The 72,089-nt window shown below is 41.2% G+C and overlaps 1 protein-coding gene and 1 non-coding gene across 4 annotated transcripts; one reads left to right on the top strand and one right to left on the bottom strand.

Annotated features, from left to right (window-relative positions):
- The first annotated feature begins 16,014 nt into the window (after positions 1-16,014).
- On the top strand, positions 16,015-36,721 carry SMIM3 (small integral membrane protein 3). Of its 3 annotated transcripts, none has more exons than XM_047092332.1 (2): positions 16,015-16,247; positions 35,380-36,721. In XM_047092332.1, exon 2 carries the CDS (start codon positions 35,391-35,393, stop codon positions 35,571-35,573), a length of 183 nt encoding a protein of 60 aa, XP_046948288.1. In that variant the 5' UTR covers positions 16,015-16,247; positions 35,380-35,390; the 3' UTR covers positions 35,574-36,721. The 3 variants fall into 3 exon arrangements, with proteins under 3 accessions (XP_046948288.1, XP_046948284.1, XP_046948290.1); XM_047092328.1 differs by having other exon boundaries at positions 16,015-16,664; XM_047092334.1 differs by lacking the exon at positions 16,015-16,247 and adding an exon at positions 16,984-17,113.
- Positions 36,722-64,612: 27,891 nt separating this feature from the next.
- LOC124523114 (U6 spliceosomal RNA) lies at positions 64,613-64,719 on the bottom strand. Its single transcript, XR_006964918.1, has one exon. It is a non-coding gene; the product is annotated as a U6 spliceosomal RNA (small nuclear RNA).
- Between the last annotated feature and the right edge of the window lie 7,370 nt (positions 64,720-72,089).

Raw genomic sequence — 72,089 nt, 5'->3', positions numbered from 1 at the left:
TAATAGTCTGTGCTTGTACGCTGTGCATCGCACATTAGCCAGGGCAGGGATTACTCCTTCTCATGGAGCAGAGAACAGGGGCCCAGCGCAGGGAGGACCACACTCAGTGAGTCAGCTGGAGGACATTTAGAAACGGTCCTGTCACTTCCTGGCTGAGTAATCTTAGGCAAGTCAGCTTGTCCTCTTTGGGGCTCTGTTCTCCCATGTGTAAAATGAGGGTTAATAACATCTGCATCACAGAATTGCTGCCAGGATTAAGTGGTTTGATGCATGTAAGATTCTTGCTACAGGGCAAATGCTAAAGAAGTTTTCTTTAATCTTTTTTGGAAAAAAAAATAAGGGCATGATTTTATGTATATCATATATTTATATAATTTATAAATTTATATAATTTTATAAATTTATATAATTTATAAATATACATTATATAATATATAATATATATAATAATGTATATTTATATATTATTATTTTTATATATTTATAATATATATGTTATATATCATATATATGATATATATGATAATATATATTTTTATATATGATATATATTATATATATATATTTTTTTTTTCCTTAAGGCCACTGTTTACTTCAAAAATTATACTGGCTGGACTGTGATATCTGCCAGTAATAGGCACTCTCTTCCCTCTCAGCTACATGATTGTGATAATTGAACACTTTGGAATGAAGCCATGAGAATTAATGCATATAATTACAACCACACTCATGAGACCACGTGACTATCCACTTGAAAGCTATAATGTGGAACCCTTCTGTCTCCATTTCTTTCTTCCTGTCTGCACAGCAGCTTGTTTTTTTTTTATCTCAAATTCCACATGTTTAGAAAGTCTCATGATTTTACCTTCTTGCCTAATTGCTAATTCAACGAAGTCTTTTGGCTACAATAAAATAGGTTGTAATTAAAAACTCCTGCATCGCGGAATTAAAATAAAAATTCTTGCATCAGGAATTCAAAAGAAATGAATTCAGAATTTCTTTTGAAAGTTAGCAAGCCAGTGGGGCTTCCCCTAAGAGTTAGATGGCATGTTGCCTAAGGATCTACACAGTAGAAATGCTCTTGGAAATTGTTCCAGGGAAATAAGGGAAGGGAGAGAACAGGCATCTCAGGAGTCCTGCTGCCCAGTGCCTGACTCTTTGGGAAGAACTGAGCTGTTGAGGAGTCAGTCTGTAAGGAGGGATTGATGTCTGAACAGACATTTTGGTATGTGGAACAAGATGGGTTGTCCTGCATGGGTATGCATGTAACTCAAAACTATAGCAGTCTTCAGATCCTGAGTTCTTAGCTTTGAAAAGATATTGGTATTGCAAGTGACTTCAAAGAATATCTAATTCACCTCCCTTCTTTCTACTTTGGGGGTCAAAAGACCTCGAGAGGGATGGGGACTCATTGAAGGTCATGTGGCAAGCTAGTGATAGAGCCAGAACAAGGAGCCACAGTTTAGAACTGTTTAGTGCCATTTCCATCATGCCCGTGGGTGCAGTCACTCACCCCTGTCTCACCAGCCCTCCACCAATGGAGTCCTCTGCAACATCACTCTGCTTGCCTACCTCCAGTGTTAGGGAGCTCATGACATCCCAAGAAAGCCCATTCTGTTCTATTTTCAGACAGCTCTCAAAACATTCCTTCTTAGAGCAAACTAAGATCTGCCTATCTTCAACTGACCCTCTTTAGTTCTACGTCAGCCCTCTGGTTGGCTCCCAAAGCCCCAACATACCTCCAAGGTTTGCTCAGAGTCTCCATGACCTCCATGATTTCCCCGTCTCTAGACCAAACATTTTGGCCTATTTTAGAATCCAAGAGAGTTTTTATATCCTAGATTGATCAATTATGTAGTTAAGATTTTGTTCGGACACCCATAGCCAGAAGGGAACACAAATGTGATGTTTATGTTTCAAGTTGGCTGGGCCATAGTTTCCAGATACTTGGTCAAACACTTCTTGGTGTTGCTGTGAAGACTTTTTTGTTTTTGTTTTTGTTTTTTTTAGATGAGATTGACTTTTTCATAAGTAGACTTTGAGTAAAGCAGATTACCCTGCATAATGGGGGCAGACCTCACCCAGTCAGTTGAAGGCCTTAAGAAAAAGACTGACCAGGGGCACCTGGGTGGCTCAGTCAGTTGAGCATCCGACTTCAGCTCAAGTCATGATCTCACAGTTCGTGGGTTTGATCCCCGAGTCAGGCTCTGTGCTGAGAGCTCAGAGCCTGGAGCCTGCTTCAGATTCTGTGTCTCTGCCTCTCTCTGCCCCTCCCTTGCTCACTCTCTGTCTTTCTCTCAAAACTAAATAAATATTTAAAAAAACAAAATAAATCAAGCTCTCTTTTTACACACACACACACACACACACACACACACACACACACACACACACCATCAGATTGGTTCTGTTTCTTTGGAGAACCATCACAAATACACTCAGTTTTCAAGCCTTTCGGCACAACCTCAGAACCAGAAAGAGAAGTCTTTGTTGATCCCTCATCTTCCTCTCCATATCCTGTCATTTATTCACTCCACAAAAGAGCATTACTCTGCACGAGGTGCTGGTGATAGAAAAGAAAATGTAGCAACCAATATTGCAACCTCTGAACTGATCAGACCCTACCCCAGATCGCTAGTACAATGACACAGAATTTAGACTCTGTAGTCAGACAGCTCTGGGCTTGTATTCTGCCTTTGACAACGGCCGGCTCGTGACCTTGGAAAACTGCCCAGCCTTCCGGAGCCTCGGCTTAGTTTCCCCATATGTAAAAGGAAGAGTTTGCTGTAAGTGATCTTTAATTTTCCCTTTAATTCTGGAAGTGCAGTGTCTTTATTGAAAATTCAGGAAGATGGGGCGCCTGAGTGGCTCAGTCGGGTAAGTGGCCAACTTCGGCTCGGGTCATGACCTCGTAGTTTGTGAGTTCGAGTGCTGCATTGGGCTCTGTGCAGACAGCTCAGAGCCTGGAGCCTGCTTCGGATTCTGTGTCTTCCCCTCTCTCTGCCCCTTCCCTGCTCATGCTCAGTGTCTCTCTGTCTCTCAATAATAAATAAATGTTAAAAAAATTTTTTTAAAAACTATAAGCGTAAATGCAGGAAGAGAAGAATCGTAAATAGTAACAGTCAACCAGTAAAATGACAAAGAATACTGAAACAAGACTGATAAATAAGATGCAGAATTAGTTAATACTCTATAGGGCAATAGAACATCTACTTCAGGGCCCAGAAAAAACCTGTACATGAATATATGCTCCATACATATTATGGATACAAATAAGTGGTGCTTACCAGTCATAGGCTCTTCCACATTCGTGATTTTGCTCAATCCCACTTCCTCCTCACTAAAATCCCTTGAGGAAGGTATTGCCATTCACATTTGTAGAAGGGAAACCTGAGGCTCGTAGACATTAAATACTTTGCCCAAGGTCACACAGTAAGTGCCAGAGCCAGGGTTTAAACTCAATTAAAAAAAATATTTTTTAATATTTATTTTTGAGAGAGAGAGAGAGACAAAGCACAAGCAGGGGAGGGACAAAGAAAGAGAGAGAGAGAGAGTGTCACAGAATCCGAAGCAGGCTCCAGGCTCTGAGCTGTCAGCACAGAGCCTGACGCGGGGCTTGAACTCATGAATCATGAGATCATGACCTGATCCAAAGTCAGGCACCTAACCGACTGAGCCACCCAGGCGCCCTCCAATATTTTTTAAAGATTTTACTTTTGTATAATCTCAATAGCCAACATAGGGCTTGAACTCACAAGCCCGAGATCAAGAATTGCATACTCCACTGACTAAGCCAGCCAGGTACCCCTCAAACTCAATTTTTAAAATCTCTAAACTACACGATCACGCATCCTTTTGCTTAGGGATTTGGGCCATTTGGGAAGAGTTTAAGAAGTCTGGGATCTGTTTCCAGCACAGCGTTCTCTCCAAATAGTTTGGCAAAGTGTAATTTTAAAAATATTAAAAATATAATTTTTATGCATGCATGTAATGAGCATGCATGCAAGTTTTCCTTAGGTGTTTAACAAAGGAACCGGCAGGATGCCAAAGAATGCTGGAATACGATTGATGGGTTAAATGCAAAGTTGTTAATGCCCTAGAGGGCAATAAAACACAACTTTGGGGCTACCTTTTAGAAGTCATTTGCATCTCTACTGGACAAACCAAACTAAACCAAACCAACAGATTTATACCTTATTAAACTTTCTACAAGTTAGGATCTAACTTTACAGAGTTGCAAAATGTAGACCCTTAAATTAACAGTAAATGGTAAATCAAACAAAGGTACACACCCCTGGAGAGTCAGATGATCTTTAGGCAGACTTGCGAAGCCGTGCGCTTGCATGATGTTAACAAGACATCTACATGAAGACCTCTAGTCCTCCTTTTGGTTTATTTCCCAGTTCTGGATAATTTTTATAACTCCACCTCTATGATCACAAACTTCAAAAATTATTCATGATCATAAAAATGGCTGATTTCATTATATTTGGGGGCTATTTGACCTGTCCTATTTGCATAGAAGCCTCATCGTTTTGCGTGGTCAGTAAATGTGGAGCATATGGTATTGAACAACTACTACAGCCAGAGCACTGACTTCTGTTTGGACATTTCACAAAGAACTAGGATTGAATTTTCAATACCCACTATCCTTCCAAAGATATTCTTATCTTGATTGAGATATGAATCACATAGCATCCAATTCATTCATTTAAAGTACACGATACGTTGGCTTTTAGTACGTTCACAGAGTGGTGCAACTATCATCACAATCAGTTATAGAAGATTTTCATTACCCCAGATTGCTGAGTAATATTCCACTGTTTGCTCATGAAGTTTTAGTCCTGAAGTTTTCTTCTAAGAGTTTTACAACTTTAACTCTTTCATTTATGCCTTTGATCCATTTTTAGTTTATTTTTGTATATGGTATACTGTATTTCTTTATTCTGTTGCCTTTGGATATCTAATTGTCCCAGCACCAATTCTTGGAGAGACGGTTCTTTCCCCCCACTTAATTGTTTTGCCACTCTTCTCGAAAATCAGTTGACCATAAATGTGAGGGTTTATTTCTGGACTCTCAATTATTTCACCATCAATCTATGTACCTATCACTATTCCAGTACTACACTGTTGATCATTACAGCTCTGTAAGTTTTGAAATTGGAAAGTAGGAATCCTTCCACTTTCTTTTTGTTGGAGTTCTTCTTGTTTAGGAGTGTTTGGGCTACTTGTGATCCTTTGCATTTTCATCATATGAATTTAATTTATAAGCTTGTCCATTTCTGCAAGAAAAAGCAATTGGGATTTTGGTAGAAATTGCATTGAATTTGTGTCTATTGAGATGATTATGTCATTTTTCCTTTATTCTCTTGATATGGTATATTACATTAATTGATTTTTGCATATTAAACCAAACTTGCATTCCTGGGGTAAATCCCACCTGGTCATGGTATACAAATTTTGTTATTTATTTCTGAATTCCATTTGTTGGTATTTTGTTGAGGATTTTTGTGACTATAAGAAACATCGGTCTATAGTTTTCTTGTGGTATCTTTGTCTTGTTTTGGTATCGAGGTAATATTGGCTTCATAGAATGAGTTGGGAAGTATACATTCCTCTTATATTCTTTGGAAGAGTTTGTGAAGAAGTGGTATTTATTCTTTTTTAAATATTTGGTAGAATTCACCAGTGAAACCATCTGGTCCTGGGCTTTTCTTTTTATAGAATTTTGTTTTTGTTTTTGTTTTATTTTTTGATATATATGTATATATTTTGGATTACCAATTCAATCTCTTTACTTGTCATGGATCTATTCAGATTTTCTCAGATTTTCTGTTTCTCTTCGAGTCAGTTTGAGTAGCATACGTTTTTCTGGGCATTTGTCCATTACATCTAAGCTGTCTAGTTCATTGGCAAAGAGTTGCATGTAGTATTTCCTTGTAATTCTTTTTATTTCTGTAAGGTCAGTACTAGCAACCCTCTTTTATTCCTGACTTGAGTCATTTGAAGTTTTGTTTTTCTTTAGTTCAATTAGAAGTCTGTCAATCTTGCTTTTTTCAAAGAAGCAACTTTTGGTTTCCTTGATTTTCTTAATTGTTTTTCTGTCCTCTATGTCATTAATATCCATTCTAATTCTTATCGTTTCCTTCCTTGTCTTGCTTTTGTTTTAGTTTGGTCTTCTTTTTCTGGTGTTGATGACGTTGTTGATATGAGACCTTTTTTTTTTTAATGTAGGCACTTATACCTATACAGTTTCCTCTGTGTGCTGTTTTGTTGCATCCCATAGACTTTTTATGTTGTGTCCTCATTTTCATGCATCTTATTTTCTTTTTTCTTTTTCTTTTATTTTTTTTTAATTTTAGAGAGAGAGAGAGCATGAGTAGGGGAAGGACAGAGGGAAAGGGAGAGAGAGAATCCCAAGCAGGCTCCAGGCTCATCCCTCAGTCCAATGTGGGGCTGGATCCCACCACCCCGGGATCATGACCTGAGCCGAAACCAAGAGTCAGGCGCTCAACCGACTGAGCCACCCCGGTGCCCCCGTGATTTCTTCTTTGATACACTGGTTATTTAGTAGTATGATGCTTAATTTCCACATATTTGTTAATATCCCCAATTTCTTTTTGCTATTAATTTCCAACCTCACACCATCCTGACTAGAGAATGTGGTTGGAAAGATTTCAGCCAATTTAAATGTATTGAGACTTATGTTGCAGCCTGAAATCTGGTCTAATATTCTATGTAAGGAGAATGTGTATTCTTCTGTCATTGGGTAGATCTGTATTTTAAATCCAGCTTGTGTACAATACTGTTCAATTCTTCCATTTCCTTGTTAATCTTCTGTCCAGTTGTTCTATCCAACATTGAAAGTGAGGTATGAGAGTCCCTGAAAATTATTATTACACTGTCTACTTCTCCCCTCAATTCTATCAACCTTCATGGTGTATGTGTGTGTGTTGCTAGGTGCATATATGTTTATAATTTCCTCATGGCTTTATGCTTTTATCATTAGAAAATGTGCCTCCTTATTTCTAGTGACATTTTGCTTAAGAGTCTATTTTTTCCTGTATCAGTATAGCCACTCCAGCCTTCTTATGGTTGCTGTTTGCTTTGCGTCATACATCTTTTCTATCCTTTTACTTTCAATCTATTCATGTGATGGCATCTAAAGTGTGCCTTTTGTAGATAGCATGTAGTTGGAGCCTGTTTTTTTTTTTTTTTTTATCTAGTCTGAAAAATCTCTCCTTTTTGATTGGACTGTTTGATTCATTTACACTTAATAATATCATTAATATAGTTGAATTTACATCTGCCATTTCATTTTTTATATCATACTTTTTTTTATCTTTGTTCCTTCTTTGCTGCTATCTTTTATATCGAGTGGATATTTTCTAGTGTTAATATTTTAATTATTCAATGATTGATGTCTTTGCTCATCTATTCCAATATCATCCAAAACTAAAAAACCAAAGCTAAAACCAAAGCTAAAAAATCAATCTCTATCAGGCTCTACTTGTAGTCCCTAAAAATAAGAGACTTCATCTTTTTCTCAAGGTCTCTAACATTTCCTAGGGTTGGTGACCTGATAGCAAATGAACTTCCTTACCAGTATAATGTTGGGACACTGTGAACCACAGAATAGGCTCACCAGACCAGTCTCCTGGAAGGTCATTATACGCACAGGAGGTATAACTCTTGTTCCTTATAGCCAATTAGATGAAATTTTTTTTTCTCAAATATAAAACCTTTTAGATGGATTTGTTTGTGTAATAGATTTGTCCAATTACATCCTGGTAAAGAGGAGGGCAGTTTCTTTTGATCTTTACAAATAAATTAATTTCTAGGGACTCAGTAAAAGTGCTCACTCTTGAATTCTGAGGGTCAATGGGAACAAGATATCACTAAAAAAATATTTTCTTTTAGTTTGCATAAGCATAGCTTGCTAAATTGAGCCTTAGAGATAGGTCTAGAAGAAAGTAGAAAAGGAAAAAAAAAGGGAAAAAGGACTTCCTTACAAGCACATCAAATACAAAGCATTAAAAACAGTCCAATACCATTCTAAAACAAACAACCACAATTATATTCCCCTAATGAACTTATTTGGCTCATGTGATTTATTCTTTTCATTTTTTAAAATAATTTATTGTCAAGTTAGCCAACATACAGTATATACGGTGTGCTCTTAGATTCCCATGATTCATCACTTACATACAACACCTAGTGCTCACCCTACAAGTGCCCTCCTCAGTTCGCATGGCCCATTCCCCCCCACCCACCCATCAACCCTCAGTTTGTTCTCTGTGTTTGAGTCTCTTATGCTTTGTTTCCCTCTCTGTTTGAAACTATTTTCCCCCTTCCCCTCTCCGATGGTCTTCTGTTAAGTTTCTCAAGTTCCACATGAGTGAAAACATATGGTATCTGCCTTTCTCTGACTGACTTATTTCACTTAGCATAATACCCTCCAGTTCCACCCACGTTGCTGCAAATGGCAGGATTTCATTCATTCTCATTGCCAAGTAGTATTCCATTGTATATATAAACCACATCTTCTTTATCCATTCATCAGTTGATAGACATTTGGGCTTTTTCCATGACTTGGCTATCGTTTAAAGTGCTGCTATAAACATTGGGGTACGTGTGCCCCTATGAATCATCACTCCTGTATCCTTTGGATAAATTCCTAGTAGTGCTATCTCTGGGTCGTAGGGTAGTTCTATTTTTAATTTTTTGAGGAACCTCCACACTGTTTTCCAGAGTGGCTGCACCAGTTTGCATTCCCACCACCAGTGCAAGAGGATTCCCATTTCTCCATATCCTCGCCATCATCTGTTGTTTCCGGAGTTGTTAATTTTAGCCACTCTGACTGGTGTGAGGTGGTATCTCAATGTGGTTTTGATTTGTAGTTCCCTGATGATGAGTGATATCGAGCATCTTTTCATGTGTCTGTTGGCCATCTGGATGTCTTCTTTGGAAAAGCATCTATTCATGTCTTCTGCCCATTTCTTCACTGGATTATTTGCTTTTTGGGTGTTGAGTTTGGTAAGTTCTTTATAGATTTTGGATACTAACCCTTTATCCATTATGTCATTTGCAAATATCTCCTCCCATTCCATCGGTTGCCTTTTAGTTTTGTTTATTGTTTCCTTTGCAGTGCAGAAGCTTTTTATCTTGATGAGGTCCCAGTAGTTCATTTTTGCTTGTATTTCCCTTGCCTTTGGAGATGTGTAGAGCAAGAAGTTGCTGTGGCTGAGGTCAAAGAGGTTATTGCCTGTTTTCTCCTCTAGGGTTTTGATGGTTTCCTGTCTCACATTCAGGTCTTTCATCCATTTTGAGTTTATTTTTTTGTATGGTGTAAGAAAGTGGTCCAGTTTCATTCTTCCTCATGTTGCTGTCCAGTTCTCCCAGCACCATTTGCTAAAGGGACTGTCTTTTTTCCATTGGATACTCTTTTCTGCTTTGTCAAAGATTAGTTGGCCATACATTTGTGGGTCTAATTCTGGGTTCTCTATTCCATTCGTCTATGTGTCTGTTCTTGTGCCAACACCATACTGTCTTGATGATTACAGCTTTGTAGTAGAGGCTAAAGTCTGGGATTGTGTGCCTCCTGCTTTGGTTTTTTTTTCAACATTACTTTGGCTATTCAGGGTCTTTTGTGGTTCCAAACAAATTTTAGGATTGTTTGTTCTAGCTTTGAGAAGAATGTCAGTGCAATTTTGATAGGGACTGCATTGAATGTGTAGACTGCTTTGGGTAGTATTGACATTTTAACAATATTTGTTCTTCCAATCCATGAGCATGGAATATTTTTCCATTTCCTTGTGTCTTCTTCAATTTCCTTCATGAGTCTTCTATAGTTTTTCCGTATACAGATCTTTTACATCTTTGCTTAGGTTTATTCCTCGGTATTTTGTAGTTCTTGGTGCAATTGTAAATGGGATTAATTTCTTGATTTCTCTTTAAGTTGCTTCATTATTGGTGTATAGAAATCCAACTGATTTCTGTACATTGATTTTGTATCCTGTGACTTTGATGAATCCATGTATCAGTTCTAGCAGCTTTTTGGTGGAGTCTTTGGATTTTCCATGTAAAGTATCATGTCATCTGCGAAAAGTGAACTTTTGACTTCTTTGCCAATTTGGATGCCTTTTATTTCATTTTGTTGTCTGATTGCTGAGGCTAGGACTTCCAACAGTATGTTAAACAACAGTGGTGAGAGTGGACATCCCTGCATGTTTCTGATCTCAGGGGGAAAGCTCTCAGTTTTTCCCCATTGAGGACGATATTAGCTGTGGGCTTTTCATATATGGCTTTTATGATGTTAAGGTATGTTCCTTCTATCTCAACTTGCTTGAGAGTTTTTATTAAGAAAGGGTGCTATATTTTGTCAAATACTTTTCCTACATCTATTGACAGGATCATATGGTTCTTATCCTTTCTTCTATTAATGTGATGTATTACATTGATTGGTTTGCAAATATTGAACCAGCCCTGCAGCCCAGGAATGAATCCCACCTGATCGTGGTAAATACTTCTTTTAATATACTGTTGAATTCGATTTGCTAGTATCTTGTTGAGAATTTTGGCATCATGTGATTTTCTTGACTCATAAACTTTGGATCAACAGCGTATTTGCGTGAAGTTGTTTGTTTCTGTACTAAAACGAGTCCTAGCAATCCTGATTCGGTCCTATGGTTCAGTCTATAGATATCTGCTTATGGTTACAATGTCAGTTTATGGTGAGAAGTCTGGCCCTATAAGCCTATTCCAGTTAAGAGTACCTGGTGCAATCTTTCTCGCCACGTCCCTGGGACTGTCCTTTGTTTGAGACACTTTAATGTGTGGCAGAGGACTTCAGGTAAGCATGTAGAGAAAGCAAAAACCACTTGTTGATTAGACTGAAGCCTCTGTTGATTTATTAGGCGAGGCAACTATATCAGAGAAGAGGAGAGTAAAATCCCACCGGGTTATGGTTTTTGCCAGTGTTTCCTCAAAAGTAAGAATGTATGGTGGAAATGGGGACACAGACAAATCTACTTTTAAAAATAAACATGGGGAAGATAGAATGTACTTTTTTTGATTGGATAGTTTATCGCATTTTGTGGGCTTAATACATAATGCAAATCCTGTAACAGTAGTAAGACGACTAAGAAATATGGAGCATTTTAAACATACATAATTAATTCTACCTACTCTCCCTCCTGATTGTGAATGAGAGACACATCATGGGTTATAACGTGAGAGATGAAGCCTCTGGCATTTTAGCTATCCAGGAAGCACCAAAGATGGTTTGACATGTGAAAAACCATTGCATTTTTATAAACTACCGAACTGATCTTGGGAAGGTAATGTCAAAAAGAATTTTCAAAAGAATCATCCCTAGCTTAAGACGGAAGTATACATGCCTGGAAACAATGAATGGTTGTAGCGTGGCTACCTAATTAAAAAAAATTTTCTTTAATGTCTATTTTTTTTAGGTTTATTTATTTATTTTGAGAGGGAGAGAGAGAGCACAAGCAGGGGAGGGGCAGAGAGAGGGAGAGACAGAATGCCAATCACTGATGGTACAGAGCCTGATACGGAGCTCAAACTCACCAACTGTGAGATCATGACCTGGGCCGAGATCAAGAGTTGGATGCTTAACCAACTGTGCCACCCAGGCACCCCAATGTCTATTTATTTTTGAGAAAGAGCAGAGCGCCAGCAGGAGGGGCAGAGAGAGAGAGGGAGACACAGAATCAGAAGCAGGCTCCCAGCTCTGAGCTGTCAGCACAGAGCCCGACGCGGGGCTCAAACCCATGAACTTCGAGATCATGACCCGAGCTGAAATCGGATGTTTAACCCAGGCACCGCTGCTGCCTATTAATCAGAGAAGCAATATGCTAGTACTAAATAAACATAACTGTAGATGGGCACCTGTGTAGCTCATTCAGTTAAGCGTTGGGCTCAGGTCATGATCTTGTGGTTTGTGAGTTCAAGCCTTGCGTCAGGCTCCGTGCTGTCAGTGCAGAGCCTGCTTGGGATTCTCTTTCTCTCTCTCTCTGCCCCTCCCCTGCTCATGCTCTCTCTTTCTCTCTCAAAATAAATAAACTTAAAAAAATAAACATAACTGTAGGTATGATTACAAGAAACTTTATTTAAGAAATGAGGAACTTCTGCTTTTGTTTTGTTTTTAATATATGTGCTGCTGATGTGAGCACTGTTTTGTTTTTAAATAATCAAGGGCATGACAAAGCTCAAAACACAGCAAGTTATTCTGATCAGATATATACTATCTGCTGTTTGGGCAGATAATACAGAAATTAAAAATAACTTTCACTACCTCTTGCTAAGAACAAACTGAGGATGTGAGGGTGATCTGGCTGTGACATCCGTCACCTCATTGATTGCCAGGGTTGATTTGGCTGATCTGGCTCGCTAGGCAGGTGTCCCCTTTCTACCTCACTGCTCCCTGTACGTCCCTTCCCCTCCCAAAGCTGCACACAGTGGAAGAGGATGACCTTCCCCCATAGAGAAGTACTGTTCCTCTGTCAAGTGCATACAGGTCACTGTGCTCTCCTGCTAGAACCTCCAAACAAGCTCTCAAGGGCCATTTGTAGGAGAACATAGGGTAGTTGAGCCTGCAAGACTCCAGACACATCCAAATGAGCCACTGCATGTGGCAGTCTGCCTTTCAGAAGAAGAAGAAGAAGAAGAAGAAGAAGAAGAAGAAGAAGAAGAAAGAATATTCTAAGACTAGTGTGTCATTTTAACATAGAGAAAAACAAAACCAAATTCTACCCGTGTGTTAATATAACAATTGCCAGAAAGACCTTTTTAAAGTCTTATGACTAAGCCCATTAAAACAGAGCCAATTTTATCAAAATTTTAACGTACTTCATTGTTTCCTTTTAGACTCATAATTTGCAGGTATTATAAACCAAGGAGACAAAGTTTCCTGGGGTGTCTGGGTGGCTCAGTCGGTAAGCATCCGGAGTTTGGCTCAGGTCATGATCTCACGGTTTGTGACATCAAGCCCCATGTCGGGCTCTGTGCTGGTAGTTAAGAGCCTGGAGCCTGCTTTGGATTCTTTGTCTCCCTCTCTCTCTGCCCTTCCCCTGTTCGTGCTCTCGCTCGCTCTCTCTCTCTCTCTCTCTCACAAAATTTAGTAAACATTTTGAAAAAAATTTTTAAAGGAAAGAAAGTTTCCTTTTCATCAAACTTCTACAACTTACACATTCAAAATTTGTCTTTGCTAATCTTTCACATTCTGGCACAGTTTTTTACTTCAAGAGGAAATTGCTCTCTTTTTCCTTTGATAACAAAATTACACTCATAATCTTATTCTATATTCATATTTCTTTACTATTCCAGTTCTTAAGATAGTCTCAATGCCCCATATAAATTACAATGTTTTCTAGGTTTATACACTTATTTGAAGAGAATTGTCATTGTTACAGAGTAGATTTTTCTTCTTGAAAGATGACATGTTCATACATTTGATCATATCTTATTTTGTGTATCTTAAAAAAAAGATTTTTCTAGTTTTCATCATATTGAATAAAATGAGATCCTAGCCATTTCTCTTTTTTCCTGCTTTATTGAGATACAATTGACACTGAACATTGTGTAAGTCTAAGGTGCCCAACATGTTGATATGATACATTTAAAAACTGCAAAATGATTACTGCCATCGTATCAGCTACCACTTCCATCTGGTCACATAGGTACCATTTCTTTTCTGTGGTGACAACATTGAGATCTTAGCACATAAATTACATCTTTTAAGTAATGTAAATACCTTCTATTTCCTCAAGTAAATAACTGCAGGCAGGTAACTGAGTATGGTTTGAAATATACAAACATTAAGTGGACCAGCAAAACAAACATTTACAAACCTATAACCACACACATCCCATTTGCATTTCTTAAAATGGCAAAATTGAACGTATACATTCATGAACCCCAAAGGTTTATCTACTCTCAAACATATAAAAATACAAGGCAAAGGTGAGTGTGTGTGTGTGTGTGTATATACCATACTTAGTGATGAATGTTTTTGTGTTCTATCTTCCTTAGAAATTATCCAGACAGTAATTTAATATCACTCTAAATTCTTAAAGTGTAATGAAAACCTTGGAAATTATATTTAAGCTGATATATTATAGAGTAACCTAATCATTGATAATACAAATGATTCAGGAAATTCAGATTAACTACAGTCTCCATAATAAAACATAAAATGTGCTCCATCACTCCATTACATCAGCTCGTTTTATATTCTTCATGGTTTCACAAATTAATATCATTCTGGTTATTTATTTGTTTGCTTATTTATGGTGAACATTTCCCCTCTAGATGCCAACAACTATAAAGAGACTTTGTCTTATGGTGCCTGGTACACGTATGAGACTTTCCATGAAGAGTTTTGAATAAACACATGAATGAAATCTTTCCTCACAATCATTGGGACAGAAGGAATCGGTCTCATTTCACTGTTTTACAAGTGAGGAAACTGAGGCATTGATGATCATTTAGCTACTAAGTGACAGACTGAGGATTTTGGTTTCCTGATTTCCAAACCAATATACCACATTATTTCCCAAAACTAAATAAATAAATGTACTTGTACAAGTGAAAAACATATGAAAGAAGAAAATTCTTGTTTAAGTGTGATTCACAGAGAGGCATTCTGTGAGGCGTGTGAGCGCAGAGCCAGATGCGGGGCTCAAACTCATAAAACTGTGAGATCATGACCTGAGCCAAAATCCAGAGTCTGACACTTAATGCACTGAACCACCCAGGCGCTCCCCCCACCCCCCACCCCCGGCCTGCTTTTTGAATTCTTGGTGGTTTTCCCTTTGGAGTACTTATAACTGAGGACCAAAGAAGTGAAATGTGAGTTTTCCCCTGATTTTTGCTGTAACAAAGCTTGCTACTGAAATTGGCTATCTTTTCCCTCCTACTACCCCAACACAGCAGCCCTTATTCTTCTCTTCCAAAGCCCCCTTGGCAAAATCAGCCCAGCTGAGACATCGGAGCTAATGCAGTATGTTTTCCATAGGGCATTCAATTTTCTCTTTCTGCTTGCTTTTTGGGGGCCAGGGAAGACCATTATGAAAGATAATGATAGAGATATTGATAGGGGTGCCTGGATGGCTCAGTCGGCTGAGGATCTGACACTTAAAAAAAAAATTTTTTTTTAATGTTTGTTTATTTTTGAGAGAGAGTGTGAGCCAGGGAGGAGCGGAGAGAGGGAGACACAGAATCTGACACAGGGTCCAGGCTCAGAGCTATCAGCACAGAGCCCGATGTGGGGCTCCAATTGACAAACGGTGAGACCATGATCTGAGCTGAAGTTGGACACTTAATGACTGAGCCACCCCGGTGCCCCCAGCAGCCTACTCTTGATTTCAGCTCAGGTCATGCTCCCAGGGTCGTGGGATCAAGCCCTGGGTTGGGCTCCACACTAAGAGCGGAGCCTGCTTAAGATTTTCTCTCTGTGTCTCTCTGTCCGCCTTTCTCCCCTGCTTGTGCACACGCTCTCCCCTCTCTAAAATAAAAAATTAAAAAATTAAAAATAAAAAGAGATACGGATAGAGTACTAACGGGAAAGTCAGACTGAGCCCGGCTAGTGCTCGCTTCAGTCCTGGGCTTCTGCACCCTCCAGACGCCAGTGCTCACACAGGGCACATGAAGTTACCAGGTGTCCACCCAGAAGAGTAGTCCCCTACCCCTTCCACTAACCAGAGAACACTTTGTATTAAATTGAGATTGTCCTCCTTTAGCATTTTTGTTTTCTTTCCACTGAGAATTTTGTATCAAACTATTCAGAATTGTGTGGTACTTGTTTTGTGTTTGTTTGTGTTTGTTTTAAAGATTCCACACTTCTCTTTTGATTAAAACATGTTGTTGGCTGACAATTCCTGGGGTTTTTGGCACACCATTTCTCATGTCAACCCCCTTCATCCTCATTGTCTCGCCTCTAGACAACTGGCATCTGGTAGTGAAGATTTCCGTGTCATTTCTGCTGACCTCATCCCCGACCTACAGAAGACAGTCGGGGCTAAGTTCGGCACCCCCGCACCGTATCAGGTTCAGGGCTGAGGAAGGCAGAAGGGTTCTTACCATACCTATTGGGCAAAGGAAGAGACTGACCCACAACTGAGCTCCAAGACTCCTCGAGGTCACACTGATGGTCAAGGCCTGCGCTCCCGTGTTTCAGAGAGAGACGGAAGAGCGCTCGACTGCTGAATTTAAAGCCGGGTGCCAAGGTGGGACCGGAGTCCCTGTCCCTAGGTGCAGCACAAAGGCGGCGGGAGGTCGGAGAGCTGGCACTGTCCTGTGTGGAAGCTGGGCGGGGAGCTGGCAGGGCGTGGAGTCCTCTCAGAGGCCATGAGCACCTTGGATGGGGCCGTTTCACTGTTGTCACAAAAATGAGCAGGACGCTCAGAGGCGTGTCACAGCAGACAACCAACCAGCTCCACACCGGCGTCTAAGTCCGTCCTCACAGCAGGGCTGGGACGCAGGTGTTATTACCCCTCACTTGGCGAAGCCGCTTGGTACGGATCTTAAACTCCGCGCACCGCAGAGCAGGAGCTCTGAGTCCCCGCTCCTCCGTCCAAACCCATCGGCCAGACTTTCGCGTGTGTAGACTGCAGCGGGAAAGCATTCCGGAGGACGCGTTTCAGGTCGGCGCGACCCTCTCGGTTCACAGCAGGGAGAGCCGGGGCCCCGACGGGCGAGGCGATCGCGCCGGGCTGCGCGCCAGCGAGCCGCGGGGCTGGCGGGGAAGCAGCCTCCCCCGCGCCCCGTTTCTCCTCCGGCTCCGCGGGGGCGGGGCGGCGGCCGGGGGCCCGGGCTTTCCGGGGGCGGTCCCTGGCGGCCGTGCATTCCAGAGCCGCCGCGCGCAGCCCCGGGGCCCAGCCGCGCGTCCCGGCCGCTCCCGCGCGCTCCCGCCGCCGCGGGCTCCGAGGGCCGGGCACGTGCCGCGCCGAGACCCCGGGGCCCGGCCGCCGCCCCTGCGAGCCCGTCCCTGCCGCCCACCCTTCCGCAGACCCGGCGCGATCCGGCTGCGGCGGGGGCGGGGTGGGGGTGGGGGGCGCGGGCGTGCTCTCCAAGCAGCTCCGCGGATCCCGGGGTGAGTAGGGCCATCGGGTGTCGCGCGTGGGGCTCCCTTGTCGTGTGCTCCCTGCCCCAGCGCCCTCCCAACCGGCCTCCTTTCTTTGTGCCCTCTTTCCCCGCACTCCTCCCCCGTCATCACTTGTGCGTTCCCCTCTACTGCTTCTCTCGGCCCCTGAGTTCCAGCCACCGTGTCAGCGGATCGGGGGCCTCCGGGGGGGGGGGGGGGGCGCAGCTCGGGTGGGTGAGTCCGGCGGCGCGCCAGGCGGCTTCTCTCAAAGCCCCGCCTAGGAGGCGCCGGGAGATTGGAGTTGGGGGTGCTCCCCTGGTCCGTCACCAGCAATTTCACCATCCTGCCTCGGAGCCTTGCTTCTCCATCTGTGAAATGGAGAAGACATCCTTTGCGTACAGAAATCAAAGGAGAAAGGGGGGTGGGTGGGCAAAGTATCTGGGAGCGAAGCCTGCCTTCTAAGCTCCCTGCTCCTTCTCCTCCTGCCTCCGTCTTGGGACTTGGTTGTCCGGTTGTCCGCTCTCTTGCACCCCTTCTGTCCCACCACCCCCCCCCCCCCCGCCACAAATTCCTTGAGGGTAGAGACTGTCTCTCCATGCCTCATCTCTGAGGCATCCTCAGTACTTGGCCCAGGGCCCGGCAAATAGGCGCTCAATCCTGTTTACTGAGTGGGAGAATGGGAGGTGTAAACCATAGAAACCTGTACAACTGTGGAAGGTTGTGATTCTGAGTGACCAGGCTGGACTCCCGTTCCCGCAGCTCCTCCGTTTCTTGGCTCCTGGGGCCTCAGGAGTCTCCCATTTCTCTATAGATTCCTCAGAGCTCTAGGCTGTAGTAGGGAAAGCTGCTCAGTCATTCAGGTGTCAGAGATTCCTTGAACATCCGTTATGGTCTGCGGTACCACCGCAGTGGGTAAATGGGAAGGCTTGCAAATGCCCGAATGGGGCGGGAGGGTAGGGGGGGAGGTAGGAAGGACAGTTCTCTGGAAGTCAGAAGACGCTCTGCCTTACTTGATGATGCATTCTCCCCATCTGGACCTCACCCTTCCCATCTGTAAAATGAAGAAGTGGGGCATGGAACAGATGGGCGCCTGCGGTTGAGCGTGATACGCTCTTGGGGTTAGTTATGCAGGTCACCCGGCAGTCCCGTGAGCACGCGCAGGACGGCCCAGCTGAGATTCGGGACATCACGTACTTCTGCAGTAACAACCGAAAAAGTTGAGGAGAAGCACTTTTCCATGCCAGCAGGGACCTCCTGTTTTCAGCTGCCCTGGGGTATGAGTCGTGCGGCTCTATCAAAGCTTCCCAAGAGTGACTTCTCAGGGCGTCAGAACCGTGGGCTCCACGGCACGAAAGGTCTGGGGATTCCCCGTCTCTTGCTAGCCTAAGAGTCACTGAGCTGCGGTGACGTGTTTGAGACATAAGCCAAATTAGAGACTTTGGGAGCCTAGTGTGGTTGGGTCACATATCAGGCCCAGGGGTGACAGACCAGGGGGATAGAGAGGCAGTCACAGTCGCAGTTGCTTTCCTAGCTGTATTCTGATCCTTCTATGTGCTTCCTCTTTGTGGTTTAAATTTTTTTTTAACGTTTATTTATTTTTGAGACAGAGACAGAGCATGAACGGGGGAGGGGCAGAGAGAGAGGGAGACACAGAATCGGAAGCAGGCTCCAGGCTCTGAGCCATCAGCCCAGAGCCTGAGGCGGGGCTCGAACTCACGGACAGCGAGGTCGTGACCTGAGTCGAAGTCGGATGCTTAACCGCTTAACCGACTGAGCCACCCAGGCGCCCCTCCTGTTTGTGGTTTAAAATGTCCAGGGGCGCCTGGGTGGCTCAGCCGGTTAAGTGTCCCACTCGATTTCGGCTCGAGTCATGATCTTAAGGTTTGTGGGACTGACCCCTGCTCTGTCAGTGCAGAGTCTTCTTGGGGTTCTCTCTCTCCTCTGTGTCTCTGCCCCTCCCCCGCTCACTCACAAGCTCTCCCCCCCCTCAAAAATAAATAAGCGTTTAAAAAATATGTACAAATAAAGGAAATGTCTCCAAAGAGAGAGGATCTTTATCTTGATTGGTTTATCAAAGATAGACACACGTACTTGTGCTCACAGTTTATAGGAGTAAATGTTGGTATTACCACATCCTGCAGACATCCGCCCTGATGGGCCAGGCAAGCCGAATGATGTAATAATAATCATACTTGACATTTATTGAGTGCTGACTGTGAGCCAGGCGTTATTGTAAGCATTTTATTTGTGTTAATGCATTTAGTCTTTGACCATGATCCTATGAGGTAGGGACCACAATTATATTTACTTTGAAGTTGAGACTGAGGTCCAGAGAGAATAAGCAACTCCCCCAGGATCACAGAAGTAAGTGGTGCAGCTGTGGTTTGTACCCAGGCAGTTCGGTTCCGCGGTCTAAGCTTTGAACCTCATTGCAGTGGGGGTGGGGGGTGGGGATTTGCATTCAGATCTTGCTTCTGTCATTTACTTGCAGGGTGACCTCAGGGATGTTAAGGAAGAAGCTGATAGCCACTGTACCAGTCAGTCACCAGGGCCCCTAGTATCCTTCCAACTCATTTGGGAAACACGATGGTGTACGTCTAGGAGAAAAGGCTAAGAGGTAGCCAGGAGGCGGAACAGACCAGAACTATAACCGGCTAGCATACTGGACACCAGCAAACCAGATTCGGCAGCTACACTGTGTACTTTACATGGCTTCGTTGTAAATAGATCTAGTTTCCTTATTTTGTTGATTTGGCCTCCGACTGGCAGATTGGGCATGTGAATTGCTGGTGACCGACTACATAGGATCGGAGAACATAAGATGGAAGAAGAAGAAGGAAAGACAGGGAAAATGAAACTGGGATCCCCAAATTGGTTTCAAGCAGTGGTGGCACATATCTGGCATACCTGTCACTCCTCCGAATCCCCTGTCCCAGGCAGACAATTGATAATCAAGACTTTGCACCAAATCCCTGTAGGGCTAGAGAATCCCCAGCTCAGTGCTCTGGACAGCTTCTACCAATTGATCGTGAAGCTTTCTTCTTGCTCTCCCAGATTTTCCGCTTCATTCCTCTGGGGGAACGGCCAAGGAAGTAACCAATGGCAAAACAAGATACTTTTTTTCTTGGAGATACTTTTTTTTTTCTTTTAACTTTTTTAAAGATTCATCTTCCCCACCCTTTGCTCCTTTCTATTTTTCCTATTATGGTCTTCAACCCAAGAGCATCCTGGCTCTGTGGCAGAGCTCTGGAGGAGGTAGGATGTCAGGAGAGCGGAGTGAGACTTTGAGAGCTGGCCAGACCCTTGGTGATTACCTTGACCACCCTTTCCGGTTGACTGACAGGAAAAGGAGGCCCAGCTTGAAGGAGGAACTTAGGACCACACAATGAGTCCGTTTTCTAACACTGTAACAAATAACCACAAATTTAGTGGCTTTAAAAAATCGAATGTATTGTATTACAGTTCTACAGGTCAGAAGCTGGTATGGGTCTTTCTAGAAGAAAATCAAGGCATCATTAGGCTGCGTCTCTTTGTAGAGTATTTAGGGGAGGATCAGTTCCCTGCTTATTTGAGTTGTTGGCAGAATTCAGTTCCTGTGGGTGTAGGACCAAGGTCACTGTTGCCTTGCTGGCTGTCAGCTAGGGGCCATTCCTGCTTCCACAGGCCCCTGCACTCCTTGGCTCATAGCCTGTTTCCACGATCTTCAGAGTAAGCAATGGTGAGTCAAGTGCTTCTCATGCCATATTTCTCTGACCTTTCTACTTTCTTCTTCTCTTTTAAGGACTCAAGTGATTAGACTGGGCCCACCTGGGTGGTCCATGATACTCTGTCCATCTCAAAGCCTTTTAACCACGTCTGCAAAGTCCCTTTGCTTCTCTTTTCATGACTGCCCTCTGAGTCATGTTTCCTTTTTCATATTCACGGTTCCAGGGACCAGGACATGGGCATCTTCGAGGGGCCATCATCCTGCCTGCTGTACACAGGGAAGCCCATTTTAGGAGAGTGCCTTGTTCCCAGCCACATAGCTTGGCAGGGGATTCAGACCACTCTGGTGCCCTTGCTGCTCTGTCACTACTCCCCCCGCCCCGCCAGCCCACTCCATGGAGAGTTTCCTTTGTCAGCCCGGCACAGAGCAGGCACTTAGTCACTGGCAAATAACCATGATGGATGGTGGAGGCTTAAGCAGGATGCTGTGGATTTGGCCTGGGCTTCTCTGCTGGCTCCCTCTTGGTTTCTAAGACTGTGATTGGCTGGGTCAGTTGGGTACGTGCAGTCTTGAATAGCCCTGGCTGCTTTCTGATCTCTTTGAAATATCCTGGTGTTTTTCCATTTTTCCAGCCCCAGAAGAGCAGATAAAAACTAAGGCAGGGAACAAGTCTTTACACTGTTAAGAATTTTGATGGAGAAAGAAGCCAGCTGGGTTAGAATGAGAACAGAGCACTCCTCAGGGGACCTCGGATCAGTGGAGAACGTCTCTGATTTGATTCATTTCACATTTGTGATAGTTATGTGTTCTGCCCGTGCCTTCTTCTGGCCCCTCTCTTTGGAACAAAAGATGCATTGGGTTGGTAAATGCTTGAGGCTATTACAGAAAGGGAGGAGAGCTGTCTCTAAGGGTGAATGTGAGTGAGGCTGGGATGGGCTCACTGGAGTAGGCATGGGAAATCCTTTCCCCTTATCAGCTCTCTGTCCTCTTCTGAGAACAGAGAAAGAAAGGTTCATACTGTGGACAGCCACTCCCCTACCCCCCCACACTCACCTTAGTGCCCAGCTTTGGAGTGCAGGGAACCTGATCTTGAGTTTGAGCTCCCCAGCGCAAGCAAGTCAGCAGGCGGGAATCCTAGAGAACGTTATTCTGAAAGGTCAGTCCTCCTCTCTCCTCTGTCCGGTATGAACAGGGAAGGCTGGGAAAGAAAGAGGCCCCCATTATCCTCAGTGTACAGAGAGCCCAGAAAATGATCAAGTCGGAGGATGCATTTTATTTTGCATTCCAGAGATGGGATTCTGACTTTTAAGGTCATTGGGGGTGAGAATCCTTTGTGGACAGCTGAGTTCTAACTAAGCTCAAATCTGGAGTTCTCCAGTCTGCCCGTATTCAGTCCTTCACCGATCTTAGATTTACTGGGCACTTACTGTGTGCCAGGGCCGGTGACAGGTACTGATGGTACAGCCATGCACAAGAGATGAGGCTTCTGCTCTCCTTGTGCCCTCATCTGAGTGAGCAAGGATGGCCCATAAAAGCAAACAAGCAGACAAACAAGCTAATTTTCGATTGTGAAAAGTGTACGAAGACAGTAAAACAAGGTGTGAGAGAATGACTGCTGGTCAAGGGTGGATCCGGAATGGCTTTTCCAGAGACGGGACATTTAAGTTGAGATCATGGACACTGCTTTCTCTGTCTGGCCTAAGTGCTCCATTCTTCTTGGACATCACACCAGCTCCTCCTGAGGGGAGGGCCTTAGGAAGGAGTCTCCCAAGCCGAGTGATGCTGGTAAGCCCCACGTCTACTCTCTGGGAACTGTCAGCCTCAGTGTTCACGTTCGGCGCGATGCCTGAAGAGACGGCCCCAGAGTCAGTGACTCAGAGCTGGGTCTCGCTGCCGGCTCGGCTCTCTGGCCTCCGTGCTCAGAGCTCTGACAGTGCTGGCCTAACGCCACACCTGCAGGAAGCCACCTGCCTCTATCTGCTTTCTCTCCCACTTTGGGATAATTAAGCTTGCCTGCCAGCAGGAAGTCATTTCTTTTATTGCCTCCTTCCTCAGTGAACTCCTTGGTGGAAAAACCAGTCGGATGACCGCTGGCAATCCCTCAAAAGTGAGCTGCCAGCTGCAGCTCAGATGTGCAGGGCACGCTTTTCCTGTGGAAGATCAAAGCCAGGACAGACGATCAAAAGCCATTTGCATACAAAACTATCACCGTGGTTTCTTAGATCAGCCTCAGAGCAGTCATGGTGCCCAAAGTAATGGTGGGGCCTCCGAACTCTCTTTTTAATTTAGGAGCTAATGCGGTGGGCCTTGCTCGGTTTAACACGTATGAACCCCCTTACTGTTTACCAGGCTTTGTCTGAAATACGTGCGTTATGTGCATTAGCTCATTCAGATCCCACGGCATCCCAGTGAAGTAGTGGCTACCATTATTTACGACTATTTCCATTTTACAAATGAAACGGAAGCTTGTAAAGGTTAAGCCTCTTGCCAAAACCACTAGGACTACGTATGCACTCAACACACCATGGATCTTATCGCTTCCAGGCTTCGTTGATGTATGTGTTCATTTCTCTTTATTTCTTCCTTTTGAACACTACTTCTCTTCAAAGCCCACGTCAAAGTCCCCGTTCTTTGTAAAGTTTTCTCTTTTACTCAGACAAAAACAAAGGAATGAAGATGGACATTTTTTTCAGCATCATTCGTTTCAGGACCATGTACACATTGTCTCTCTTTATCCTTGTGAAAGCAGGCTGCAATATAGTGCTTCCAATGTCCCTATTTAAGAGAGGAGAAGACCGAAGCTTAGAGGTTTGAAATAACTTGTCCAAAGTCACCCTCTAATAAGGATGGAAAGCAGGATTCAAATCAAGATTGTCTCAACTCTCTACTTGTCTTTCCACTTCCTTCTTCTTCTCCATGAGCATGTGGTTTGTACTTTCAATGTAGCAAGCCCTGCTCTGCCTTGTATGGCAATTAGTAATGATAAGTAATGTCTTTTTCCTGCAGAAGACAGTAAGCTTCTTATGGGCAAACATCTCCGTCTCTGCACCCACTCCTCGATGCCCAGTGTTAATCACAGCGTCAGCAATGTTTATTGAATTGCTACACCACCAGTTTCAAGGTTGGACTGGAGGAATCCATCGGGTTAATCAACCATGTGACAGGTTAATCAATAATGTGACAGGGCTCCTGGGTGGCTCAGTCAGTTCGGCGTCGGACTTCGGCTCAGGTCATGAACTCGCCGTCTGTGGGTTCAAGCTCCGCGTCGGGCTCTGTGCTGACAGCTCGGAGACTGGAGCCTCCTTTGGATTCTGTGTCTCCCTCTCTCTCTGCCCCTCCCCCACTCATGCTCTGTCTCTATCTCTCTCAAAAATAAACATTAAAAAAAAATCAGTGTGGATTAAGCATCTACCATCTTTGTTGATAAAGTGAAGACACATGCCAAGTCACAGATGCTAACAAATCCTAATTGAAGAGGGGGAGGCTCTTTGCTTAGGTCAGTGAGTCCCTACAGCCAGGAATAATCAGTCACGGAATGAACATTCGTGGAGTGCCTGTTGTGTGTCAGAACACTGCCAAGTACTATGTGTGGTTCTCTCATGGAATTCTAACCCTACAAGGCTGATACTGTTATTTGCCCATTTTTGTTTTGTTTTCAGCTGAGTAAATGGAAACATTAGGAAGTTCAACTGATCCAGCGTAGGTCAGCTAGAAAGTGGTAGAGCCAACCCAAGCCAACTGGCTCAGAGAGAGCCTGGGCTCTTAACACGGCAGCGTGAGTGTAAAGGAAAGAACTCCTGCTGTTTCCAAGTATTCCCTCCATTCTGATGCGCTCCCATTGCCCTAGCAGAATCCGGAAGCTTGAGGCCCTGTTGACTTAAGAAATGTGTATTCAGTACCCATACCACAGGGTAGAGAAGGGAATGGAGGAGAATGAGCTGTGATGGGTGAAATCAGTGCTGGGGCAGAGCTGGGTCCAGACACGTTGTGCAGTCCTTCATCCTGTATGCACGGAGCTTTTTCCCACTTTGGTGGGATCTCCCATGACAAGATTCCAGTGCCTCTCCCTCTCTTCCCTGATGCTCTCATGGTGAGGAATACATACGTTACAGTCTTAACCATTACCTTCTTCACTGGCTTTATTTGCCTCTGGGTCTTGAATCAAAGGGATGGAATGCAAAGGGTGGAACTGCATTCACTGATGATTCTGACCGGACTTGTTTTTGGTTGGGGCGTGTGTGTGTGTGTGTGTGTGTGCGCGTGCACGCGTGTTTGGCCCTTGAAAACCATCTCACCTGTGTGTGTGTGTGTGTGTGTGTGTGCGCGTGCATGCGTGTTTGGCCCTTGAAAACCATCTCACCTGCCTCACCTACTGTGATGTTGCCTAGGGCTCTGGGCCTCAAGGCCCCCAATGGCTTTAACACAGTGAAAAGTTAGAATCAAGAAGCCTGGCTGGCTGTCATTCTTCCTGTCAGTTTGTTTCCTACCACCCCTTCTCCAGCCTGACTCCCCACTGTCTCCCAGCCCCCATCTCAAACAGGATAGTGATGGCATTGAAAAGAGCATGCGGGGGCACCTGGCTGGCTCAGTCGGTTGAGCGTCTGGCTCTTGATATGGGATCGAGTCTGGCATTAGACTCCAAGCTGAGTGTGGAGCCTGAGATTCTCTCTCTCTCTGTCCCCTCCCCTTCCCCCCCAGATTCCACTTTCTCTCTCTCTCTTAAAAAAAAAAAAAAGAGGGGCGCCTGGGTGGCGCAGTCGGTTAAACGTCCGACTTCAGCCAGGTCACGATCTCGCGGTCTGTGAGTTCGAGCCCCGCGTCGGGCTCTGGGCTGATGGCTCAGAGCCTGGAGCCTGTTTCTGATTCTGTGTCTGCCTCTCTCTCTGCCCCTCCCCTGTTCATGCTCTGTCTCTCTCTGTCCCAAAAATAAATAAACGTTGAAAAAAAAAATTAAAAAAAAAAAAAAAAAGCAGGCAGATCAGGAGGCCTGAGTTCTCCCTTCAGTCCTGCCCTTAACTTGGTAGATGACCTTGGGCAAGTCATTTCCTCCATCTGTAAAATGGAAGGTACGCTATGTGGTTAAAGCTGGTTACTGTCTAAATTTTGTGTAGATTTCTAGAATACCATTACTTTGTAGAGGTTTTTTCTCCACAGAACAAACCCAGTAGGATATAGAATTGCAGTATTAGATTTCTATTGCTGCCTTAACAAATTACCACAACTTTAGTGGCTTGAAAATATATTCACGATCTCATAGTTTTCATGGGTCAGGAGTCCAAACACAACTTTGCTGGGTCCTTGTAAAACTTCAGTCAAGATGTCAGCCAAGTTGCATTTGCTTCTGAAGGATCTCTTATGAAAGATTCATCTTGCAAGCTCATTCAGGTTGTTGGCAGATTTGTGTCTTGTAACTCAAGGTTGCACTCAGAGCAGTGAGTGTCTTTGACCTCAGGGAAGCTTCAGCCCTTTTTTAAAAGGACGTTCACCTGATTAAGTCAGACCCACCCAGGATGATCTTTTTGATTACTTTTAAGTCAGGGGATCTGGAACCTTAACTACATCTGCAAAATCCCTTCACCTTGTTATGTGACCTAACCTGTTCCCAGGGGTAGCACCAGGGACTAGAGATTATGGGGGCCATCTTAGAATTCTTACCACAAATGCTTTATGGAAATATCCTCTTTACGGTTATGACTGAAACATACTAGAGCCAGCTTTCTGTTTTCTAAGTCAGGTCAAGTGACCTAATATATGAAATCAGTTCTAAAAGTTACCTATTCTTACACTAAAACTATGCTACTATGAACTTGTTTTTTAAACACAGTATATTGTGCTTCCCTTTATTCTCATGTAATTATCCTTAAAGTTATTTTCTTCCAATACCACTAAATGAATATATAGTATTATATAATTTGGAATTATATATAAAATATAGTATAATGTATTCCTCTTTTGTATGTATTCAATATTTATTATTATATTATATTAAATATATTAATATATGAAAATTATTCCCAGAGGAAATAATTTAAATGTTAACTTTTTATATTTAAAAAAAAATTTTTTTTAAATTTTTTTTTTTAACATTTATTTATTTTTGAGACAGGGAGAGACAGAGCATGAACAGGGGAGGGTCAGAGAGAGGGAGACACAGAATCTGAAACAGGCTCCAGGCTCTGAGCTGTCAGCACAGAGCCCGACGCGGAGCTCGAACTCACGGACCGCGAGATCATGACCTGAGCCGAAGTCGGCCACTTAACCGACTGAGCCACCCAGGCGCCCCTAAAAAAAATTTTTTTTAACGTTTATTTATTTTTGAGACAGAGAGAGACAGAGCATGAACGGGGGAGGGTCAGAGAGAGAGGGAGACACAGAATCTGAAACAGGCTCCAGGCTCTGAGCTGTCAGCACAGAGCCCGATGCGGGGCTCGAACTCACGGATCGTGAGATCATGACCTGAGCCGAAGTCGGACGCTTAACCGACCAAGCCACCCAGGCGCCCCTAACTTTTTATATTCAATTAGTTTTGGTACTCTTTATTTGAAACCATATATTATAGAAAACTATTAGTTTAAGAAATCTTCTATATCCTCAGCTGATTTTAAAAAACTCTTTGTTCTACCAGTATTTGAGAGAATTGTGTTGAACTCCCCCTTATAATTGTGGCTTCATCTGTTTGACCTTATAATTCTGAAATTAGGTACATAAAAATTAAAAATCTTTTTAACTTCTGGTGTCTCTAGTTCTACTTTTCGTCTAAAAGTCTACTTCCTCTGACAGTAAGATAGCTCTACTAGCTCACACAATTCATGAGTAGATAGTATTTCTTTTGTACTCTTTAACCTTTAACCTTTCTAAATCCCATGTGTCTCTTATGAAGAATATATATTTATATTCATTTTTAATTTTTATGTATACTCCAGTAGTTTTTGTTGGTTTAAGTTTAAATCTACTATCTTTCTGTGTACTTTCTATATGTCCCACGTATTCTGTTTTTTTCCTCCTTCCCTCATTTTCTCTGGAAGTTATACACTCTTGCTACTTTTAAATGGCTGCCCTGGTCTCTCCAGGGGGCACCTGAGTGGCTCAGTCGGTTAAGCTTCCGACTTTGGCTCAGGTCATGATCTCACGGTTTGTGAGTTCAAGCCCCACGTCGGGCTCTGTGCTGACAGCTCAGAGCCTGAAGCCTGCTTTGGATTCTGTATCTCATTCTCTCTCTGCCTTCCCCCACTTGTGCTCTGTCTCTGTGTCTCAAAAATAAATAAATGTAAATGGCTGCGCTAGGGATTACAACATACATCCTTGACTTAACAAAGTCTAATGTTATCTGGTTCTTTTGCCCTTTCCCAGGCTATGCAAGGAAGTCAGAATACTTTAATTTTATTGTTATATATTTGCTATTGTTTTTTATTTTTTAATTAAAAAAAAATTTTTAATGTTTATTTATTTTTGAGAGAGAGGGAGACAGAGCGCAAGCTGGGGGAGGGCAGAAAGCAGGATCCAGGCTGTGAGCTGTCAGCACACAGCCAGATGCGGGGCTCGAACCCACGAGCTGTGAGATCATGACGTGAGCTGAAGTTGGATGCTTAACTGACTGAGCCACCCAGGAACCCTTATATATTTGCTATTGTTATTGCACATTTCAATTCTGTCTTTTTATTGGGTGAAAATATCTTCTTTCATCTTAATTCTTGTCATTTTTGCTCAGTGTTTTAAAGATATCGTCCTGCTGTTTTCTAGATTCCATGGTTTCTATTGAAAAGGTAGATGTCAGTCTGATTGGTTTTCATATGAAGATAATCTGTCTTTTTTCTCTTTACCTGTGGTTTTCAGCAGATTTACTGTAATGTGCTTAACTATGAGTTTCTCTATTTATCCTGCTAGGATTTCGTAAGGCTTCCACAGTTTGTGAATTGCTGTCGTTCATCAGCTTTGGGAAATTCTGTTATTACAGAAGCATTTTGGGTTTTTTTCTTTCTGATCTATTCTCTAGTTCACTAATATTTTTTTCACCTGTGTCTCATCTGCTGTTAAGCCTATTTGTTGAATTTTTATTTCTATTATTGTATTTTTCACTTCTAGTATTTCTGCTCGGCTCTTTAAAAAAAATCTGTTGTGTTTTTTCTTATAATTTCCAGATCTCTGTCAAAATTCTCAGTCTCCTTGAACATAGTAAGCAAGGTTATTTAAAGGTGTATCTGACAGACAACTCCACTATCTGTACCCCTTGTAGATCTTTTTCTATTGTCTGTTGTTTCTGATTGCTCTGTTCTTGTCATCTTGTCTTTTTTCTTTTTTTTATTTTTTTTTTATTTTTTTTTTTTTAATTTTTTTTTTTTCAACGTTTATTTATTTTTGGGACAGAGAGAGACAGAGCATGAACGGGGGAGGGGCAGAGAGAGAGGGAGACACAGAATCGGAAACAGGCTCCAGGCTCTGAGCCATCAGCCCAGAGCCTGACGCGGGGCTCGAACTCCCGGACCGGGAGATCGTGACCTGGCTGAAGTCGGACGCTTAACCGACTGCGCCACCCAGGCGCCCCTCTTGTCTTTTTTCATTCCTGCTTACAATTGGTTATGCATTAGGCATTATATTTAATTAAAAATTTTTTTGAAGCCTATTGTGATGTTATCTCCTCTAGAGAGGATGTAGGTTTGCTTCTGTCCAGCACCTGGAGGTACTCACAATGTGAAATAACCTTAATTCAATTTCAGGGACTGTGATGATTCAAACCTGGGTTGCAGTCTCTAGAATTGGCATACTTCTGGTTCACTCTTAGCACCAAGAATGCTTTTTGAGGTCCAACCTCAAAATGCAGGATTTTTGTTCTCCCTATCTGGGCAGTCTTGGATCCCTGAGTCTGTCAGAAACACTGCTTAGTCTCCATCCTCCACTAGGGGAAATGCTGTTTCAAATGCCAGGCTCGCCTCCCTGGATTTCTATCTGATCCCAAATCTTAGGCTGGTTAATTCCCCATTATTTGTTACTTCTTAGTGCCTTGAGACAGATTTTCTTGGGGGGGGGTCCAGTTTTTCCAGTTGTCCTCAGTTAGAGGTCAAAATGATCTAGTTTGCCATTACTGGAAATGGAAATCCTGATCTTTTATAGTTTGCATATCTCTAAGTCCAGAATGCCTTTAGCTGAAAGTAATGAGTATAGACTTAGGAGAGAGCTGTAGATCTGGCATATTCCATGTTCTTATTCCTGGGTCTGTGTGGAGGCTTTGAAAGTGAATACAGGGTCAGGAGGCCTGCGTTTGAATGCCATTTACTTTTCTTTATGAGTCACTAGCCAGTTAACCTCTCTTGGCTTTCATTTCCTCATCTGTAAAATAATATATCCTGCACAGGATTGTTGTGACGGTGAAATAAGTTAATGTGTGGGACAAGTCCCAACACAGTACTTACTTAGCAGTTCGTATTTGTTAAACAAATGCTGGCTTGTGTGAGGGTGTATTTGAGGAAATAAGAGGAAAGGTACTTAACTTCTCTGTGCTTCTTGGAATTAAATTTGGTCTTCTGAGTAAATAACAGTAATTCCTAAGAGAATATCTTTAAAAAAAAATTTTTTTTAATGTTTATTTTTGAGAGAGAGACAGAGCATGAGTGGGGGAGGAACAGAGAGAGAGGGAGACACAGAATCCAAAGCAGGCTCCAGGCTCTGAGATGTCAGCACAGAGCCCAATGCGGGGCTTGAACCCACGAACCATGAGATCATGACCTGAGCCAAAGTCGGATGCTTAACCGACTGAGCCACCCAGGCACCGCTAGGAGAATATCTTGTATATAGCAAGTACGTGATGAATGAATGAGTGAGTGAGTGAATGAATGAATGAACAAACGAACATCCTGGACACAGTTACTTGTCTTGATGGTGCTCAGCCAAAACCAATATTGCCTCGTCAGAGAGGAGAGAGCCGTTTGCTGGGGAGTGAGTCTCATGATTGAAAGGATAGATACGGCATAGATTAGTCACCTTGAATTTAGTTCTAAAACTATGGACTTGCAGGAAATTTGGATCTATGAAACTTATATACATCTTGTTGGAACTAGAAAATCTGCCCTGTGATGGAATTGGCTGCAACAATGATTCTTTTTTTTTTTTCTTTTTCCCAAAAGACTTTCAGTTGCCTGTGCAAACTGGCCTCTCACAGGGCTGGTGGGGTAGGGCCCAGATGGCATCAGTGGCTGGCGATACCTGTGACTTCCTTGCTTGTCAGCTCAGGGTGGTGTTAACGCAGTTTCTTAGACAAACTTATACTGAACATATGTCAAAGTTTATTTATTCCTTTAATGAGATAGATAGCAGATAAGGTATGCCAGTTTGAAATGACAGGAGTGTAGGCTTGACTGCTGTTTTACCTCCCATGGCCATAAAAACATCACATTTTTATCTGTGATAAGGTTAAATTGGTGACATGAATGGTTTGGGCCACAGTCCGATATAACCCATTGATAAGAAACAACGAGTAATATATCTGCAAAGTAAATGATAAGCAGATTGATCTACGGTTATTAATTAGACATACCAAGAAACAGGGTTTTAGGCACTCGCAAGGAGCCATGCACCCGGATGCCAGATAGAGGTCAAACAGAAGTCAGCCAGCAGAAGCTTGGAGTCCTGCTTTTTCTCAAGCAAATTCTTCCAGCATGCCATTAAAGATGCGGAACATATGGTTTGTGTAGTTCTTATTTGGGGGACAAAGTTTTTCTTTCGCAGTGGGGAGAGGTAGAAGCCACCCAAACCCCTGTTCTATGGGAAGAAATAGCCCATCGGGGACACGTGGTTGAAGACTGAGAAGGTTGAAACAGGGAAAGAGAGCTCCCTGTGTCCTCTGATGCCTGGCCAAGTTCATGGCCAGACTTAGAGGCCTGGAACAGCAGCTCTGGGAAGGCCCTTGGAGAATATCACAACCTGTGGTTTCCAGATTGTGTTTTGTGGAGCCCAAAGGGTCAAGGGGAAGCTGAACAGCTGTGCTGTAGCAAGTGAACATGCTGTGCTACTTTTTTGGGATACCAAAAAAGTACCTGGGAAAATTAGTTTTATGTGTTATCGTTTAATGTTGCTTTTAGTTTGAGTTGTATGTGTGAAGGGGATGGGCACCCTAATCTCCAGTGCTTAGGGCCTCTAAGGATATTTATCCAGCCTCGCTATCTGGGTGGGACCCCAAAACCCTTGTCTCATCCCTCCTTGGCATTCTGGAGCAGCTCTGCTTTTGTCTGTTTTTGTGATCAGGGTTTTAAATCATGTCACGTGTGGAAGAGTAATATGGGTACAGTCTCGAGTACAGGTTACAGAAAAAGTTTCCTTTGTTTATCTACTTGTTCTATCCTGTTTTTTTGTGTGTTGTGTCTTGATCAGATTTATATCTTTGAATGATTATTCTGGAAGAGGGTGGGGTTGAAGGTGGGGAAAGACCCGTGGACCTCAGTTTTGCCATCTGTGAAATACTGCTGGCTGTAGCTTCCATGATTCGTGGTTGTGAATGAGCCCTGAAGCTTGGATTCCTGTAAATGACAGGTTTTCCTTATGAGAAACAGCCAGGGAGATTATTCCTGGCATTTGGAGTCACAGAAACTGTTTGATGTTAATGGGTTTACCAGAAAGGGCTTTCGTGGGGTTCCTTTGGCTCAGGGCAAGCTAGCTGTTGATGTAATCAGGAGACCACAAAGAATGATTTCTGCCGCCTCCGTCCTTCTTTAACAGTGTGCGTCTCCTGTGATTCATGCTTCTGTGCCTTGGACTTGGGAGAAAGTAACCACGTTTCCAAGGCTGAGGCAGGGCCAGGCTGTGCCTCTTCCTCCTTGGCAAGCCCCAGCCTGATAATCCTGGTGTCCTGGGGAGCCTTGCCAGAGCCTTCTCCTTCATCCTGGACCTTACCCAGGTCTAGTAAGACTGGCTACAGAGCACCTAGGAATCAGTTCCCACATCACAGTGCTGGAGAGCATCATAGCAGCCTTAGAGATCGGTGGGTTCGGGGTTCCCAAACCTGGGTGCATATTGGGGAAAAAAAGCCCCCTCCTGTCCCCTCGAGTCTAATTCAGTAAGTCTATAATGGGACCCAGAAATTAGTGTTTTTTTTATACTGTCCTATGGTGGTTCTCACTTAGCTTGGTATAGGGCATTTGGTAACCACTGATCTAGGCTCATCCTTGAATTTTGTTGGACTTGAAAAATTTTAATACAGAGAACTATAAAGAAAAAAGTCCATTTCCCCCTCAATCCAGCGGACTTCAGAAAATCAAATGTAAGACATGCTCATGTTTACAATATTCAAACAGCATGAAAACATGAAGAATGAAAAGCAAAAGCTTCTCCTACTCCTAGTCCAGCCCCTCTGGTAGTCACTATTAGCACTTCTTTGGATTCTGCTCATAAATGATTTTGCTTTTATGTATCACCACCTATATATCTACTTAATTCTACAAAATCTGAGCCAGGGGAATAATCCTATACACATTATTCTGTACTTTACTTTTTTTTTTTTCCTACGTAAACTATTCAGAACTCACCATAGATCATCATTCTTTGTAATAATAACTATTAAATAAGTTAATATTTGTAGCACACTTGGAACAATGCTTGGTGAGTAGCAAGGACTACGTATTTGTCAGATGAATGAAAACCACTGCATGGTATTCTAGTATATGGATATATTCTATTTTACTGTTTATGGACACTTGTTGCATTAGTTGCTGTAACAAACAATGCGGAAATGAACATCCTTGTGTGTATATCTTGGGGACTCTGCCTCGGATATGGCAATCAGTACCTTTCCTAGAGGGGCAACAGTGGGCATGAATCCAAAGGCGTTGGAAAGGAAAAGTTACTGATTAGGAGAAAGCAGGAAATTGGACTGGAATTGGAAATTTTGCCTGGGACCTAGAATCACAGAAATAATAGATCTCAGATCTAGAAGGAACCATAGGAGAGTGTTTGTTCCAGCCTGTGCCCTCTGGGCAGGGAATGTGTGATATATGTGGTTCCCAAGTTATACAGTGAGCCCTGGGGAGCCACGGTGAACTCATTGGAAAAGTGGGGGGGGGGGGCGACTGTGGGATCTTTTAATTAATTTCAGATAGGAATATTGATATTTGACATCTCTCAGACTCTGTGAAAATGACTAGCTCAAGATAGTTTACAGTTTCACGTTAACCTTACTGCATTCCTTTTGGCGATGTTGTATTTTGTGAAGCTGAGTTTTTGGCTGTTGCCACGATACAGCAAGTACTGCACACACATGAATGTGGAATGGGACTGGTCATGGCATTGTCGACTCTGGCTCCAGAGTCTGAAAAGTTGTGCGTCTAACCATTGCCCACCTCCCATGAGTAAGCAGCTGGCTAACGATGAAATAAAACTATTTTTTCCTTTCCATTTGTGTGTACAATGTTTTTCAAACAGCTACTAATTTGTTAGGATATAAATGCTTACTGAAGTGTTTGGACCTGACTACTAAACGTACTAAATGCAACTGCTAGGTATTTGTTTTGGCCTGGAGAGCTGTGAAATAATTATGTAAGGGTGCTGTGAATTGAAAAAGTTTGGGAAGAACTGATTTACATCTTATCCATCAGAGCTCTTTTAGCTGTGAGAGAAGCCAAACTGACTCCGGCTTAAAGCAGGGAATTATTCGCTTCTGTGTAGGGGTGGGGCTGGGAACAGGGAGAGGGGGGCGTGTCCAGGGTTGCACATGGAGTCAGAGTGTGCTGGGTTCAGGTCCTGAAGGTTCCATTTCTCCTTCCATCTCTAAGACAGGCTCTCTACACGTGGGTGACACAGCCCACCCCGTCCTTTCCAGACTCACAACCTTTTGGTTTAGCAATCCCCAGCAGAAAGAATCATCTTTCCCAATAGCTTGCACATGAAAGCCCTGGGAGCTGGGCTGGGCCACTTGTCCACTTGAGGCTATGATTTGTGATGGCCAAACCTAGATCACGTATCTGCCCCTGTGCTCACGCGAGCACCCTAACTAAACCACACTGCATAGGTAGGTTCTCCACAGAAAAGATCAGCTTTTGGTAAGAGGAGAACAGGAGAAGGCATTTTAACAGATGGGACAGACCAGTGGTGTGACAGTTTATTAGTTAAACATGACTCTGGAGGGCACCTTTTGGGATGAGCACTGGGTGTTGTATGGAAACCAATTTGACAATAAATTTCCTATAAAAAAAAAAAAAGAAAATCCAAAAAAATAAAATAAAATAAACATGACTCTGGAGTCCCACCCATCTAGCTTCACTTCCTTGGGCAAATTAACCACATTTACATCTGTAAAGATTTTAGAATCATCATCTGTAAAGCGGAAATAACTGGCGATCAAGTCCTAGAAATAAAGGATGACTGTAATAGTCCCCATCTCATGGAGCTGGTGGTTGAAGGGAGGACTCAGTGGGTTAATACACATAAAGTGCCCAGTGCTGGGCCTGGCACATAGGAAGCACTTGGTAAATGAGGCCATTATTATTGATCAGATTACCTTAACGAGGACACAGCTGGTAAGTGACCCAAGCTTCTGACTCCTGGAGAGGGTACAAAATAGTGATTTCCTCTTTCCTGTCTGTTGCAGAGTGAAGCAGCATGGATGCCGTCAGCCAGGTCCCCATGGAGGCTGTGCTCCCCAAGCACATCCTGGATATCTGGGTCATTGTCCTCATCATCCTGGCCACCATTGTCATCATGACCTCTTTGTTACTGTGCCCGGCCACTGCGGTCATTATCTATCGCATGCGGACTCATCCTGTCCTCAATGGGGCTGTGTGAGAACCTCCCAAGAGGGGCAGTGAGGGATGGGGATGATGTCCCCTCCCCCAGCCTTTTCCTTCTCAGAAAAGCGACGGGACGGGCTTTGCTGTGTGGACTCAGGAGCTTGATATGTGAGAGGAGATCCGAGTTCTTGTTTGGATTTTGCCACTGGCCAGCTGTGTGAGTTCAGTCAAGGGACCTAATTCTGTGGGTTCCCGGTTCCTTTTAAATGGGGGTCATGATCCCTGCCCTTCCTACCTCATGGGGTTGTAAGAACCGATGACTTGGTGGAGGTTATGGCTGTTTGCGATAGTGAGCAGCAAAGCCACCATGGATGTACAGGTGTCACTGCTGAATGCTGAGAAGCTTTGAAGAACCAAACAACCTAATTACTGATGGTGGCCTTCAAGGTGGTGAGGGAGACACTGGGGGCAGAGCAGCCTTTGCCAGTGCCCCTCAGGTCAAACCAAGCAAAGATACCCTATCCGCATTCCAAGGGGCCAGCAGCGGCACTTTGGTTCACAGCATTTTCTTTGCTGTGCCCCTCTCTCACGTTATGTAATTTGGAGGGAACTGAGCACGGCAGGGGAAGGGAGATGGGTCGAACTTCCCAGGACGTCTGTGCCAGAATGTTGATAGTCAGGAGGGCTCTGCCATTTCTTGGCAATGCCAAGGGACCTGGGGTGACAGGCTTCTTTTTGCATTGGAGTCTCAGCGCTGCGATAGTCGAGCACTGCGGGAAAACACAGGGTGGTCGAGTTCCCTGGCCAGCTTTCGTGATCTCCAGCCCCCACCCCCTTGTGTGCCCACACTTGAGAAATGTCCCCCCACCCCAGCACCTGCTATCATCAGCTCCGTGGTATAAAGTGCATGCCCTTCCCTCCCTCCCACCAGCACTGCAACCAATCTAAGCTACAGATTTTAAGAGATGTTCCCAGGACTTTTGGAACTAACTTAAAACAACGGTGGTTATTTTAGATGCTATGATCTATATTTATATAGATTTCTGGACTGCTCAAGCTCTTTGACCAAAATCAACGACATCTTGGGATTTATTAAATTATGTAATAGCACAGACATCAGAATATTGTGTGGAAGTAATGCCTTTACTTTGGTCTGATTTCGTTGATGTACACAACCAATTTCCAATAAAGTGCTAGAATGAGCATGTCTGCGGTCTTTCTTTAGAGAACGCTTATTAAGCCCAGGAACTCAGGTAAAAGGGCTCCACTGAATTTATGGGCCTTAGAGACAATTTGAATGTAGGAACCGAAAAGGGAAAGAGAAGAATCCATTCGAATCCCAGGATTCTAGCTTCAGCAAGCGGGTAGTTGTACAGTTGACATAGACATCTAGGACACGGGGAAGAACACATTTTTTAAGTGATGGATTTCATATTAGACATGTTGAGTTTGAGTTGCTTGTGCTTCAGTTGGCCACGTTCAGGATGCACCTGGAAACCTGGGTCTGTCCTTTGGGAAAGATTGTATGGCTGGAGTTCTCCTTTGGGGGATTATCTGCACGTGGTGGTAGATATACACACAAGTGGACAGGACCACCGAGGCAGAGAACACAGACTGAGGGCAGTGAGGTGCTAAATGCAGAATTTGGCAATCACCACATAGGAGTGGAAGGGGGCTGGGAGGTGAGGGGGAGACAAAGCAAGGGGATTGGGAAGGTCATGTGCCGAGAGGCGATGTGAGAGGGATGCAGTTGTGAGGTAAGGAACGAGTGGGAGGTGAGGAAGTGGAAACAGAATAGACAACTCTTTCCAGGAATTCGACTGCAACATAGAGGTAAGAGAGGAGGGTTCGGGGTGGGGGGGGGGGGATGGTCAAGGGGGATAGATATATAAGATTCTAATTGGTTTGCTCAGCATCTCTCCCAACTTTTGCTTTGCTTTTCTTTTCCCCTAAGATGCCTTCCGGGGTGGCAGAAGCTGGAAAGTGAGAAACGACATTGAACGCGAACACTACACCTCCCTCGTTAAACTGTGGCCATTCAGAAGTGCTTTCGGTTTTGCTAATCAGATGCACACATGTGAGGTTTCTGTTTGGGACCTGGTTAGGTTGGAGCGATCCCGCAGGCTGTGAAGCATCCACCCTCCAACTGTCAGTCTATAGGTGTGCACATGAGACAGAGCCAAGAATTCTGCATTTTTAATGCAGTGCCCCATCCTTTGAGAGATATAGTACTAAAGTATCTGGGAACTTTGTTGAATCGTGACAGCTGTCTAAAACTTAAACCTTCTCCTAACTGCTTGCTGGAGGAAAAACTTGGAACATTTTGTGATTGATAAGCCTAGGATCAGTCTTGTGCAATTCAAGCCTACGGGAAGCAGTACACTGGGGATTGCTGGCTGGATGTGGGGCGTAGGCTCTAGCCTGAGTCTGATTCCTGGTTTGTAAAGTGAAGGGCATCAGAATTAAAAAAAAAAAAAAAAAAATCATGCTATGGTTTTAGGATAAAGGAGTGCAAATAAAGACTTTTTAGGCAGTCCACCAGATGGCGATACAGCTATTTTTATCAAGTGGAGCCCTTAGCTCACAGAAGTTTCCAGCCAATCCTAGTTCCTAGCAGCTCAGCATTTTATTTTCACGGTTCTGGTTTCAGTGACTCTGAAGGTAACTTAGGGATCATCCAGTCCAACCTCCCCTATAATGAAGGAATCCCCTCTTTAATAGTAGGGTTGCCACATGTTGCCTCTTCAGTATCCTAGTGTTGACCTCCTGGGACAGGTTCACCCAGGGTCCTGCTCCACACTTACTGAGAATCCCTGGAAAAAGGTCTTGAGTATGTGTTTTGTAAAAACAAGCTCCCTGGGTGATCAGTGAGCAGGTTAAAAGTGGAGAACCACATGTCAGTGGAAAGGAGTCCACTTCTTGCTGAAACCACTCCTTGTCAGCTGTTGAGTTAAAATTCTTCCTTCAGTAAGAGGGAAGTCAGGCCTTGGGATGACAGCTCTGCCCTCTTGGGGCCACCCTGGAGAGATCAACTTCCTTTTCCTCAGGACAACTTCTGAGCATTGCAAAGATGGCTGTCATGACTTACCTCAGCCCACCATCTTTCCTGGGTGGGGAAATTCACACTTTGCATTACATGGTGGCCACTGTCCTCCCTCCCTCCTTTTCCAGGAGCAAGGGCCTGAAGAATCTTGGCTTCGCTATGCATTCGTTTTCCGACTGTGGCCAAGTTAACAAACTCTTTGAGTCTCAATTTCCTCATCTGTAAAATACAGGATTGTTGAGTATTAAATGAGGTCACAATTGCAAGGCGACATGGTCAAATACACGAATGCTCAATACGTGTGATCTATTACTAGTGAGTCCCAGTTTCTTCATCTGAAAAATGGTGATGACAGCTACTTCTGAGTGTGGGAAGGATTCCATGAGATTAAAAAGTAATGAATTTGGCCAGTGCCTGATTCATGGGAGTCTCTCAATAATGGTAACTATAAGATGGCCAATAACGCAAAAATACCAAAGGCCTAATGGGGCTGGATTCTTAAATTGCCAGCTACCATAGTGAGATGAGCAGAAGACTTCCCCGCTGGCATCCTGTAGGATTGGCACTAAATTCATGGAGGGCCTCAAACAAGTATAAAAGTCCTACCTCTTCTATATTAACCTCCTTCAAAAATGATTTCATAAGTAATTCACCATTTTTTTTAATGTTTATTTATATTTGAGAGAGAGAGAGGACAGAGCAGGAGTGGGGAGGGGCAGGAAGAGAGGGAAACACGGAATACAAAGCAGGCTCCAGGCTCTGAGCTGTCAGCACAGAGCCCAATGTGGGGCTCAAACTCAGAGTGTGAGATCATGACCTGAGCTGAAGTTGGATACTTAACTGAGCCACCCCGGCGCCCCTAATTCACATTTAATGAAACACAAAATTTTCTACTTTTTAAAATGATTTTTTTTTCAACGTTTATTTATTTTTGGGACAGAGAGAGACAGAGCATGAACGGGGGAGGGGCAGAGAGAGAGGGAGACACAGAATCGGAAACAGGCTCCAGGCTCTGAGCCATCAGCCCAGAGCCCGACGCGGGGCTCGAACTCCCGGACCACGAGATTGTGACCTGGCTGAAGTCGGACGCTTAACCGACTGCGCCACCCAGGCGCCCCCAAAATTTTCTACTTTTAAGTTTTAATTTTTCACAGAAATCGCTTTCTATACTTTTAAGTAAAAAAAAAAAAAAAAAGGGGCGCCTGGGTGGCGCAGTCGGTTAAGCGTCCGACTTCAGCCAGGTCACGATCTCGCAGTCTGTGAGTTCGAGCCCCACGTCAGGCTCTGGGCTGATGGCTCGGAGCCTGTTTCTGATTCTGTGTCTCCCTCTCTCTCTGCCCCTCCCCCGTTCATGCTCTGTCTCTCTCTGTCCCAAAAATAAATAAACGTTGAAAAAAAAAAGATTAAAAAAAAAAATTGGGGCGCCTGGGTGGCTCAGTCGGTTAAGCATCTGACTTCAGCTCAGGTCACGATCTCGCGGTCCATGAGTTCGAGCCCCGCATCAGGCTCTGGGCTGATGGCTCAGAGCCTGGAGCCTGTTTCCGATTCTGTGTCTCCCTCTCTCTCTGCCCCTCCCCCGTTCATGCTCTGTCTCTCTGTTTCAAAAATAAATAAACATTAAAAAAAAAAATTTTTTTTAATTAAAAATCTTTCAATAAGATAAAACTTTCATCAGGTTTTTACATGATTCTTGCTAAAGAGAGAATGGAAAGAGGGTTATGAAATGAAATGATGATGATAAAATTTTGAAACCCTTAATTCCCAAAGTTGAAGTAACTTTTAAACTGTCCAAATCACACAAAGAATTTAATTGAGGTGTATGAGAGGCTCATCAGTTCCCATAGAGATTTACATGCTAGAAAACAGTTTCTGGGGGTGCCCTGAGTGGCTCAGCCGGTTGAGCATCTGACTCTTGATCTTGGCTCGGGTCATGATGTCACAGTTTGTGGCATCAAGCCCTGTGTTGGGCTCCATGCTAAAGCCCAACGGAGCCTGCTTTAGGATTCTCTCTCTCTCCCCCTCTCTCTCTGCCCCTCCCCTGCTCACACTTGCACTCTCTCTCTCTCAAAATAAATACACTTTAAAGAAAAAGAAAAAAGTTTCTGTGTTAGCAGGTTTCTAATAACATTACTTGTCAAAATCCAGAAAGCTAGCATATATATTTAAATTTGGACAGCTACCATTATACAGTGAATTGTTTGTATGTACAAACTTCCAGTCAAGCAGACTGAATTCCATCTGGCTCCACCAGCATGTTCTGTTTGTTGAAAAGAGCTGTCTCAGTGTCTTGCCGCCCTCGTTTGTAAAAGGGGAGATCATACTTATCTCTGTGGTGCCGCTGGGATTAAGCAAGACTCCACGTCTAAAATATTTACAGAGAGCCTGGCTCGCAGGAAGTACTCGATGCTGGTATGTTACCTAAAAATGGAGGAGGGTCATTAGCTTTGTTAAAGAATACAGATACGGGTGGGGCAAGTCTGCTGCATTGGTCTTGCTAGAATGGTTTCACCCAAACACCTCAGAAATGTTCCCAGGGCCCCTGCGGGAGAGCAGAAAGAGTGAAAGGGTGTCTGACGGTTCAGTTCTGGCAGTGTTCACCCAGAGATAGCGTCAGATCCCACAAGTAAAAGGCTCAGTTACCTGTGCTTCTGACCTACGGTGACAAATTGGGAGGTTCCAGCAACCCCTCTCCAACTTAGGATGCCATTGTCAAGTCCAGGTTGTTACGGGTACTTCTAACGGGCCATAAATCAGAGGTTCCCAAGACCTCCTCCTTGGGTTCCATTAATTTGCTAGAGCAGCTCATGGAACTCACAAAAACCTGTTTACTCACTAGATTACTGATTTATTACAATGGATATCAAAGGATACGAATCAATAGCCAGACAGAGAGAAACATAGAGTAAGGCCCTGAACAAAGGAGCTCCTATCCTTGTAGAGTTTGGGGCCTGGCATCGTGGCACATGGAAACCCTATGGACCCCTTCTTTTTAGGTTTTTATGCAGGCTTCATTACATAGGCATAATTGAATAAATCATTGATCACTGGTGATTGGTTCAACCTCCAACCCTTCTTCCCTCCCTGGCAATCAGGAGGCTGGGGTGGGATTGATGGTTGGTTTCCCTGGCAACCAGCCCCATCCTTACATGTCCTCCAAGTCACCTTACTGACACAAATCCAGCTGTGGTGGAAAAGGGCTTGTTATGAATAATAAGACACCCATTTCACCTCTACGGCTCTGAAGCAATTTCAGGAACTGAGACCAAGAGACCAAATATGATGACAAAAGATGCTCCCAGTGCTCTTATCACTCAGGAAATTCCAAGGAACCGTGAGCCAGGAACTGTGGACAATGAACACATATATATGAGGAAGATATTTTGGTCATCTGAATGACCAATTATATTTTTATAAATTTCAATATCACAACAGCTAAACAGTCTAAGGAGGAATTAGAAAATAACACAAAAATCTAATTCAAATAACTATTATCCTCATATTCTTTTTATACATTTTTTTTTAAATTATTTTACTGCAATGATCAAGCCTTTCTTCTCAGATTTGTGTCTTTAGTGATGTTAACAACAACAACAACAATACCCGGGCACCTGGGTGGCTCAGTTGGTAGAGCACCTGACTTCAGCTCAGGTCATGATCTTGCAGTCTGTGAGTTCGAGCCCCACGTTGGGCTCTGTGCTGACAGCTCAGAGCCTGGAGCCTATTTCAGATTCTGTGCCTCCCTCTCTCTCTGCCCCTCCCCTGCTCACACTCTGTCTGTCTCTCTCTCTCAAAAATAAACATTAATCTTTTTAAATCCAAATTATAATATGACTGTACAATAAAAGTTTAATAATGGTTGGAACTCAGTGTTAATGACATAAAGACACATGACAAATGCAGAGAGAATAAAACATAGTTTTTACCAAAAAATAGTTTTCATAATTTTTCATTTCAACAAAAGATTTCATAACGAGGGATATATCCCTTATGAACTTTTTTTTAATGTTTGTTTATTTTTGAGAGAGAGAGACAGACAGACAGACAGAGGGTGAGCAGGGGAGGGGCAGAGAGAGAGAAGGAGACACAGAATCTGAAGCAGGCTCCAGGCTCTGAGCTGTCAGCATACCTGAGATCATGACCTGAGCTGAAGTCGGATGTTTAACTGACTGAGCCACCCAGGTGTCCCAATTCCTTATGAACGTCTGAATTGTTATTAGTGCCTCTACTGGGGTTTTATATACTTCTATTTGCCTTTCCTCAAGATTTGAACCTCAGAAGATATATTGTTGCTATTGTTAAAAAAGTCCAATATGGGGGCGCCTGGGTGGCTTGGTCGGTTGGGCGTCCGACTTCGGCTCAGGTCACAATCTCTGGGTCCATGAGTTCGAGCCCCGCGTCGGGCTCTGGGCTGATGGCTCAGAGCCTGGAGCCTGTTTCCGATTCTGTGTCTCCCTCTCTCTCTGCCCCTCCCCTGTTCATGCTCTGTCTCTCTCTGTCTCAAAAATAAATAAATGTTTAAAAAAAAAAAGTCCAATATGAATGCTCTTGTCTCATTGTACCTGGCAAATGTTTGCATCATGTATAACAAAGAATTGACATTTACTTTTAAAATGAAGATATTTTGTGTTCTAGAAATTGAACAGCAATTGGCCAAAGAATCATTTATGGACTGACTCTCTGGACATGAGGGCAGTAGATCACTCTTTTTTTTTTTCATACTTAGTACTAAATTATTTTAAATGTATGGGAAGCTAAGCTAAATGAACCATAACTTTTCATTTTGTTGCAAGGAGCCTGACACTTACAAGGGACTAATATTCACCCTGTAATGAGTTGAACAGTGGTCCCCAAAAGATATGCCCACTTCCTAATTCCCATAACCTGTGAATGTGCCCTTATTTGAGGAAAAGGTGTTTATCGATATCATTAAGTTAAGGATTTTGAGATGAAAAGATCATCTTGGATTATCTGGATGGGCTCTAAATCCAGTGACAAGTGTCCTTATAAAACACACACATAGGAGAGACATACAGGGAGAAAAGGAAGAGGCAAAGTACCGTGGAGACAGAGACTGAAGTGGCCTTCAGCTAAGGAATTCTCAGAGCCACCAGAAGATGGAAAGAGCCATGCAGTGCACTGTCCCCCAGAGCCTTTGGAGGGAACAGGGCTCTGCCAACACCTGGATTTCAGACTTCTGATCTCCCAAACTGTGAGGGAATCATTCTTGTTTTAAGCCATTGAATTTGTGGTTATTTCCTATGGCAGCCTAGGAAACGAATACACTTGGTAAGCTGATGTGGGATGACAGTTTTCCCACAACTGCGTGAATGGACTAAGAATTCTAGAGTTAACATTATCAAATGAGGGGAGATAGCATCATCCACATTAGAAAGGGAAAGAAAAAGGGAAAGGGGGGTGGGGGAGAGAAGATGAAGGTTGGTAGCCAGAATGTGAGCTGTGGGGGAGGGAACACTGAGGCTTTGCCAGGCGGCCAAGAGGAGTATGAACTAAAGAGAAAGAAAAACAATCACATCCTTTTTTTTTTTTTTTCAATTTTAAGGAGTTACTTTGTCTTCTCATGTTCTACTGATACACCTTTGTGTTTGTGTAATTAAATAAATATTTTATCTCAGAAACAGCTTTTCAGAGAAAGTTCTCGGATGAGATACAATCTTTTGATAATATTCCCACTGGAAATAGTTAAGTTAGAAAGATGTGAAGAGGAACAGAATACGTGACCCCAAAATATATCACTTTGGCATAAGGATTATTTTGACCTGAAGGCAATCAAAACCCAGCAGATTGAAGAAAAACTTTTTACCTCTCCCTTAACTACCTAAAGGAATTTAGCTAGGGGGCCTGGTCTAGAAACAGAGCTATTACCACAGATTATGTTTATCTGAATGACCTTCCCCTGTGGCAGAGCAAACATCTAATTACCAAACGTCTATTCTTCTACAGTCCTGTGAATTACCCTCCTCCTCTTTGAAGCCCCAGGCCCCTAGCCCAGTCCTTGGCTCAGGATGGCATAGAAGCCTCAACTGCCCGACTTGCCCTTGGATCTGTATTTTTATGGGGCTCCTGTACGTATGAAATTAAAGTTTTGTTTGTTAACCTGTTTTATGCCAGTTTAATTCTCAGACCAGCCAAAAAAACCTAGAAGTGTACAGGGAAAATGTTCCTCCCATGCAGATGGAAAAGTCTAAATGAAAACTAGTATCTTAAGTATGGAGACATGCAGAAGTCAGTCAGCATATTGGGAAGATAATGAGATGATGGCAAAGAACAAGGAGTCGCCTAGGAAAAAAGCCTTAGACAAGTTCTAGGAGTCGGGGTTGTGGAATTGTATAAAACTCCTGGACACAGAAGACTCCATTTTGAGATAAAGTTCCATTTTCCTTTCTAAAACAAACGCTAATGAACTCCTTGAACCGGGCAAAAAGACCCTCGAATGGTCTAGAAGCGTCACTTGTTTCACAAGCAATTGTTTGTAAAGTCAGTGGGGCATCCTGATGATCCCACTGCTGGCTGTGGGCTTTCTGAAGACAGAACAGTTAAGAAATGCCTACCAGGCACGGTTTTGTTTGTTAACACCAACAGAATAATCTATCAATGCGTAGCCAAAAGCAACTTAGCTTGTTAGTACCAGCCGACATTTTTTTCTCTTCTTTTACGCAAGTCATGTAATTGCCCCCCTTCCTCTTTTTCAGAAAAACTCTTTGCTTTCACCCCAAAAGTGGGGTACTGTGGCTGCTGGAACCTCTGCTCCCGGAATTGCAAGCCTGAGACCTCAAATAAAGGCCTTTGTTCTTTTTGAGTTTTGAAAATTCTGAAAATGGAAGATGTTCACTTACAGTTCCGCAGCACAGATACCAAACTCGTAGAGGAAATAGGCGATCCATTGTGAAAAAAGGCAGGTTTTTTGGCAAAGGCTATGAATTCCTGTAAATCCAAAGCGATCTCTACACTTTGTGGGAAAGGGTAGGAGGTGGCTCTGCCCTTTGAGATGGTCTGGTTTTATTCTGTTGCAGGATGAATGTGACAAAAACAGATGTTAACAATCAGAGAGAGCTGAGGTATCCAAAGTTACATGTAAAATAGAAGCTTAGAACACCTAAGAAAAGAGACAAGAATTAGGTTAAGTGTTCTTACCACAATAATAATAATAATATTCAAAAAATAAAACTTGAAATGCTGTACTTATTTCGAAAGGGTTTTAATTTCTGATAGTAATTTGCAGAGTACTTGCAAAAATTTTTAATAAAAACTTAACTATAATTCAAATAATAGTTATAATGCATTAGATAGAACATAACTGATATACTAAAGAGAGAGAGAAAGATGAGAATTAACAAAGTGGCAAACATTGTACAGTCTCCCTGGTCCTCATGCAATTGTTAGAATTTTAAACTTATTTGATTTGAATATTCTATTAAAAAAATTCTTCAAGAAGGGGTGCCCGGGTGGCTCAGTCAGTTAAGCATCCGACTTCGGCTCAGGTCATGATCTCACAGTTTGTGGGACCTGCCCCTGCATTAGGCTCTGCCCTGGTGGGGAGCCTGCTTGGGATTCTCTTTCCCTCTCTCTCTCTGCCCCTCCCCCATGTGCAAGCATGTTCTCTCTCTCTCTCTCTCTCTCTCTCTCAAAATAAAATAAATTAAAAAACAAAAAACAAAAAAACCCACAAAATTTCTTTAAGGATATCTATTATTCTTCATAATTAGTTGGAAGGCTCAGTTTAAGGTACTGGTCCTCACTGAAATACCTCAAATATAGTTGTTAAAAGTCTCTGCATACAAAGTTTCAGTAAACTTAAAAATAAGTTTTGTAAAATGGTTATTTTACACCTAAGATCTGAGGATGAAATTAAGTCCTTATTTAAAGGAAAGAGAAATATGTTCCAGAAATATTTTGAAACTTCCATTTCAAAATTAATTCAAAAAATAGTATTTCAGGTTGGGAGAAGAATAAAATGATAGGTAGAGGTAACATTCCTGAAATCTGTTGTGGTCTTTGAGCATTCTTTTTACAAGAACTTCAACAAAGAAAACTGGAGAGGTTGGGCATTCCTGCCAGGAAAAACAACCATAGGAAAAAATAGAATCTCTAATTTAAAATTCTTCTGGTCCCAATTAATCACATATTACAATTGTAGATATCAGTTCTAAGAGTTGGTTATATTTTCTGCCACGCTTTTTTTTCAAGAAAAGAAGTGGAATATAGATTTAACGATTTTGTGTTAAATTCTATCAAATCACTCCACTCTCGAATTAATAGCTTTGGGAAAGAAGTGATGATTTTTCCAGGACTCTCCTAAGAAAAACAGTGGAGGTGAGTCCTTAGCTTGGTCAGGATGGGGGTGGGAAGGTGGGGCTGGGAGTGAGGCTCAGCCCCACCCCTTTGGTCTCATCTAATCAGCTCGGAAAGCATTGTGTGGCCCCACCCCTGTTTGAGAAACATTTGGCAGATTTAAGAGAATTATACAGTAAGATTACTAAAGTAACATTACTTTTAATGAAATCATTTACATGGATTCTGATATGAAGTATGGTGAGGGGCATAGATTTCTGTCCAGTAAGGGATCTCCTGAACCATAGCCATTATAATGAGTGAGATAATTAGCTCTGTCTTCAATTTAGGCTAATTCTGAAAAGGCTCAGAATGTACAGAACAGTTCCATCCATGTTGCTGCAAAACTCCGTATTTCATAGTGTTATGCTAAGTGAAATAAGTCATACAGAGAAAGACAGATACCATATGTTTTCACACTTATGTGGATCCTGAGAAACTTAACAGAAAACCATGGGGGAGGAGAAGGAAAAAAAAAAGTTAGAGAGGGAGGGAGCCAAACCATAAGAGACTTAAAAACTGAGAACAAACTGAGGGTTGATGGGGGGTGGGAGGGAGGGGACAGTGTGTTATGGGTATTGAGGAGGGCACTTGTTGGGATGAGCACTGGGTGTTGTATGGAAACCAACTTGATAAATTTCATATTTAAAAAAAGTAAAAAAAAAAAGAAAAAAAAAAGAATGTACAAAACAGCCAATTTAATGACCAGAGGTCTCCAGCTACCCAGCTACAGGTAACAGAATTTAAAATTCTCTCCCTAATAAAAGAAAAATAAATATTAAATTCTATATTTGAATGAATGAATGAATGAATGAATGAAATACTCCCATGTCTTTTATTCAGAGTTTAGAAGTTTAAGAGGTTTCACATAAATATTTTACTTAAAAAATTTTTTCCTGTTCAGTAAAATCTGCTGTTGTTAGAAAATTATTTTGATTGATTTTTCCCTCATCAAAATATTCTCTAAACATCTACTGCAAGTTTCTTCTTAAATATTTCTGGTAACTCAATGTTTAGGCACCAAAGCAGTTTTCTACCTGACATTGGGGAGTAAAAATTAGGTTGAAAAAGTTGAAGTTTAAAAAATAGGGGCGCCTGGGTGGCTCAGTCAGTCAAGCATCCGACTTCTGCTCAGGTCATGATCTTGAGGTTCGAGGGTTCAAGCCCCGCGTTGGGCTCTCTGCTGTCAAGCACACAGCCTGCTTCAGAGCGTCAACCCCCGTCACTATCTGCCCCTCCACCCCTCTCTTGAAAATAAAAATACATTAAAAAATAAAATATTAAAATAAGAAGAAAAAAATGAAAACACCTCAAAATATATTTTAAAACTTCTACTTCAAACATACTCAAGAACACAACTTCTTGGTCATCAAATCATGGAAGAAAGTCTCATTTTTTTAAATATGTGAAGGTATTTGAAAAGTCTCTTCACTGCTTCTCAGGGTCCTCAGTACCCGCAAAACCCAATAATTTTGTTTATGTATTTTTACAAAAATAGTCTCTAACTATTAGAGCCATGTGAAAAAAAATTTTTTTTTCTTCTGATAGAAAACCAGAAAGGTCAGTAATTTCTGTCCCGAGAAATGACTGGGGCAATGTTCCTCCTCACAGGAATCCTCAGAAACCCAACTGAAAACATTCCAGAAATGTGTCAGTCCCAGGAGGGTGGGCCACTGAGGCTGGAAGCACAAGGTGTGGAGCCAAGGCTTTGTGCAAAGGCCTTGAAAGGCACCTAAGAAAATCACAGGAATGCAGCCTTTAACACGACTTCCTTGTAAAGACAAATTTCACCGTCTATGTCAGAAAACAGCGTTTCTTGGGATATTTCCTCTCATGTGTTGAATGAAGAAGTTTCTCTGCCTTCGCTCTCCTGGGTAAGCCACCCGGTGTCTCCTGACAAAATTAACTGTGTACTTAATCTGTCAAGATAAGGTTGAGGAAAGTGATAAAAACAATTTTTGTAATGTTCCTTACCAAAATTCTTTCAAGAAAAAAATGGTTGTGATCAAGATGTTTTTGTGGAATGTCACCGGTCCACTGGGACCGGCAAGAGCAGGAGGGCTATAGGATACCAGAGTGCTGCCTTATTTTCTGATTTTCCTCCCCCGACCCTGCAGGTGCTCCCCATGTTCTACTCTGTCCATTGCAGTGAAAAAAAAAGTGGGAGATCCTTTAGCGCCTCTGTTAGTAACAATTCCAATTTATTGATGGAGACCGTGACTTTGATATAATTCTTCTCTTTAATTTACCTCCAAAATCGTTGCATGTCTTAGGTGTCTGCAGGGACACGTATACATTTCTTGGGCAAATGGGTCACATTAGTATAAAATAAACATAGGAGGCCTTTAATATATTACCTCAGACCAGATCATTTTTAGTTTAATTTTCTAATTATCCTGAAATGTTTCTCCTTTTACTCCTTTAAGCCTTACTTGGGGGCGGTGGGGGGGGGGGGGCACCTGGGTGGCTCAGTTGGGTAAGCCTCGGACTTCAGCTCAGGGCTTTATCTTGCAGTCTACGGGTTCAAGCCCCACGTTAGGCTCTGTGCTGACAGCTCGGAGCCTGGAGCCCGCTTTGGATTCTGTGTCTCCCTCTCTCTCTGCCCCTCCTCTTCTCTCTCTCTCTCTTTCAAAAATAAAATTAAACAAATTTTTAACTTACTTGGTTCTTAGAGTTCTTCTTTTGTCTCCCTCTGTTTCTTTTTCTTTTTTTTTTTTAATTGATGATAACAATGTCTCTCCTCTTCAAGGGAAGATGTTTATTTTAAACTTTTGGAAAGTTTTAATGTAATTCTTGTAAAACGTTTTAATTTATCAAAGGCCGTTGCCACTAAATGATGAGCAGAACTGGCTTAGTTTGAAAGTGTCAGGCATACTTTTGAGGGTTGACTGCCCAGGAGTTCCGACCCTTCACTCAAGCATTAAAATGAAATCATTTTTCTGGATCCTGCATTAGATTAGAGCCTGTTAACCAAGCCACCCCTATGTTTCATGGCACAAATGACTCCACACCCCCGGCCTCACAAAGAGCAGTTTCTAATTCTTTAGTCATCATGAGCAAAGCAGGCTGGCCAGAGACACACTAAACTATTTTTCTAAAATAACCTCTCATGTTCTTCACTGAGGGGAGAGAGATTTTGCCCGGTGATGGGAAGAGATTTAAAGCACTCCTGTGTTATGATTCATCGTAACAGTAAACCCGGTCATTCGAAACCTAGAACGATCCCTGTTATGATCTTCTAAGAAAATTTTGAGCTTTTAAAATGTATTGTGTCTGTTCCGTTTGATATCATCCCTTTACTATGTGACCGGTCTGACATACCTTTTCCTTCCTTCAGAGTGGATTTAGTGTTTTCTTCCTTCATTTGTTAACTTTCCATTTGCTTATTTATTTAGAGACAATGTCAAACATGCAGAAATTTGCAAGAATAGTAAAAGAGCATATTTTTTCCTGAAATTTTTTGAGTTAAATTGCCGATATGACTCCCTCACTACCTGAGTACTTAGTGTGTACTTTCTACAAACCAGAACATTCTCCTCCGTAACCATGACGTCACTATCCAGGTAAGTAAATTGACACTGCTGCGTGACTATCATCTAACTCTCCAACTCTTCCAAGTGACATCCATTTTCCTAATATTGTCCTTCACAGCAAAACGACCCGGCTTAGTGTCCAATGCTTCATTTCATTGTCTTATCTCTTTAGTTTTCTTCACTGTGGAGCACTTCCTGAGTCTTGACTTTCATGACCTTAGCGTTTTGAAGATTGTAAGCCAGTTATTTGGTAGACTAGCCCTCATTGTGAGTTGTTAGTCTGATGTTTTCTTATGCTTAGGTTTAGGTTTGCACCTTTGACACGAATATCACAGAAGTGATGCTGTATTCTCATGGCATTCTATCAGATGGTTCACAATTTCAATGTGTCCCATTAGTTGGCAGTGTTAGTTTTGGTCACTTATTCCTGTCTGTCAGGCTTCTCCACTGTAAAGTTACACTTTGTAATTTTGTATTCCCACTGTAATTAATAAGTATTTTTGTAAGGAAGTATTTTGAGACTATGTAAATATCCTGTTTCTCATCAAGCTTTTAATATCTCCATTCATTTATTTATTTCAGTCTGGACTCATGGATTCCTACTTTTATTCAGTGGTCACAACCTGTTACTATCACCTTTTGTTTTGATGCTCAAACGGTTCCAGATTTGGCCAGTCAAAAGAGTCCTTTTGACATGTCTGCATACTTCATTGTGCATTTCTTTACTTCCTGGCACAAGATGTCCCAGGCTCATCTTATACTTTCCTTGCCTTAGACTTGGTGTCAGCCATTTCTCCAAGGAACCTTGGTTCCTTTTAGGAGAGTGTGATCTTCTCTTTAGAAAAGATCTTGGAGCTACATGTGTTGAATGTTATTGGAGTTTTGTTGCTTCCTGTCTTCAGTGGACAGAGCTAGTGAATATATTACAATTGTATTATAATATATGTATTACATATACACATGTATTTATATCTATATTTCTGTATCTATTTATGTTGAAAACTATGGGTTCATGCTAATATCCCCAATTCCAGTCTAATACCATAGGGTTCCTTCAAGTTTTCTCCTTTTCCATATTTGAAACTGTCTTCTCAAGAATGAGAAACTTTAATGTATTTATTTGATCAACTCTTCTGGATGTCACCTATCTCTTGTTACCATTGAATCCCACACTCCCTATGTGATGCCCTCCTCGCCGGCTTGGGCTCCAACACTCCTAACTATTCCATTGTGCTTAGCTTGGTTGGGCCTTCACACACTGCTCTGGGCCACCACAGGAGTCCGCTTAACCCCACTGTGGTCATCTATCTTGCTTTAGCTTCACCTAATGGTTTTTGTATTGATCTGATCAAGGAAACAAGAAAAGAAGAGTACCACTTTATTTTGAAGCATTTGCTAAATACTATTTACCAAGCTCTATATTATTTCATTTTAGTGACATTATGACCCTGAGAAGTAGATATAATTACTTTCTACACATTGGCACTGTGAAGATGAAAGAAATTATGTCATTTGCCAGCATCCATAGCCAATAAGTGGCAGATATGAGGCTGGTCCTATCTCTCTGACTATAACCGATATTCAAATTGGAAGCTGTGGTATATGTTATATATTTCATATCTTTTCAAATGTGTAGAAAGAAATGGTTCATTTTTAAGGTCAATAATCATTATAGAATTTCTAGTATATAAATCTTTTGGGGATATGAATTCTCAAATGTCTCAATTATAAGCTGAGAAGAGCTCTCTCCATGTAGTATTAATTTGCTAATTAGGCACTTTGAAAAGATTGTACATAAAGAAAATGTTCCCTCATTAATGATGGCATTAAGGATTTCAAAAGGTATTTTATAATTTATACTATTTCATTTCACAATCTTACTTCTCTGCTCTGCTTTGTGGCATATTTTAGTGGTTAAGCTTTTATGTACTGAATCATTCAAAATGCCTCTCCATAATTTAGGAAAAAAAAAGATATGAGAGAATATTTCTCAGGCTGTTTGTCTCCTGTTAAATAATGGTGAACAATTGTAGGAACTTTTCTGAAATAAAAACATGGATTATTTGGAAGAGGCTGGATTTTCAAGCTCCGTTAAAATCCATTATGATTTCATGGTCAATTTTACAGAAATTTGGCAAGTTTCCTGCCTAATCTAAATATTCTAAATTTCAAGGGAAAAACCTAGTCTTTCCCTCTACCCCTGGGTTTTCACACATTTTCTCAAAGATGCATGGAGGCCTTTGACATTCCTGTGCTATTGTCTAGCTTATGTAATGCCTACTGTATGCTGGGCACTGTGTTAGGTAATTTACTCACATTATATCATTTAATCCTCTGCATCTGTTAGATGAATATCTTCTACAGATGAGAAAGTTGAAGTGTAATAATGAGCATGTATCAAGAGGTACCTGGCTGGCTCAGTCAGTAGAACATAAGACTCTTGATCTCAGGATCCCGAGTTGAAGCCCCATGTTGGTTAAAAAAAAAAAAAAAAAAAGGATAGCAGCACTCTCAACAATAGCCAAATTATGGAAAGAGCCTAAATGTCCATCAACTGATGAATGGATAAAGAAATTGTGGTTTATATACACAATGGAGTACTACGTGGCAATGAGAAAGAATGAAATATGGCCCTTTGTAGCAACACGGATGGAATTGGAGAGTGTTATGCTAAGTGAAATAAGCCATACAGAGAAAGACAGATACCATATGTTTTCACTCTTATGTGGATCCTGAGAAATTTAACAGAAACCCATGGGGGAGGGGAAGGGGAAAAAAAAAAAAAAGAGGTTAGAGAGGGAGAGAGCCAAAGCATAAGAGACTCTTAAAAACTGAGAACAGGGGCGCCTGGGTGGCTCAGTCGGTTGAGTGTCCGACTTCAGCTCAGGTCACGATCTCGCGGTCCGTGGGTTCCAGCCCCGCGTCGGGCTCTGGGCCGATGGCTCAGAGCCTGGAGCCTGCTTCCCATTCTGTGTCTCCCTTTCTCTCTGCCCCTCCCCCGTTCATGCTCTGTCTCTCTTTGTCTCAAAAATAAATAAACGTTAAAAAAACTTTTTTTAAAAATAAAAAAAAACAAAACTGAGAACAAACTGAGGGTTGATGGGGGGTGGGAGGGAGGGGAGGGTGGGTGATGGGTATTGAGAAGGGCACCTTTTGGGATGAGCACTGGGTGTTGTATGGAAACCAATTTGACAATAAATTTCATATATTGAAAAAATAAATTAAAAAAAAAGGATGTATCGAGCATTTCTTATACGTGAAGTGTCGTACTATTGCTTTGTGCAAACTATCTCATTGAATTCTCACAACTATTTGTATATGTTGAATCTCTATAATTATTCCAACCCATGCTTCTGGACATCACCAATCCCTCCTTACTGTGGCATCCCACACTGTCTATGCAAATGCCCCCCTCACTGGCTTGGGGTACAGTATATCTAGACAAGCCACCTGACAAGGCTGACCAGAGTGGAAAGGAGGAGGAGTCTGATTAATTTCTCAGAATGGGAATGGTGAGAGTGATTCCTAAGTACTGACAAAACCTCATCAATACCCTGTTGTCTCTCTGTCATTACCTTTATCCTGGCACAGGGCCTGACCCATGTCATTTGAGTTTCTCCAGTTGTGATCAACAGATCAGTTTCTGGGCAGTGGCAGACCAGTGCCGGGAGACATTCTCCTCTGAAGAATTTTCCATAGGAAGGTGACTACCTATTTAACTCACTCCTCTCCCTCCTGCTCTGGCTGCAAAGGGCAGGACAGAATTGGAAACTTCCCTGATGCTCCCTCCACTCTTCTCCCCAGTTCCTCTCAGAGAGGGTGGGATGGGTAAGCCCCTCTGTTTCTAGCAACCAAACGCTGGATTCGACAGAGATGGAGACCTGGTGATTGGGAGCTTTTCTTTTATGTGTCATTGAGAGCAGTTTCACTGAATGAAAATTGTTTAGGCAACATCCCTACCAGGCCTGTAATGTTTATAAGTAAGTAAATGTCTCTGGCATTTTGTTTGAATGGGCTGGTTTTCTTCATCGTGCTCATAGAAAACCCAGAATAAACATGTTGCTCCCTACCTTGTTATCTCGAAGTGTCCTTAAACTTCCGTGCATCAAATTGAACCCCCAAACTGAAGATGCAAACCATCCCATTCCCCTTGCTCCTTTCCCAGGGCCTTCCCCTTGCAGCTTGGTACCCTCCCAGGAGGCCTGGAGCAGGGCGATATCATGAGAGCATTTGTGAGTACCTGAGCCCAGCACTGGAACTGCCCTGAAGTGTCTGGGCCTCAGTTTGGAATAGAAACTGCTGGAGGTTGTCTGTTCTATGCACCTAAGTCCAAGCCACTCCTCATTCTTCCTGGGATGTGGAGGTGGGATGACTCACTTCTCTTTTTGAATTTCTTGCTGGGTGTGTTCAGCCACTTCGGTCCAGACAGGTTGCCAGGAGTGGCTGGTTGTTGAGTTATCTGAGTCTGTGAGCCAAGTTCAGCAACCTGAATGTCTCATTTTTCAGAGCCTAGGAACATCTCTCAGCAGAGGATCGATGTTATCCTTGTTTGGGGACAGAATAAGCTCAGTGATTTCTGTATGATGACCTGGGAAAAGCGGTCTTCTTCACAAATTCCCCGAATGTACGGAGATACTGTTACTGAAATTTCTGAATATATTGTAAATTTGTCAGTTTCTTCTTGCAGATCCATCAGGTTTTTTTTTGTTTTTTGTTTTTTTGTTTTTTTTGCTTCCGGTATTTTTAAGCTCTGTTATTTGGTGCACAAATAATTAGGATTGCTTTATCTTCTTGATATCTTCTTGACCCTTTATCATTATTAAGTGGCCCTCTTTCCCTGATAATATTCTACTCTCTGGTGTCTAATTTGGTTGATATTAACATAACCACTTCCACTTTCTTTCGGTTAGTATTAGCATGGTATATTATTTGCCATCTTTTTACTTTTCAGCAATGTTTATTTATATTTATTGGGTGTCTTACAGACAGCATATAGTTGTGTCTTGTTTGTTTGTTTTTTATCCAATCTGGCAATCTCTGACATTTAATTGGGTCTTTTGGGCCATTTATGTTTGTTGCTGTTACTGATGTTTGTGTTTAACACCTTTCTTACTCTTTTCTATTTGCTTATCTGTTGTTTGCATTCTTTTTCCTCTGATTATACTTTATGTTTAATTAACTATGCTTGTAATTTTGTTTTAGATCCTGATGGATTCTTAGCCAAACGTTTACAATACACATCTTTAACATACTACAGTTATTATTATATTACAGTCATGGCAGTTTAAGAACTATATAAAAATACACTTCCATGTATAAAAATACCCCATCCATGCCTTGGTGCTGGTCTTGTCACCCATTTTACTTTGACATAGGTTATAAAACCCACAAATATGTCCTTATTTTCACTTTAAGTTGTCAATTATCTCCTGCAGATATTTAAATATTAAGGGATAAAAGTCTTACATTTGTCTCTGTATTTACCATTTTCCAGATGTCCATCTGCTATAGTTTCCTCGTGATTATGGGACCTCTTTTAACATTTGCAGTGTAGCTCCATTGGTAATGAACTCCTTCCCCTTTTGTAGGCAAAAGTAATAAGAGAGTAAGGTGAATATGTATTTCACTTTTGCTTTTGAAATTTATTTCTGATGGGTAAATTGTAGATTGGCACTTAAAAAAATTGTTTTAATGCTTTAAAGAAGTTACTTTATTCTGCTGTGTTTTTTCCCCTCTGACAAGTCTGTTGTAATTTTTATGACAGAATAAGAATAATGTATCCTTTTTCTTTCTGCTTATGATATTTTCCCTTTATCACTGGATTTAAGCAATTTGATAATGGTGTGACTTTGTATAGTTTTCTTCATGATTCTTATGCCTTGGGTTCACTGAACTGCTTTAGATCTGTGAGTGTTACACCATTCACTAAACTGTGAAATTATCAGCTAGAATTTTTTCACAAAAAAATTTAGCACTATCTCAAAACCATGCACAGTAGTTAATCTACAATAAAGTCAAAGATGGATAGGTAATGCTCGTGAGTACAATGCATTTAATTTGTGTACTTAAGACATATCACTCAGACTGATGCAACAATGGGTGATTTATTACTATGAACTGTAAATTGTGATTACGAACATCAGGGCTCAGGGGTGAAACAGTGGCAGTGGCTAAAGAAGGAAGGTAATCTATACTGTATTCATTTTACATTAAAAATAATGGTTTTTTTTCATACCTATTTTTGAGGGCTGCTATATCAGTTTAGAGTTTTCCTCCAACTTTCTGAAACCATTACAGAAAACAGAGTTTTTGTGTCATGAAAGGGGTGTCTGGGAAACATAACTTTCATTACTTAAACCAGCTTAGTTCAAGACAAACTCAGATGGTTTATGACCCTAGTGCCAACATGGTAGAAACTCATGGTACTGAAATGTCTGTAATTTTCCTTTAGTTAAAAAAAAAAAAAAACACATTACACAGATTGATGAAGAATAAGATAACGGAGTTACTGATTTTCAAACCAGGTCAACTGTGATGAAAACAGTTTTAGTAAAGACCAGGGAACTTCAGAAGATATACAGAAGGAAGATATAGGAAAAATTTTGGCACACAAGTATGAATAATCACTATATATGTGCCACTATAATTAGCAAAGAAAATGAAGCATATTCTGTGAATTCCAGGAAGGGGTCCCAGTAAGTTCCATGGGGAAATTTATTTTGACCACATCTTGAGTTATGAGACTGTGAATACAGGTCAAAATGGTGACACTGTTCATGAGGAATAGATGATTTTGTCATAAACTGTATGTGATGAGTATCTAACTGAGTATGAAGTTGGCTTTTTCATACTGACCCAGGCTGTGATACCAGAGCTGGCTATAGATGAGAGCAGGTGAGAGGTGGAAAGACAAGGAAGGCTCTAGGAAGGGACAATTGTTTACTTGTTTAAAAACTGTTCAGTATGATTTACATGAGATAGACTATGAAAAATAATCTAAAATATGGAGAAGTGTAGAGAAAAAAATGGAAGCCAAGACACTTTCTAAGTATTGATTCTGAAATCACTGATAGCAAAAAAGTTTGGAAAATTTTGCAGATGTGTTGGACAAAAGGAGAGAATTAGAGAGGGTGGGGAAAATGATGCTCTAACCCAACTGGAGCTCTCTGAACACAGCTTTGGGGTCAGGCAAACCTACTCCATGGAAGATGTTCATGTCCTCCAAAATTGAAAAAAAAGGAACATGAGAAACTTCCCAGAAATTGAACTTTAGAAAGATGCAACAGAAACTATGCCTTGAGTAAAAGGATCAATCCTAGAACAAATATTACATCATTTAAAGAGTTTTGAGCCTTGGGTGCCTGGGTGGCTCAGTTAAGTGTCCGACTCTTGGTTTCAGCTCAGGTCATGAACTCGCTCTTTGTGGGATTGAGCCCTGCATCAGGCTCATGCTGACAGCACGGAGCCTGCTTGGGATTCTCTCTCTCCCTCTCTTTCTCTGTTCCCCCCAACTCATGTTGTCTCTCTCTCTCTCTCTCAAAATAAATAAATAAACTTACAAAAAAAGTTTTGAGCCTTTCACTTTGTGATAGAACTTTTTCTCCCTGTAAAAATAGATGTGATCAAGAAACTGGGGCGCCTGGGTGGCTCAGTTGGTTGAGCGTCTGACTCCGGCTCAGATCATGATCTCGTGGTCTGTGAGTTCAAGCCCTGCATTGGGCTCTGGGCTGACAGCTCAGAGCCTGGAGCCTGCTTCATATTCTGGGTCTCCCTCTCTCTCTGCCCTCTCCTGCTCATGCTGTCTCTCTCTGTCTCTCAAAAATAAATAAACACTAAAAAATAATAAAAAAAAAAGAAAAAAGAAACTGTATCACCATTTACCCCTTCACTATAATAAAACATGTAATAAGTTTTGCTTAATATGAGTTATTTAGCTACATTTGATAAATTAAGTATAGGCATACTTCATTTTATTGTGCCTCACAGATACTGAGTTTCTTACAAATTGAAAGTTCATGGCAACCCTGTTTACCAGCACCATTTATTACAGCATCTGCTCACTTCATATCTCTGTGTCACGTCTTGGTAATTCCTGCAATATTTTAAAACTTTTCATTATTTTTACACTTGTTATAGTAATCTGTGATCAGTGATCTTTGATGCTACCATTGCCCTTGTTTGGGGGAGCCACAAACCACGCCCATGTAAGAGCATAAAGTTAATCAATAAATGCTATGTATGTTCTGATTGCTCCAGCCACTGGCTGTTCCCCTGTCTCTCTCCCTCTCCTGGGGCCTCCCTATTCCCTGAGACACAACAATATTGAAATTAAGCCAATTAATAAGCCTACAATGGCTTCTAAGCATTCAAGTGAAAGGAAGAGTCCCATCCCACATCTCTCCCTTTAAATCAAAAGCTAGCAATGGTTAAGCTTGGGAAGACATGTTGAAAGCTGAGACAGGCCAAAAGGTAAGCCTCTTGCATCAAACAGTCAAGTTGTGAATGCAAAGGGAAGGTTCTTTAAGGAAACTAAAATTGCTCCTCCCGTGAACACATGAATGATAAGAAAGTGAAAGAGCTTTATTGCTGAGATGGAGAAAGTTTGAGTGGTCTGAACAAAAGGTCAAACCAGCCATTCCCTTAAGCCAAAGCCTAATCCAGAGTCACCGAGGCCCTAACTCTCTTCAATCCCATGAAGGCTGAAAGAGGTGAGGGTGCTGCAGAAGAAAAGTTTGAAGCTAGCAGAGGTTAACTCATGAGGTTTCGGGAAAGAAGACGTTTCTGTAACATCAAAGTGCAAGGTGAAGCAGCAAGTGCTGATGTAGAAGCTACAGCAAGCCATCCAGAAAGTCTAGCTAAGGTAGTTAGTGAAGGTGGCTACACTAAACAACAGATTTTCAATGTGGATGAAACCACCTTTTCTTGGAAAAAGATGCTAAGACTTTCATAGCTAGAGAGAAGTCAATGCCTGGCCTCAAAGCTTCAAAGGACAGACTGACTTTCTTGTTAGAGGTAATGCAACTAGTGACTTTAAGTTGAAGCCAACGCTCATTTACCATTTTGAAAATCCTAAGGCCCTTAAGAATTATGCCAATATACTCCTGCCTCTGCTCTATAAATAGAACAACAAATCCTGAATGAAAGTACGTCTGTTTACAACATGGTTTACTGAATATTTTAAGCCCACTGTTGAGGCCTCATGTTCAGAAAAAAGACTCCTTTCAAAATGTTACTGTTCAGTGATGATACACCCATCACCCGAGAACTCGGATGGAGTACAACAAATTTAATGTTTTCATCAATGGGTGTCATCCATTCTGTATCTCATGGATTAAGAAGTCATTTCAACTTGGGGCGCCTGGGTGGCTCAGTCAGTTAGGTGTCTGACTTCAGCTTAGGTCATGATCTCATGGCTTGTGTGTTGGAGCCCCGCCTCAGGCTCTGTGCTGACAGCTCAGAGCCTGGAGCCTGCTTCAGATTCTGTGTCCCTCTCTGGCTCATGTGCTTGCGTTCTCTCTCTCTCTCAAGAATAAATAAAACACTTGAAAAATTAAAAAAAAGAAGTCATTTCAACTTTCAAGTCTTATTATTTAAGAAATACATTCCATAAGGCTATAGCTGCAATAGAGAGTGATTCCTCTGGGCAAAGTCAATGGAAAACCTTCTGGAAAAGATTCACCGTTCTACAAAAATGAACTACTGGGACCTCATCAAAATAAAAAGCTTCCACACAGCAAAGGAAACAATCAGCAAAACTAAAAGGCAACCGACAGAATGGGAGAAGACATTTGCAAATGACATATCAGATAAAGGGTTAGCATCCAAAATCTATAAAGAACTTCTCAAACTCAACACCCAAAAAACAAATAATCCAGTGAAGAAATGGGCAAAAGACATGAATAGACACTTCTCCAAGGAAGACATCCAGGTGGTCAACTGACATATGAAAAAATGCTCAACATCACTCATCATCAGGAAAATACAAATCAAAACCACAATGAGATACCACCTCACACCTGTCAGAATGGCTAACATTAACAACTGAGGCAACAACAGATGTTGGCAAGGATGTGGAGAAAGAGGATTTGTTTTGCATTGTTGGTGGGAATGCAAGCTGGTGCAGCCACTCTGGAAAACAGTATGGAGGTTCCTCAAAAAACTAAAAAGAGAACTACCCTACGACCCAGCAATTGCACTACTAGGCATTTATTCACGGGATACAGGTGTGCTGTTTCGAAGGGACACGCGCACCCCCCTGTTTATAGCAACACTATCAATAATAGTCAAAGTATGGAAAGAGCCCAAATGTCCATCGATGGATGAATGGATAAAGAAGATGTATACACACACACACACACACACACACACACACACACACACACACAATGGAGTATTACTCGGCAATCAAAAAGAATGAAATCTTGCCATTTGCAACTACATGGCTGGACCTGGAGGGTATGATGCTAAGTGAAATTAGTCAGTCAGAGAGAGACCAAAATCATAGGACTTCACTCATATGAGGACTTTAAGAGACAAAACAGATGAACATAAGGGAAGGGAAACAAAAATAATATAAAAACAGGGAGGGGGACAAAACAGAAGAGACTCATAAATATGGAGAACAAACAGAGGATTACTGGAGGGATTGTGGGAGAGAGGATGGGCTAAGTGGGTAAGGGATATTAAGGAATCTACTCCTGAAATCATTGTTTCACTATATGCTAACAAATTTGGATGTAAATTTTAAAAAATAAAATTAAAAAAAAAAAGATTCACCATTCTAGATCCCATTAAGAACGTTGTGATTCATGGGAACAGGTCAAAATATCAATGTGAAAAGGAGTTTAGAAGTTGATTCTAGCCCTCGTGGATGACTTTGAGGGGTTCAAGCCTTCAGTGGAGGAAGTCACTGCAGGTGTGGTGGAGATAGCAAGAGAACTAGAATTAGAACTGGAGCCTGAAGATGTGACTGAATTGCTGCAGTTGAATGGATGAGAAGAAGAAGCAGCTTAAGGATGAGCAAAGAAAGTGGTTTCTTGGAATGTAATGTACTCCTGGTGAAATGCTGTGAAGATTATTGAAATGACAACAAAAGATTTAGAATATTACATAAACTTAAGTTGATAAGGCAGCAGCAGGGTTTGAAACAGTTGATTCCAATTTAAAAAAAAAAACTTGTGGGTAAAATGATATTAAGCAACATTGCATACTACAAAGAAACTGTTCATGAAAGAATCAATCAATGTGACAAACTTCATTTTTGTCTTATTTTAAGAAATTGCCACCACCACTCCAACCTTCAGTAACCACCACCCTGATCAGTCAGCGGCTATCAACAGTGAGGCAAGACCCTACACCAGCAAGATTATAACTCACTGAATGCTCAGATGATGGTTAGCATTTTTTAGCAATAAAGTATTTTAAAATTAAGGTATATACATTTTTTAGACATAATGTTATGATTTAGTTACACTACAGTATAAACTAAGTTTTACATGCACTGGAAAACCAAAAAACTCATTTGACTTGCTTTATTGCAATATTTTCTTTATTGTTGTGGTTTGGAACTGAACCTGCAATACCTCTAAGGTATGCTTGTAACTCCACTTTTTATTTTCTATAGGATTTAAGAGACAAATGGATAAAACATAATAAATCTATGTTAATAGGTTCACAATATATAAAGTTTAATTTATAGCATCGATAACAAAGGAGAAATAGAGCTGTAAGGAAATAGAGTTTTTGTATATGACTGAAAGTAAATTGGTATCAATTCAAAATAGATTGTTATAACTTTAGGATGTTATATGTAATCCCCAGGGTAACCACAAAAAAGTACCTATAAAATATACACCAAAGGAAATGAGAAGGGAATAAAAACATGTAAATACAAAAAAATTAACTAAACATAAAGAAAAATAGTAATGAAACAAGGAACAAAAAACTGTAAGACATAGAAAAAACAAATGACAAGATGGCAGAAGTATGTGCTATCTTACCAGCAATTACTTTAAATGTAAATGGATTAAACTCCCCAATCAAAAGGTAGAGATTGACAAAATGGATTAAAAAGTGATACAAGTATATGCAGTCCACAAGACACAAGAATGTGTAAGTGAAAGGATGGGAAAAAAGATATCCATGCAAATAGTAACTAAAAGAGAGCGGGGTGGCTATACTAATATCAGATAAAATAGACTTTAAGTCAAAAACTGTCATTAGAGACAAAGAAAGGGGCACCTGGGTGGTTCAGTCAGTTGAGCATCCGACTGGCTCATGCCATTATCTCACAGTTCATGAGTTCTGTGCTGTCAGCACAGAGCCCGCTTCAGATCCTCTGTCCCCCTCTCTCTCTGCCCCTCCTCTGCTTGCTCCCATATGCTCTCTCTCAAAAATAAATAAACATATTTTTAAAAAAAGAGTGTCAAAGGACATTATATATTGATAAAAGGATCAATTTACCAAGAAGATATGATAATTACACACATATATGCACCAAACATACCTCCAAACTATATGAAGCAAACATTGTTAGAATCAGAGACAGAAATAGATCTGCAACAATAGTAGGGAACTTCAATACCTCAATAATGTATAAAACAACCAGACAGAATATCAATGGGAAATAGAGGACTTGAACACCACCAAAACGTCAAATACATCTAACAGACACATCGAACATTCCAACAACAACAGAAAATACTTTTCTTAAGTGCACATGGGTTGTTTTTCAGGACAGACCACATGTTTGACCACAAAACAATGGTTAAGAAGTATTAAAAAACTAAAATTGCACAAAGTGTCTTTCTAATTACAATGAAACGAAACAAAGAACTAATAGCAGAAGGAAAACCAAAAATTCACAAGTATGTAGAAATTAAACACCCCACTTTAAGCAACTAATGGGTCAAAGAAGAAATTGCAAAGGATATTAGAAAATATTTTGAGACAAATGAAAACAAAACACACGTTAAAACTTATAGAATACAATAAAAGACAATACTAAAAAGACAATTTATAGCTGTAAATGCTTACATTAAAAAAGAAAGATTTCAATTCAGCAACCTAAATTTACACTTTAAAGGGCTAGAAAAAGAACAATGTAAACTCAAAGCTAGCAGAAAGAATACAATGATAAAGATCAGAGAAGAGAATGATGTAGTTATTTTGGTAAGTGTTCATTTGGTTCTAAAAAGTACAGTATAGGAACTCAGTTATCATTTTCCTTTCTGTTAGAAACTCAACAATATGCATTCAATTTTAAAGCACTTCTCCAGGCAATGAGATATAATTATAGACAAACTAACCTGAAACAGAAATAGTTGTCCACTTTTTCTGGTTGAGCCTGGAGTTGAGAATGGAACAGAGCACAATTTTTGAGTTCAATTACCAGGACTGAAGTTTCACTAGAGAATAGGCCTTTCCCATTTGCTCTGTCATTTTCAGAGGGTGGCTTTAAATTATGTCCTTGGAGGTTTCCAGCTTGCCTCAGGCTCTGGGTACCACTCTGCAGCTTTACACACCAGATGGACCGAATTGGCATCACTGTTCTTGGTGAGAACATGTAAGGAACTTTCCATTCCTGTGAAATGAGAAGGGAACAAGCAGTTCAATTAAGAAATCAAATGTTTTGATTTTAGTTTGAGTATTTTGAATATGATGCACCAAACAGAAGGACTGCCTAACTCCTAACTCCTATATAACTTAGGAAGAAAACAATGATTTTATGAATAATTTTACCAAAATTAATGATTACCCCAAGGAATCAAAATTAGTAGAGGGGCACCTGGATGGTTCAGTTGGTTGAGTGTCTGACTTCAGCTCAGGTCATGGTCTCACAGTTCCTGAGTTCAAGCCCCACATTGGGCTCGCTGCTATCAGCATAGAGCCCACCTTGGATCCTCTGTTCCTCTGTCCCTCCCCCTGCTCATTCTCTCTCTCTCAAAAATGAATAAACGTTTATTTTTTTTAAGTAGTAGAAAAAGACAAGAACAAGAAAATTTAAAGACCCGAGATAATTGAAATTTTGGAGAAAATAAGATAATAATGAGAAACTGAGCATAAGAATTCATAGCAATTTCAGAAGCACACCAAAAGCCAGTTGAATGGCAGAGCTCCGATCAAAAGTCCTTACACTACCCACAGAAGTCAAATTGTCAAAGTAGATCCCTAGAAATTATACACTTTACTTAATAGCGTGTCAGCCTTGCCCAGGGGCCATGCTAATCTTCTCTGCATTATTCCAGTTTTAGTACATATGCTGCTGAAGTGAGCACTGCTGTGTACTTAATAGCAAATTTTACTAATAATCAGTGAAGGATACAAGCAAAAAGCAGGCACAAAGATAGCGATATCTATCTCTGGAGGAGTCCAAACTATCATCTGTGCCTCCAAAAAATAGATTTTTGCACTGGGATATATTTTGTTTTCAGAATAAGAGATGAATATTCACTGTGTTGTACAGTTTGCCTGAGGAAGCTGTTTAAGTTCAGAGCCTCTTAGTTTTTACATTCCATCAGTTACACAGGGAACCTACGTGACTAACTTCTGTTCTCTGAGTTATGACCCTTAATCCATAAATTCCAGGTTAGTTTATAATAAGCAATGCAAAAATGCTCCTAAAAACATTCTTAGATGAGAACTTCTTTGGTTATCTTCCTACTTGTAAATTCCATCAGAGTGGAGGAGAGAGTTACAGAGCTATTTTTAATTCTTTCTTTCTTTCTTTCTTTCTTTCTTTCTTTCTTTGCATGAATTGCAGTAATGACAGTGGCAGGGAGAGTGAATTCACTGAGAGTGAATTAGAATATGTCAGAACATCCAGAGCTCCCCAGACACCATACTGTGCAGTGTGGAATGTGGCTTCTCTTAAGGTACTTGGGGAAAGACAATGACACATTTCTGAGCATGCATGAAAGGAACACTGGGCTCCAGTGAGAATGTTTCTGACCCTCACCTCTCTTAACCATCCTCTGGGCTCATAGTTCTTCATAATCTAGAACTTCTTTTAATATATCTTCCAGCTGTCATCTCTGTCTACACTGAGGATCAGTGGGGCACGCAATGCAAAGCAGGGAGCAAAGAAAGCTAAAGGCAGCAGGCATGACAGATGGGATGAATATACTTAGACTAAATTATAAATACAAATGATATATTGATCAGTTTGCATCTGATCAAATTGAAGCATGTTTCAATATATGCAGTACATCAGACTTGAGTGAGGCAGAAAATTATAAACAATGGGGGTAAATTAGAGGAAACATTCAGAGACACACAGATGTTCCAATGGCTCTTGATATTCACATTTCCAAACTTGGATTTTATATACTATCTTTTCAAAAGAACAAAACAATAAGCTCAATCACATACAAAAATATCATATATCATAAAGTTGATGCTTCATACCAGCCTAGGAAAGATGAAATGTTCAATAATTAGACTTGAGACTTGAGACTACTGGATAGCCCTAGGGAGGAACATTTCACTCATATTGCGTAGTTTACTGTAGAATAACTTCAAATAGATAAACGATTTAAGAGTTAAGATTAAAATGTACTAAAGAAAATTAAAAGTTAAAAAAAAATTTTTTTTTTGAGAGACAGAGAACATGCAAGCAGGGGAGAGGCAGAGGGAGAGAGAGAGAGAATCACAGAGCCCCCACATGGGGCTCGATCTCACGAACCATGAGATCATGACCTGAGCCTCAGACACTTAGCCAACTGAGCCACCCAAGTGCCCCAAGAGTTATTTAAAAATCTTTGTGTGAGAAATGTATTTAAAAGTCTGATTAAAAATGCACCCACAAAAAATACAACCAGTTATCAAAAATTTACAATTAGCAATGTTAAAAAAACATAAAAAATAAAAATTGTAACTTATAGCTCTTACATATTGATGAAAAGATCAACATTATATATGGAACTATTACTTTCCCTCCAAAACTTGTTTCACCAATAGTTATCCCAGAATCTATGAATGACAATACCATAACTCCAGTTAGATTGGGCCGAAAATCATCAAGTAATTATGAGCCTTCTATTTCTCTTCTGTTCATTTAAGGAAATTCTATTTACTCAACACTCAAGTCTGAATAGCAGATGTACATACTATTCTCAGTGTCTGCATGGTGTTCTAACTGAGCCTGGGAAAGAGAGAGTCAAAACTCTTGATACTTGTTGAATCCAGTATAATAGGAAAGAGTATCAACTTGATATTTCTAGAAAATGTTTCCACATTACCATATGTCAAGCTTCTTTTCCAGTAGCTAGAACTTAGGAAACATTTTCTGGTTTTGAATCCATGTTTACACAGCTCTAAACATTTAACTGGACTGGAATGAACCTAGTAATTATAACGAACACTAAACCTTGAGAATTATATGTCTAAATGATACTCTCAACTTCACAATAACTAGAAAACAAAAATTACCCCATATTATGACTAATTTGGTTCTTGTCTATGAACTAGATATTTTATCATGGAGTCCATGATAGTAGGCTAAATTTTCCATGGAGATCTAACTTAGGCATCAAATATCCTGTGATATTGTTCAGGTTTTGAATTTAAAAATCTAAGGGGATTCAGTTAACTAATTTGAATCCAAAAACAAAAAATTCTGGGGTGCCTGGGTGGTTCAGTGGGTTGAACATCCAACTTCGGCTCAGGTCACGATCTCATGGTTCATGAGCTTAAACCCCACATCTGGCTCTTTGCTGTCAGCATGGAGCCTGCTTAGGATCCTCTGTCCCCCTCTCTCTCTGCTCCTCTTCCACTCCCACTCTCTCTCTCTCTCTCTCAAAAATAAACAAACATTAAAAAAATAAAAAATAAATCTAAGGGTATTCAGCATTAGAAAGAAAAATATTTGGGATAAGGAGAATAATACAATTAGAATAAATCATTCGTATCTATATATGCTACACATAATTACAGTGGGTTTGTAAACACTTTAGAGAAATGCATTAAAATTTTTATCCTATATAAATATTTTAAAAATAATATGAAGCAACACATATTCAGAAAATTAATTCAAATGTACAGGAGTTGTCAAATAGGTCATTTATATGGTTAAATTTTTTCTGCCAGTCTTTAATCTTAAATCACATGATTTAAGTGGATTTTGAGAGCTGTGATGTTTGTGATGTTTTTCAAAACATTCAGCACAGTTTCTTAATTATGGCAATAGCAACTTGAGAACTTATCTGGACTTTTCTCTACAGACTCTGTCACTTAAATCAGATGCCAAATAAATATGGCTTCTAATGTCACGAGAGCCACCATGCTAAGGCTAGAGACAGCAGGTCTGATTCATGGACCTTTCTGGTCAATAAAGGGGTTTGGGTGCCATGAACACAAAGAAGTCATCATACATGAAGTATGAAGTAACCTGTCATACTTATTGGGTGATTTAGTTATCACCCAGTTGCTGCTAGCTTATCATAGAATCTACCTCATTTCTCTTGATCTCAACTAATGCTCACTAACTCTTACATTACCTCTCTAAGCTTCCAGGCCAACTTTTCCTCCAACAACCAGCTTTTTAGCTATAGACAAGCCTAAGGCATATGTTCTCTGCCCCTACAAAATATATATTAAATAACACTTACTAAACTGAAAGGCTGCAGCTACCTAAGTCTCTATTTTCCCATGAACAGAATCAAGAAATTTTTATTTAATTCATTTGGCAAATATTTATGGGATACCTACTCTGTGACAGGCATTGTTCTTTTTTTTTTTTTTTAAATGTTTTGTTTATTTTTATGACAGAGAGAGACAGAGCATGAGTGGGGATGGGGCAGAGAGAGAGGGAGACACAGAATCTGAAGCAGGCTCCAGGCTCTGAGCTGTCAACACAGAGCCCGACGCGGGGCTCGAACTCACAAACTGTGAGATCATGACGTGGGTCAAAGTCGGACGCTCAACCGACTGAGCCACCGGGCGCCCCTGACAGGCATTGTTCTAAGCTTTTGGGACATTTCCAGGAACAGCAATGAGGCCAGAGTACCTTTATCAAATGGCATCGTCTCTGGCTTCCAAAGTACTGCGGCTGGAGCCCCGGCCCTGACTTCTCTTCCGGTGGCAGCATTTGTGAATCGTCCCGGGAGAAGCCACATTCATTTTCAATCTGCTCAGCTTGGGAGTAGATTCTCATCTGTGTCACACCCATTGTCAGATTCCCTTTCCTCAAAGGCCTGGCTGAAGACAGAGCACTCTTCCTCGATGTTAGGTGGTAGTAGTCACCTGTGGCTTCCAGCATAAAACCACTTGTGTTGAGGACAAGGGTTTCTTGTCCTCCTCCTCCTCATCTTCCTCTTCTTCCACCCTGAACAGACACTTCTGCCCACGGGTCGTGGGTTTCAAGCTTATTGGTCTCAGCATGGAGACAGCACTTGTCCAGTCCAGACAACTCGGGAAGGTCTGAAATTCTGAAGACAGGATACAACCATAGACCCCGCCCCTTTTGTTTTGGGTTTGTTTTGTAATCCTATGTGATCCCAGAAACCCTTGATACAAGCCAATGGAAAGGAGCCTAAGATTATATACCTAAGTGGAAATGCTAAAAAGGAGGAAATATGGAAATAGCCAACAAATACAGATATTAAAGCAGGTTATTCCAAATCATCTCATTGCTTTATAACCATAATAACATGAAGATCCTTTTCCAAAAGACCTGAACCTCAGAACACTACCAACTACTGTTAAAAAATACAAAGTAGATGGGGTGCTTGGGTGGCGCAGTCGGTTAAGCATCTGGCTCTTGATCTCAGCTCAGGTCATGATCTCACAGTTTGTGAGTTTGAACCCCTCATTGGGCTCTGTGCTGATGGCATGGAGCCTGCTTGGGATTCTCTCTCTCTTTCTTGCTGCCCTTCCCCCTCTTGTGCTCTTTCTCTCTTAAAATAAATAAATAAATAAATAAATAAACATTAAAAAATATATAAAGTAGGTTGCACCTTCATATTCTGTTCTCTCACTGAAATACTTTTCATTTATAATGCTACAAATTTTGTGTTTTTTTCATCTACAATGTGATTTTTTGTTGTCTTGTTTCATTGTATATAAGTACCACACAGTGAAGTGCAAACAATTTAAGTGAATTGCTTGATGAGTTTTAAGAAATGCATACCCAAATACAGAAAATTTTCATCAATTCCTTTATGTCTCTTCCAGTTAACCCACTCACTGAGACAACTACTGCTCTGACTTTTTAAAACTTTAATTCCAGTATAGGTAACATACAATGTTATGTTAGTTTTGGGTGTACAAATCTGATTTCGTATACCAGAGATTAATTGAGCCTATTTCAGGACATCATATAAATGGAGTCATATATATCTTACTTTAAGCTGGTATCACACTCTCTTGGTACTGTAGCTTTAACAGAAAGTATTGAAATTGAGTAGGAAGCTCTCCAAATTTATGTTTCCTTTTCAAGAATGTTTTGACTTGTTTACGTTTTTTTGTATTTCCATAAGAATTTTAGAATCAGCTTGCCAAATTCTACAAAAGCGAACAAACAAAAATTGCCTGCTGAGATTTAGATAGGGATTATGTCAAATGTATAGACCAGTTTGGGGAAACTTGGGATCTTGAGTCTTCTGCCCAACCAACCAGATACAGTTTTCCATTTATTTGGGTTCTTTTTATTTCTCTCAGCAATGTTCTATAGTGTTCAGTGTATAGGTTTTGCATATATTTTATTAGGTATATTTATATTGCATATTTTAATGCTATTACTGGTGCTGTTTTTTTTTTTTTTTTTTTAACAAAACAAAGCTTCATGCCCAATACCGAGCTCAACGCAGAGGTTGAACTCACGACCCTGAGATCAAGACCTGAGCTGAGATCAAGAGTTGGACGCTTAGCCAACTGAGCCACTTAGATGACCCTAGCACTGTTTTTAAATTTGGTTTCTGTTTGTTGTTACTATGTAGATATACATTGATTTTTGTATTTTGATCTTTCACGGGAATTGTCCCTTTCATTCAAGCTATCAGGTTTACTGGCATTAAGATGTTCATAATATTTTCTTATTATTTGGATGTCTGCAGAATCTGTAGTTATGTCACTTCTGTCACTTCTGACTCCGATCGTTTTCTCTCTTTTATCCTGATGAGACTGTGACTCACATCAATCTTCTCAAAAAGCCAACTTTTGCTTTCTTTTACAGTTGATCCACCAACAACACAGGTTTGAATTGCATGGGTCTCCTTATACACATATTTTTTCCAATAAATGCAGTACAGCACTAAGATGTTATTTTCTCTTCTTTAGGATATTCTTAATATTATCTTTTCCCTAGCTTATTTTATTGTAAGAATACAGTGTATAACACATACAACACACAAAATATGTGTTAATCAACTGTTTATATGTTATCAGTAAATCTTTCAGAGAACAGTAGGTATACTAGTAAAGTTTTGGGGGAATCAAAAGTTATATGCAGATTTTCAAATTGCATGGGGGACTGGCACCCCTAACCCCCACATCGTTCAAGGGTCAACTGTTATTTGCTCTATTTTTTTCCCATTTGATTTGTTCTCTGAACTTCATTATTTCCTCTTCTCTTTACCATGGGTTTCATTCTTCCCTTTTACTAGCTTCTTAAGGTGGAAAGTGAGAGGCCATAGCCTTTCATCTTTTCCAATAAAGGTATTTAGTGCTTTACATTTCCCTTCAAGTACTGCTTTAAGAGGCATCCCACAACTTTAGATATGTTATGTTTTCATTTTCATTCAGTTCACAATACTTTATTTCCCTTTTAATTTTTTCTCTGACCAGTGGATTATTTAGAAAGATGTATTTAGTTTCCAAATATTGGGAGATACTTTTGTTACTGATTCCTAACTTAATGCTGTTGTGCTCAGAAAATACACTTTACCTTTTAAATTTATTGAGACTTGTTTTATGACCCCTTAATATGATCTACCTTAGTAAATGTTCTGCATGCACTTAAAAGCAATGTGTATTCTGTTGTTAGATGGAATGTTCTTACAAATGCTAATTAGGTCAAGTTGGTTGGTAGTGAGGATGTTCAAGTCTATCTCTATCCTTGCTGATTGCTTATCTCCATGTTCAATTAATTATTAAGAGAGGGGACTGAAATTTCCAACTACAGTTATGAACTTGTCTAGTTTTCCATATAGTTCTATCAGTTTTTGCTTCGTGTATTTTGAAATTCAGCTATTGGGTGTGTAAACTTTTAGGATTACATCCTCTTAATAAACTGACCCCTTTATTATTATGAAATGTTTTTCTTTATCCCTTGTAATTATTCTTAGTTCTGAAATATATTTTGTCTAATATTAATACAGTTCCTTCTATACTTTTAATTTGAGTTAGCCTGGTATATCTTTTTTCATTCTTTTAACCTATTTGTGTCTTTATATTTAAAGTGTGCTTCTTACAGGCAGCATAAATTTGGGCTGTGCCTTTTTATCCAATATGACAACCTACTCTTTTAATTGGTGTTTAGATGATTTATATTTAATGTGAAAATATATATTTGTTAGATCAAGTGTATCATCTCAATTTTGATTTCTATTTGTCCTATCTTTTGCTATCTTTTCCCTTTTTCTGCCTTCTGTTGGATTAATTGTATATTTGTTATTCTTTTTTATCCTTTTTTGGATTATTAGCTATAAAT

The sequence above is a fragment of the Lynx rufus genome, unplaced genomic scaffold (assembly GCF_022079265.1).
Source record: "Lynx rufus isolate CCGP_SWC_20201006 ecotype Redwood Valley unplaced genomic scaffold, mLynRuf1.p SCAF_1, whole genome shotgun sequence".
NCBI lineage: Eukaryota > Metazoa > Chordata > Mammalia > Carnivora > Felidae > Lynx > Lynx rufus.
This window is presented reverse-complemented; position numbering and strand designations above follow the sequence as displayed.

Excerpts from the sequence above, each read along its gene's own strand:
- SMIM3 (XM_047092332.1), top strand. The coding sequence starts at position 35,391 with ATGGATGCCGTCAGCCAGGTCCCCATGGAGGCTGTGCTCCCCAAGCAC.